The following is a 72,089-nucleotide window of genomic DNA, read 5'->3' as shown; positions in this document are numbered from 1 at the left end:
ATGGCCTGTTCCAGTGGTGGGTGACGTGAAGCCTGATTCTCTGCTATGACATGAAGCCTGATTCTCTGCTATGACTTGAAGCCTGATTCTCTGCTATGACATGAAGCCTGATTCTCTGCTATGGGACATCTCTCCTCTGTCTGGGTGCCGGGGCCTAAATATCTGACAATGGCCTGTTCCAGTGTTGGGTGACGTGAAGCCTTATTCTCTGCTATGCCATGAAGCCTGATTTTTTGCTATGGGACCTTTCTCCTTTGTCTGGGTGCCGTGGCCTAAATATCTGACAATGGCCTGTTCCAGTGGTGGGTGACGTGAAGCCTGATTCTCTGCTATGACATGAAGCCTGATTCTCTGCTATGACTTGAAGCCTGATTCTCTGGTATGACATGAAGCCTGATTCTCTGCTATAGGTCCTCTCTCCTCTGTCTGGGTGCCGGGTCCTAAATATCTGACAATGTCCTGTTCTAGTGTTGGGTGTCGTGAAGCCTGATTCTCTGCTATGACATGAAGCCTGATTCTCTGCTTTGACTTGAAGCCTGATTCTCTGCTATGACTTGAAGCCTGATTCTCTGCTATAACTTGAAGCCTGATTCTCTGCTATGACATGAAGCCTGATTTTGTGCTATGGGACCTCTCTCCTCTGTCTGGGTGCCGGGGCCTAAAAATATCTGACAATGGCCTGTTCCAGTGGTGGGTGACATGAAGCCTGATTCTCTGCTATGGGACCTCTCTCCTCTGTCTGGGTGCCGGGGCCTAAATATCTGACAATGGCCTGTTCCAGTGTTGGGTGACGTGAAGCCTGATTCTCTGCTATGACATGAAGCCTGATTCTCTGCTATGGGACCTCTCTCCTCTGTCTGGGTGCCAGGGCCTAAATATCTGACAATCGCCTGTTCCAGTGGTGGGTTATTGTGAAGCCTGATTCTCTGCTATGACATGAAGCCTGATTCGCTGCTATGACTTGAAGCCTGATTCTTTGCTATGGGACCTCTCTCCTCTGTCTGGGTGCCGGGGCCTAAAAATATCTGACAATGGCCTGTTCCAGTGGTGGGTGACATGAAGCCTGATTCTCTGCTATGGGACCTCTCTCCTCTGTCTGGGTGCCGGGGCCTAAATATCTGACAATGGCCTGTTCCAGTGGTGGGTGACGTGAATCCTGATTCTCTGCTATGACATGAAGCCTGATTCTCTGCTATGGGACCTCTCTCCTCTGTCTGGGTGCCGGGGCCTAAATATCTGACAATGGCCTGTTCCAGTGGTGGGTGACGTGAAGCCTGATTCTCTGCTATGACATGAAGCCTGATTCTCTGCTATGACTTGAAGCCTGATTCTCTGGTATGACATGAAGCCTGATTCTCTGCTATAGGTCCTCTCTCCTCTGTCTGGGTGCCGGGTCCTAAATATCTGACAATGTCCTGTTCTAGTGTTGGGTGTCGTGAAGCCTGATTCTCTGCTATGACATGAAGCCTGATTCTCTGCTTTGACTTGAAGCCTGATTCTCTGCTATGACTTGAAGCCTGATTCTCTGCTTTAACTTGAAGCCTGATTCTCTGCTATGACATGAAGCCTGATTTTGTGCTATGGGACCTCTCTCCTCTGTCTGGGTGCCGGGGCCTAAAAATATCTGACAATGGCCTGTTCCAGTGGTGGGTGACATGAAGCCTGATTCTCTGCTATGGGACCTCTCTCCTCTGTCTGGGTGCCGGGGCCTAAATATCTGACAATGGCCTGTTCCAGTGTTGGGTGACGTGAAGCCTGATTCTCTGCTATGACATGAAGCCTGATTCTCTGCTATGGGACCTCTCTCCTCTGTCTGGGTGCCAGGGCCTAAATATCTGACAATCGCCTGTTCCAGTGGTGGGTTATTGTGAAGCCTGATTCTCTGCTATGACATGAAGCCTGATTCGCTGCTATGACTTGAAGCCTGATTCTTTGCTATGGGACCTCTCTCCTCTGTCTGGGTGCCGGGGCCTAAAAATATCTGACAATGGCCTGTTCCAGTGGTGGGTGACATGAAGCCTGATTCTCTGCTATGGGACCTCTCTCCTCTGTCTGGGTGCCGGGGCCTAAATATCTGACAATGGCCTGTTCCAGTGGTGGGTGACGTGAATCCTGATTCTCTGCTATGACATGAAGCCTGATTCTCTGCTATGGGACCTCTCTCCTCTGTCTGGGTGCCGGGGCCTAAATATCTGACAATGGCCTGTTCCAGTGGTGGGTGACGTGAAGCCTGATTCTCTGCTATGACATGAAGCCTGATTCGCTGCCATGAGACCTCTCTCCAATTGATATTGGTTAATTTTTATTTATTTTATTTTTATTTTAATTAATTTCCCTTTCCACATTTGTTTGCAGGGGATTTACCTACATTTTGCTGCCTTTTGCAGCTCTCTAGCCCTTTCCTGGGCTATTTTACAGCCTTTTTAGTGCCGAAAAGTTTGGGTCCATATTGACTTCAATGGGGTACGGGTTCGGGGCGAAGTTCGGGTCGAGTTCGGATCCCGAATCCGAACATTTCCGGGAACTTCGGCCGATCTTCTCGAACCCGAACATCCAGGTGTTTGCTCAACTCTACTCATTGTTGTATATTTGATATCTCCCAATCTTTTGGAGTGTACCCTAATAAAAAACTGTGTTGGCTGACTCATCCTCCTCCACCGCCGCTTCCACCTACACCGCTACGTCCACCGCCTCCTCAAACTCCTACTCCATATGGACCACCACCTCATAAATCAAGTTTTTTATTTGTGCGTATATTATTTTATTTTATGTCATTTCAGTAATTTGTCTGTTATATTTTAGGGTGAAGTTCAGCAATTTTTGGGTGTGATATAAAAACTGCTATACCTATTAGGTTAAAAAAAATTCACGAATTTGTCTGTTACATTTTCAGGTGAAATTTACCAATTTTTGGGTGTGATATACCACTCCTATACCTAGTAGACAGGTTAATAAATTTAACTAATTTTCATTTTACATTTTCGGGTGACATTCAACAATTTTTGGCTGTGATAGACCCCTACTCTACCTAGTAGACAGGTTAAAAAATTTCACAAATTTTTCTGTTACATTCTGGGTTCGACATTTTACAATTTCTGACGTGAATAAACCCCTGCTCTGCATAGGTGACAGGGACCGAATTTTTTTAAAATAATCTGTATCATTGGTGGGTGACATTAACCCATTTCTGGCGATGAAAAACCCCTGCTCTGCATAGGTGACAGGGACTTAAATTTCTAAAATTCGTCTTTAATTGGCCCTTTCCTTCGATCCTTCTGCTTTAATACCGTAATTTGTCCCACATTTCCGCTTTATCCCATTGCAGCTATTTATCCCCCTTGGATGAGGTCTCACTTTCTCATGCTCCCTTTCTGGCGTGGAACCCTAATTCGCCGATAATTCTTTTGTTTTAATAGCTTCTCCCACATTTCCGCTCGATCAAAATTTTATTTCATACATTGATCTCCCTTGGATGTGGTCTCTCTTTCTCACGCTCCCTCTCCGGCTTGGAACCCTGATTCGCCGCTAACCGTGATCAACATGGTAGGCGCAAAAAAGAACATCGAAAGTTGATAGAGCAGATATGTAATTGGATCGTGAACATCACGGGGACGTGCGACATGGTGGGGCAATATGTTTTCACACGCCTACACGAACTGACTGATGGTTCTGCCCCCTGCAACTTCTGGGTCTCCAAATTGGGCATGTGGCCTGAGCTTGCCCTTTATGCCTTGGAGGTGCTGGCCTGCCCTGCAGCCAGTGTATTGTCTGAACTTGTGTTTTGCACGACTGGAGGGGGTTATCACAGGTTATATTTCCCAATGTTTTGGGGTGTACCCTAATTTAAAAAAATATAAATAAATTTAAAACCAAAAAGCAGTATAGGCTACCTCCTCCTCCTCCACCGCCACTTCCACCTACACTGCCACATCCACCGCCTCCTCAATCTCCTACTTCATATGGACCTTGTCCTCCTAGATCAAGGTCATTATTTTTTATTTTTACGTATTTTATGTTATTTAACCGCCTCCGGACAGCCTAACGCAGGATCGCGTTCCGGAGGCGGCAGCCCAGCGCACAGTCACGCATATATGCGTCATCTCGCGAGACGCGAGATTTCCTGTGAACGCGCGCACACAGGCGCGCGCGTTCACAGGATCAGAAGGTAAGCGAGTGGATCTCCAGCCTGCCAGCGGCGATCATTCGCTGGCAGGCTGGAGATGCGATTTTTTTAACCCCTAACAGGTATATTAGACGCTGTTTTGATAACAGCGTCTAATATACCTGCTACCTGGTCCTCTGGTGGTCCCTTTTGTTTGGATCGACCACCAGAGGACACAGGTAGCTCAGTAATAAGTAGCACCAAGCACCACACTACACTACACCCCCCCTGTCACTTATTAACCCCTTATCAACCCCTGATCACCCCATATAGACTCCTTGATCACCCCCCTGTCATTGATCACCCCTTTGTCATTGATCACCCCCCTGTAAGGCTCCATTCAGACGTCCATATGATTTTTACGGATCCACTGATACATGGATCGGATCCGCAAAACACATACGGACATCTGAATGGAGCCTTACAGGGGGGTGATCAATGACGGGGGTGATCACCCCATATAGACTCCCTGATCATCCCCCTGTCATTGATCACCCCCCTGTCATTGATCACCCCCTGTAAGGCTGCATTCAGATGTCCGTATGTTTTTTACGGATCCACGGATACATGGATCGGATCCGCAAAACACATACAGGCGTCTGAATGGAGCCTTACAGGGGGGTGATCACCCCATATAGACTCCCTGATCACTGCCCTGTCATTGATCACCCCCTTGTAAGGCTTTATTCAGACGTCCGTATGATTTTAACAGATCCACTGATACATGGATCGGATCCGCAAAACACATATGGACGTCTGAATGGAGCCTTACAGGGGGGTGATGAATGACGGGGGTGATCACCCCATATAGACTCCCTGATCACCCCCCTGTCATTGATCACCCCCCTGTAAGGCTGCATTCAGATGTCCGTATGTTTTTTACGGATCCACGGATACATGGATCGGATCCGCAAAACACATACAGGCGTCTGAATGGAGCTTTACAGGGGTGTGATCACCCCATATAGACTCCCTGATCACCCCCTGTCATTGATCACCCCCCTGTCATTGATCACCCCCCTGTAAGGCTGCATTCAGATGTCCGTATGATTTTTACGGATCCACTGATACATGGATCGGATCCGCAAAACACATACGGACATCTGAATGGAGCCTTATAGTGGGGTGATCAATGACAGGGGGGTGATCACCCCATATAGACTCCCTGATCACCCCCCTGTCATTGATCACCCCCCTGTCATTGATCACCCCCCTGTAAGGCTGCATTCAGATGTCCGTATGATTTTTACGGATCCACTGATACATGGATCGGATCCGCAAAACACATACGGACATCTGAATGGAGCCTTATAGGGGGGTGATCAATGACAGGGGGGTGATCACCCCATATAGACTCCCTGATCACCCCCCTGTCATTGACCACCCCCCTGTCATTGATCACCCCCCTGTAAGGCTCCATTCAGAATTTTTTTTGGCCCAAGTTAGCGGAAATTATATATTTTTTTCTTACAAAGTCTCATATTACACTAACTTGTGTCAAAAAATAAAATCTCACATGAACTCATCATACCCCTCACTGAATCCAAATGCGTAAAATTTTTTATACATTTATATTCCAGACTTTTTCTCACGCTTTAGGGCCCCTAGAATGCCAGGGCAGTATAAATACCCCACATGTTACCCCATTTCGGAAAGAAGACACCCCAAGGTATTCCGTGAGGGGCATATCGAGTCCATGAAAGATTGAAATTTTTGTCCCAAGTTAGCGGAAAGGGAGACTTTGTGAGAAAAAAAAATAAAAAATCAATTTACGCTAACTTGTGCCAAAAAAAAATTATTTCTATGAACTCGCCATGCCCCTCATTGAATACCTTGGGGTTAGGGATAAGCGAACCCGAACTGTATAGTTCGGGTTCGTACCGAATTTTGGGGTGTCCGTGACACGGACCCGAACCCGAACATTTTCGTAAAAGTCCGGGTTCGGGTTCGGTGTTCGGCGCTTTCTTGGCGCTTTTTGAAAGGCTGCAAAACAGCCAATCAACAAGCGTCATGCTACTTGCCCCAAGAGGCCATCACAGCCTTGCCTACTATTGGCATGGCTGTGATTGGCCAGTGCAGCATGTGACCCAGCCTCTATATAAGCTTGGGTCACGTAGCGCTGCACGTCACTCTGCTGATACAAGCGTAGGGAGAGGTTGCTGCTGCTGCGACGTTAGGGCGAGATTAGGCAGATTAACTCCTCCAAAAGACTTAATTCAGTGATCGATCTCCAGCTGTGGATCATTGAAGTGCTGATATTGAATTGCTCACTTTTTTTAGGCTGCCCAGAGCGTTTTTATATCACTTTTTTTCTGGGGTGATCTAAGGCCATTTTGTGGCTTGTGGTGCGCCAGCACAAGCTACCACCAAGTGCATTTAACCATCAATAGTGTGGTTATTTTTTGCTATATCCTACATCAGGTGCAGGCTGAGCCTGTGTCACCCAAGTGCATTTAACCATCAATAGTGTGGTTATTTTTTGGCCATATACTACATCAGGTGCAGGCTGAGCCAGTGTCACCCAAGTGCATTTAACCATCAATAGTGTGGTTATTTTTTGCTATATCCTACATCAGGGTCAAGCTTTCATCAAGTGCATTTAACCATCAATAGTGTGGTTATTTTTTGGCCATATACTACATCAGGTGCAGGCTGAGCCTGTGTCACCCAAGTGCATTTAACCATCAATAGTGTGGTTATTTTTTGCTATATCCTACATCAGGGTCAAGCTTTCATCAAGTGCATTTAACCATCAATAGTGTGGTTATTTTTTGGCCATATACTACATTAGGTGCAGGCTGAGCCTGTGTCACCCAAGTGCATTTAACCATCAATAGTGTGGTTATTTTTTGGCCATATACTACATCAGGGGCAAGTTGAGCCTGTCACCCAGCGCCTAAAAAATAGGCCTGACATTTCTATTCCTCTAAATCAGTACAGTTTTAGGCTACTTTCACACTAGCGTTCGGAGCGGATCCGTCTGATGTTTCATCAGACGGATCCGCTCCGATAATGCAGACGTCCGCATCCGTTCAGAACGGATCCGTCTGCATTAAAACTTAGAAAATTTTCTAAGTATGAAAGTAGCCTGAGCGGATCCGTTCAGACTTTACATTGTAAGTCAATGGGGAACTGATCCGCTTGAAGATTGAGCCATATGGTGTCATCTTCAAGCGGATCCGTCCCCATTGACTTACATTGTAAGTCTGGACGGATCCGCTCGCCTCCGCACGGCCAGGCGGACACCCGAACGCTGCAAGCAGCGTTCAGGTGTCCGCTCACTGAGCGGAGCGGAGGCTGAGCGCTGGCAGGCGGATGCATTCTCAGTGGATCCGCCTCCACTGAGAATGCATTGGGGCCAGACGGATGCGTTCGGGGCCGCTCGTGAGCCCCTTCAAACGGAGCGCACGAGCGGACACCCGAACGCTCGTGTGAAAGTAGCCTTAGCTGGTCAAGTTATATTTAGAGACCGTAAAAGCACAGTTTTTGTTCTGGGTTGAAAAACTATTCCCAAATTTGCCATTCTCAAAATTAGTAGTTTCTGCTATATCAGGCCTACTTTAAATCTATCCCAAAAAGGATATCTTAGATTGAAGGTGCTGATAGTGTCATTCTGAAAAACTTAACACACACGCTACAGTGCAGATACAAGTCTAATTCTGTGATTAAAGGTATATCTGTCACACAGCGCGTAAAAAATAGGCCTCACATTTATATTCAACCAAATCTGTCATTACTTGTGTGCCTGTATTAGTGTAATACGGTACCTAAATAGATAGCCAGACAGTGTTAGGTGTCTGTAAAAAAAAGGCCTGAATTTTAATTCAATACATTGGCCCGAACAATATTTTTCTTATTGGGGTGGACGGTAACAATGAGGAAAACAACTAGTAAGGGACGCGGACGTGGACATGGTCGTGGTGGTGTTAGTGGACCCTCTGGTGCTGGGAGAGAACGTGGCCGTTCTGCCACAGCCACACGTCCTAGTGTACCAACTACCTCAGGTCCCAGTAGCCGCCAGAATTTACAGGGATATTTGGTGGGGCCCAATGCCGTTCTAAGGATGGTAAGGCCTGAGCAGGTACAGGCATTAGTCAATTGGGTGGCCGACAATGCATCCAGCACGTTCACATTATCTCCCACCCAGTCTTCTGCAGAAAGCGCACAGATGGCGCATGAAAACCAAGCCCATCAGTCTGTCACATCACCCCCATGCATATCAGGGAAACTGTCTGAGCCTCAAGTTATGCAGCAGTCTCTTATGCTGTTTGAAGACTCTGCTGCCAGGGTTTCCCAAGGGCATCCACCTAGCCCTTCCCCAGGGGTGGAAGAGATAGAATGCACTAACGCACAACCACTTATGTTTCCTGATGATGAGGACATGGGAATACCACCTCAGCACGTCTCTGATGATGACGAAACACAGGTGCCAACTGCTGCGTCTTTCTGCAGTGTGCAGACTGAACAGGAGGTCAGGGATCAAGACTGGGTGGAAGACGATGCAGGGGACAATGAGGTCCTAGACCCCACATGGAATGAAGGTCGTGCCACTGACTTTCACAGTTCGGAGGAAGAGGCAGTGGTGAGACCGAGCCAACAGTGTAGCAAAAGACAAAGAGGGAGCAGTGGGCAAAATCAGAACACCCGCCGCCAAGAGACTCCGCCTGCTACTGACCGCCGCCATCTGGGACCGAGTACCCCAAAGGCAGCTTCAAGGAATTCCCTGGCATGGCACTTCTTTAAACAATGTGCTGACGACAAGACCCGAGTGGTTTGCACGCTGTGCCATCAGAGCCTGAAGCGAGGCATTAACGTTCTGAACCTTAGCACAACCTGCATGACCAGGCACCTGCATGCAAAGCATGAACTGCAGTGGAGTAAACACCTTAAAAACAAAGAAGTCACTCAGGCTCCCCCTGCTACCTCTTCTGCTGCTGCCGCCGCCTTGGCCTCTTCCTCCGCCTCTGGAGGAACGTTGGCACCTGCCGCCCAGCAAACATGGGATGTACCACCAACACCACCACCTGCGTCACCAAGCATCTCAACCATGTCACACGGCAGCGTTCAGCTCTCCATCTCACAAACATTTGAGAGAAAGCATAAATTCCCACCTAGCCACCCTCGATCCCTGGCCCTGAATGCCAGCATTTCTAAACTACTGGCCTATGAAATGCTGTCATTTAGGCTGGTGGACACAGACAGCTTCAAACAGCTCATGTCGCTTGCTGTCCCACAGTATGTTGTTCCCAGCCGGCACTACTTCTCCAAGAGAGCCGTACCTTCCCTTCACAACCAAGTGTCTGATAAAATCAAGTGTGCACTGCGCAACGCCATCTGTGGCAAGGTCCACCTAACCTCAGATATGTGGACCAGTAAGCACGGCCAGGGACGCTATATCTCCCTAACTGCACACTGGGTAAATGTAGTGGCGGCTGGGCCCCAGGCGGAGAGCTGTTTGGCGCACGTCCTTCCGCCGCCAAGGATCGCAGGGCAACATTCTTTGCCTCCTGTCTCCTCCTCCTCCTACTCAGCTTCCTCCTCCTCTTCTTCCACCTGCTCATCCAGTCAGCCACACACCTTCACCACCAACTTCAGCACAGCCCGGGGTAAACGTCAGCAGGCCGTTCTGAAACTCATATGTTTGAGGGACAGGCCCCACACCGCACAGGAGTTGTGGCGGGGTATAGAGCAACAGACCGATGAGTGGTTGCTGCCGGTGAGCCTCAAGCCCGGCCTGGTGGTGTGCGATAATGGGCGAAATCTCGTTGCAGCTCTGGGACTAGCCGGTTTGATGCACATCCCTTGCCTGGCGCATGTGCTGAATTTGGTGGTGCAGAAGTTCATTCGCAACTACCCCGACATGTCAGAGCTGCAGCCCTCTAGCTCTTTCCTGGGCTGTTTTACAGCCTTTTTAGTGCCGAAAAGTTCGGGTCCCCCATGACTTCAATGGGGTTCGGGACGAAGTTCGGGTCGGGTTCGGATCCCGAACCCGAACATTTCCGGGAAGTTCGGCCGAACTTCTCGAACCCGAACATCCAGGTGTTCGCTCAACTCTACTTGGGGTGTCTTCTTTCCAAAATGGGGTCACATGTGGAGTATTTATACTGCCCTGGCATTCTAGGGGCCCTAAAGCGTAAGAAGAAGTCTGGGATCCAAATGTCTAAAAATGTCCTCATAAAATGAATGTGGGCCCCTTTGCGCATCTAGGCTGCAAAAAAGTGTCACACATCTGGTATCGCCGTACTCAGGAGAAGTTGGGCAATGTGTTTTGGGGTGTCATTTTACATATACCCATGCTGGGTGAGATAAATATTTTGGTCAAATGCCAACTTTGTATAAAAAAATGGGAAAAGTTGTCTTTTGCCGAGATATTTCTCTCACCCAGCATGAGTATATGTAAAAAGACACCCCAAAACACATTGCTCAACTTCTCCTGAATACGGCGATACCACATGTGTGACACTTTTTTGCAGCCTAGGTGGGCAAAGGGGCCCACATTCCAAAGAGCACCTTTCGGATTTCACAGGTCATTTACCTACTTACCAGACATTAGGGCCCCTAGAATGCCAGGGCAGTATAACTACCCCACAAGTGACCCCATTTTGGAAAGAAGACACCCCAAGGTATTCCGTGAGGGGCATGTCGAGTTCCTAGAATTTTAAATTTTTTGTCACAAGTTTGCGGAAAATGATGATTTATTTTTATTTTTTTCTTACAAAGTCTCATATTCCACTAACTTGTGACAAAAAATAAAAACTTCCATGAACTCACTATGCCCATCACGAAATACCTTGGGGTGTATTCTTTCCAAAATGGGGTCACTTGTGGGGTAGTTATACTGCCCTGGCATTTTAGGGGCCGAATGCGTGAGAAGTGGTTTGAAATCAAAATCTGTAAAAAATGGCCGGTGAAATCCGAAAGGTGCTCTTTGGAATGTGGGCCCCTTTGCCCACCTAGGCTGCAAAAAAGTGTCACACATCTGGTATCCCCGTACTCAGGAGAAGTTGGGCAATGTGTTTTGGGGTGTCTTTTTACATATACCCATGCTGGGTGAGAGAAATATCTTGGCAAAAGACAACTTTTCCCATTTTTTTTATACAAAGTTGGCATTTGACCGAGATATTTATCTCACCCAGCATGGGTATATGTAAATTGACACCCCAAAACACATTGCCCAACTTCTCCTGAGTACGGAGATACCACATGTGTGACACTTTTTTGCAGCCTAGGTGGGCAAAGGGGCCCACATTCCAAAGAGCACCTTTCGGATTTCACCGGCCATTTTTTACAGATTTTGATTTCAAACTACTTACCACACATTAGGGCCCCTAGAATGCCAGGTCAGTATAACTACCCCACAAGTGACCCCATTTTGGAAAGAAGACACCCCAAGGTATTCGCTGATGCGCATAGTGAGTTCATGGAAGTTTTTATTTTTTGTCACAAGTTAGTGGAATATGAGACTTTGTAAGAAAAAAATAAAAAATCATAATTTTCCGCTAACTTGTGACAAAAAATAAAAAGTTCTATGAACTCACTATGCCCATCAGCGAATACCTTAGGGTGTCTACTTTCCGAAATGGGGTCATTTGTGGGGCGTTTGTACTGTCTGGCCATTGTAGAACCTCAGGAAACATGACAGGTGCTCAGAAAGTCAGAGCTGCTTCAAAAAGCAGAAATTCACATTTTTGTACCATAGTTTGTAAACGCTATAACTTTTACCCAAACCAAGACATATAATTATTTCCTTGTAATAAACCCTGTTAATGACTGTATCAAACTTGGTATTACAGAGCTGTATAATGGCAATTTGGATCCCCAGTCAGTGCAGCAAGGTGTGATAGGATTGCTCCTATTACCCACGTTGTAACTTCCCCTACTGAACCCTGTTCAACATAAATGCTGTGGAATGATTTCTTTTTCTCCTTTCCCTACACCTTGAATAATCTTTCCCTGCACTTGTAAATCGTTTTTTTTAGCACAATAAAGTTTTTTCTAACACTTTCCCTAGCACCTGCTGACATCTCTCCCTGCACTTAATACACTGGTAAATGGCAGAATGCTAGATGGCTGAGGCTATTTATAGGGCTGTGACATCACAGGGCTGACTGGCTGCTAATTGTATGCATGCATGGCATTATGGGTGATCCCACCTTCCCAGAGTTCCTTGATCCTTGTCCTCACACATGCAGCAGCCATTTTAGGAAAAAATGTGATTCGTTACCACGAAGCTTGAGGAAATTCAGCTTCAGTGCGGATCGAATTTTTCCTGAAATTTGGATCGAATTTCACTTCCTCAGCTTCGATTCGCTCATCTCTTATTATTAGTAGAGGTTAAGTGCTTTCTTTTATCATTTCCACCATCCCCCATTTATTTACTTTTTTCATTGTCACATGATTTTGGACATTGGTAAGTTGTAGTGATGAGCGAGCATGCTTGGCCGAATACTTGTTCAGCTCGAGAATCGCTATGCTCGGCACATGGCGGTACTCGGCCGAGTACCACATGTGCTCGAGCGCCATGCTCGAGTCTCCTCCCCGCACGTTTTGCGGCTGCTAAGCAGCCAATAAACATGCAGGTAAGTACTGCCATCACTGTAATGCCAGTAGCCATGTTGGCTATATAGCACCCGATGATGCAGATTCGGCTCAATGCAAGTGTAGATAGTGTAGGGAGTTTGTGATCACAATTTAGTCCTTTTAAGGACTATTGTGTGTGGTGGCAGCAATTTAATTGTGCAAAGTTGTAGTAAAATTTTTTTTTTTTTTAATTTTCAAAATAGTGATTATTTTACTATGTAGAAGGTGTCTGCAGTGACTTGTGACATCTGTGCAGCAATACCTTCTATGTGTCAGGGGCAGAGATAGGAAAAATATTAGTGAAAATAAATTTTTTCCCCATAATTCACATTTTTGCTATCAACGGTATAATCCGTGAATTCTGTGATCTGCGCTTCAATACCTTGTGTATTGATAGGCCCAGATAGAGGGCAAAATGTATAATACAGAAAACACTTTTTTTCCCATAATCTATCCACATTTTTGCTGTCAACGGTGTAATCCGTGAATTGTGTGATCTGCGTTTCAATACATTGTGTGGTTGTCAGGCCTAGATATAGGGAAAAAAAATTAAATACAGAAAAAAAAATACTCCCATAATCTATCCACATTTTTGCTGTCAATGGTGTAATCCGTGAATTGTGTGATCTGCACTTCAATACCTCAATACCTTGTGTGGTTGTCAGGCCTAGATATAGGGATAAATATAAATAGAAACTACATTAAAAAAAAGTGTTTATACCGCAGATTCCAATAATATCGGCCTAAAATAGTGTCCATATTCTGTGGTGTTCTGTGACATATACAGTACGCCATCCGAAAACGGTTTATTTATGGCTAATTCCAAAAATCTGGGCCTAATATAGTGTCCATATTCTGTGTGTTTCTGTGACATATACTGTCCTGCATTAGAAAACTGTTTCTATAGCGGATTGTAAAAAAATCTGCTCCACATCTAGTGACAAAACCATTAATATGAAGAAGGTGAGCACTAAGGGACGGGGAAGTGGGCGTGATGCTGATGGTGCACGCAGAAGCCGTGGCCCTGGGCGCAAAGAAACTGTGCCTGCTGCCATTGCACCAGAAAAAAAAAAATCCACCATACCCAGCTTCATTTCCAACTTAGCTGGGCGGCGCAGGACAACACTGTCCAAGTTGGACCAGTGCAAACAGTTGGTCGGCTGGATTGCTGAAGATAATGATTCCAGTTAAGCACCTCCCTTTCTTCCACCAAGTCCAATCTCTGTAGCCAAAAGTCTGGTCAACTGAATCCTCTCTCTGATCATCCTTCCTCCCACCATGGAGAGGCTTGCCAAACGAGTAATCCCACACTCGGATATTTCGAGAAGCTCTATCCAGCGCCACTATTATATTTGGCCCTCGCGCCCAGCACGCTTGAAGAGGAACCTGATTCCCAACCTCTTGAGCCTTCACAGTCTGATTGTGGTTATCGGCAATCATTCGTTCACGAGGTGGATGATGATGAGACACAGTTACCAATTACTGAGGTTGTGGTAAGGTCAAGTCAGGAAGATGAGCAGAGTCAGTAAGTGGAAGAGAAGGTGGTTGACGATGAGGTCACTGACCCAACATGGGAAGGTGAAAAGCTGAGCGAGGACAGCAGTACAGAGGGGGAGGGATCCGCAGCACATCAACAGGCTGGAAGAGGCAGTGGCGTTGCAAATGGGGGAAAACGGCCCACACCAAACAGGCACGTAACCGTTACACCCAGCACCCTCATGCGTAAATCTACCTTGCCAAGGGGTAGGTGTTCCACAGTATGGCGCTTTTTTGAGGAAATGGAAGACGACAAAATAGTGGTAGTTTGCAACCTGTGCAGTACCAAAATTAGCCGGGGCGTGAACACTAGCAACCTCACCACCACCAGCATGATCCACCACATGGCATCCTAGCACTCTAACAAGTGGGCCGAACGCCTGGGTCCACAATCTGCGTCTGCGGGTCACACCACTGCCTCCTCCTCCCCTGTGTTATGCACTGCTGTCCAATCCCCTGTCAAAGGCGCAGGCCCAAATGCCCCTCGCCCTGCACCTGGACCTTCACATGAACCATCAGTAACAACATCCACTTCCCTGTCCCAGCGCAGCGTCCAAATGTCCATAACACAGTCATTTAAATGCAAGCACAAATAGCCACCCACCCACAGGCCATAGCACCAAATGTGCAACTTTCAAAATTACTGGCCCTTGAAATGTTGCCATTTAGGCTTGTGGACACTGAGGCCTTCCGCAGCCTGATGTCGGCGGCCGTCCCTCGGTACGCAGTCCCCAGCCGCCACTATTTTTCACGGTGTGCCGTGCCTGCCTTACACCAGCATGTGTCCCAGAACATCACCCGTGCCCTGACCAACGCAGTTACTGGGAAGGTCCACTTAACCACGGACACATGGACAAGTGCTGGTGGCCAGGGATGCTACATTTCCCTGACCGCACACTGGGTGAATTTTGTGGAGGCCGGGAGTGAGTCGTACCCTGGGATGGCACAGGTGCTACCCACGCCCAGGATTGTGGGCCCTACGTCCATCAGGGTCCCCACCAGCTGCTATATTACTGGCTCCAACCCCCAATTCTCCTCCTCCGCCGCCTCCTCCTCCACTTCAGCCATCAGTCGCTAGCTGGAAGCAGTGTAGCACTGCTGTGGATAATCGTCAACAGGCCATGCTGAAGTTGATCTGTTTAGGGACAAACAGCACACCGCTCCAGAGCTGTGGCAGGGTATAAGGGACCAAACCGAGCTGTGGTTCTCGCTACTCAACCTACAACCAGGCATGGTTGTGTCTGACAATGGCAGTAACTTGGTGGCGGCTTTGGAGCTCGGCAACCTGACACACATCCCATGCATAGCCCACGTCTTAAACTTAGTGGTTCAGCGGTTTATCAAAACCTACCCAAATTTGCCAAAGCTACTAGTGAAGGTGCACCGCGTGTGTGCCCATTTTTTCACAAGTCGTCCACAGCTTTAGCCGGCAGCGCTTGCAGGTTCCAGCCTACCAACTGTTGTGCGACGTCATCAGACTCAGCACGCGCTGGAACTCTACGTTACACATGTTGGCCAGGCTTTGTGAGCAGCAGAGGGAAGTTGTGGAAAACCAGCTGCAACATGGTCGTCGCCTTTCGAGTCAACTGCCACTATTCACAAGCGAGGAGTGGCATTGATGTCAGACCTCTGTGAGGTTTTAAAAAACTTTGATGAATCCACACAGATGGTTAGTGGCGATAACGCTATTATCAGCGTAACCATCCCATTGCTGTGTCTACTCAAACGGTCGCTGCTCACAATTAAGGACGACGCTCTGAATGTGGCAGATGAGGAAATGGGGGACGACATTACACAGGGTGATAGCCAGCCCACCCTCAGTTTGTCTTCTCAGCGAGAATTGGACCATGAAGAGGAGGAGGAGCTGGAGACAGTTGCCTCTGCTACAGAGGGTAGTACCCATGGAACTTTAATTCCATCTGTTCAGCGTGGATGGGCAGGAGAGGAGGAGGAGGAGTAAGAGGAGATGGAGAGTGATCCTGATGTCGACATGTTGTTACTCTGGCACACATGGCTGACTTCATGTTAGGCTGCCTTTTCAGTGACCCTCACGTTATACGCATTTTAGATAACACAGATTACTGGGTGTTCACCCTTATTGACTCCCGATACAAAGAGAACTTCTCATCTCTCTTTCCTCTGGTTGAGAGGACGAGCAAAATGGTGCAATATCAGAAGATCCTTGTTGGAAAATTGCTCCAAAATTTTCCATCTGACAACGCTGGCGGCAGAGTCCGTACTTCCTTAGGCAACCAAGGAAGGTACACAAGGGGAACACACAGCAGTTCCAACAAAGGCAGGGCAACACTCTCCAAGGCATGGGCCACTTTCATGACACCCCGCCTGCAACCTCACCCTGAAGCGCGGCCTAGTGGTACAAGGAGAGAAAAGATTTGGAAAATGGTGAAGAAATACATAGCAGATCGTGTCAGCGTCCTAAATGATCCCTCAGTGCCTTACAACTACTGGGTGTCCAAGCAGGACAGGTGGCACGAACGTGCGCCAGCATTTTGTCAGAGCATGTATTTAGTGCTGCTTGTGGCATTATAACAAATCAGCGTATCCGCTTGTCCACTGGCAATGCTGACAGGTTGACTCAGATAAAAATGAACAAGGCCTGTATTGCCCCTGACTTCTCAACTCTACCAGAGCACAGCTGAGCTGATGATGAACATAAAGGCAATTTCAATCTATCATTTATAATGTACTTAATCTACTGTAGTGTATTCCCATGCACCTTTTCCACCACAAATACACTCACCTAAAGAATTATTAGGAACACCTGTTCTATTTCTCATTAATGCAATTATCTAGTAAACCAATCACATGGCAGTTGCTTCAATGCATTTAGGGGTGTGGTCCTGGTCAAGACAATCTCCTGAACTCCAAACTGAATGTCAGAATGGGAAAGAAAGGTGATTTAAGCAATTTTGAGCGTGGCATGGTTGTTGGTGCCAGACGGGCCGATCTGAGTATTTCACAATCTGCTCAGTTACTGGGATTTTCACGCACAACCATTTCTAATGGTGTGAAAAGGGAAAAACATCCAGTATGCGGCAGTCCTGTGGGCAAAAATGCCTTGTGGATGCTAGAGGTCAGAGGAGAATGGGCCGACTGATTCAAGCTGATAGAACAGCAACGTTGACTGAAATAACCACTCGTTACAACCAAGGTATGCAGCAAAGCATTTGTGAAGCCACAACACGCACAACCTTGAGGCGGATGGGCTACAACAGCAGAAGACTCCACCGGGTACCACTCCTCTCCACTACAAATAGGAAAAAGAGGCTACAATTTGCACGAGCTCACCAAAATTGGACTTTTGAAGACTGGAAAAATGTTGCCTGGTCTGATGAGTCTCGATTTCTGTTGAGACATTCAAATGGTAGAGTCCGAATTTGGCGTAAACAGAATGAGAACATGTATCCATCCCCTGATGGCTACTTCCAGCAGGATAATGCACCATGTCACAAAGCTCGAATCATTTCAAATTGGTTTCTTGAACATGACAATGAGTTCACAGTACTAAAATGGCCCCCACAGTCACCAGATCTCAACCCAATAGAGCATCTTTGGGATGTGGTGGAACGGGAACTTCGTGCCCTGGATGTGCATCCCTCAAATCTCCATCAACTGCAAGATGCTATCCTATCAATATGAGCCAACATTTCTAAAGAATGCTATCAGCACCTTGTTGAATCAATGCCACGTAGAATTAAGGCAGTTCTGAAGGCAAAAGGGGTCCAACACCGTATTAGTATGGTGTTCCTAATAATTCTTTAGGTGAGTGTATATGGTTGAATCTTGTTTTCTCCTCCCCTCCTCCTCCTCATCATCCAGATTGTATATTTTCCCTCCACTCAAATTTTTTTATAGGGTCAGCTCAACAGCAGGCCTTCACCCCTAATGTTTTAGAGGGTCAGTTTAGCAGCAGGCCCTCGCCCCTAATGTGTTAGAGGGTCAGCAAGGCAGCAGGCCCTCGCCTCTAATGTTTTAGAGGGTCAGCTCAGCAGCAGGCACTCACATATAATGTTTCAGAGAGTCCGCTCAGCAGCAGGCCCTAGACCATAATGTTTTACAGGGTCAGCTCTCCAGCAGGCCCTCACCCCTAATGTTTTGAGGGTCAGCTCAGCAGCAGGCCCTCGCATATAATGTTTTACAGGGTCAGCTCTCCAGCAGGCCCTCACTCCTAATGTTTTGAGGGTCAGCTCACCAGCAGGCCCGCACCTAAAATCTTTTACTTGGTCAGCTCACCTGCAGGCCCGCAACTCAAATCTTTTACAGGGTCAGCTCATCTGCAGACCCAAACCTAAAATCTTATACAGGGTCAGCTCACCAGCAGGCCCGCAACTCAATGTGAATGAGGCCCTCCTTTATGTGATATACAGGTTGTATTGGAGTGCCTCTTTCTTGTAATTTTTGGCAGCACTTGCACTTTATATACAAGTAAATATACAGTAAAGAATGTTTTCAATAAATTTTTCCTATAAAATCGATTTTTCACTTTTGTGAGTAAAACCTTAATTAGATTGTGGGCCTGGTGATCACTTTAAGCCCTTTTAAGCTGCATCAGCAGCAACATGGTGATAAAAATGTGTGGAAATGGCAGCATGAGGAGGCCACATAGTGGCAGAATAGCTGAGTCTGAAACAATCTGTGGAGCTGAATCACAGTCACCTGCAGATTAATGCAGCTATCAAATTCAAGTTGGGTTTGCCGGTTCCACCTCAGCTCACCAGCAGGCCCGCACCTAAAATCTTTTACTGGTTCACCTTACCTGCAGGCCCGCAACTCAAATCTTTTACTGGGTCAGCTCACATGCAGGCCCGTAACTTATGCTGCCTTGCGTTGAAGTAGTAGCCGTAGCCGTTTACCAGGTTACCTCCCAGAAATCGAACAATGATTCCCCGTTACTGGTGGTCACCATGTTAGGCACATAAAAGAACATCGAAAGTTGATAGGGAAGATATCCAAATGGATCGTGGACGTTACAGGGACGTGTGCAATCAGGCAGAAGTTATCTAGAGTCAAGAAAGCGGCATCAGGGCCTTTCCTGTATAACGTTTCCTCATCCAAAATGCCGCAGTGACATTCCCTGTAATTTTTTAATACTCATTCCAATAACAGGGCATCTTAAGAGTCCTGTATTGTTATTTATCGTCACTACCTCCCCGAGTCGGGAGTGGGTAATTGCCGCGCGCCTCCTGCCTTCCTTCGATTTTTCTGCTTTAATAACTTGACCCACCCTCTCCACCTAATTAGATTTCAGCAATTGACCTCCCTTGGATGTGGTATCCCTTTCTCAAGCTCCCTCTCCAGCATCAAAACCCTGATTCCCCCGTTACCCGTGATCACCATGGTAGGCGCAGAAAAGAACATCGAAAGTTGATAGGGCAGACATGCAATTGCCCCGAGGTTATCTAGAGTCACCAATGCAGCAGCAGGCCCTCGCCCATAAGGTTTTAGATGGTCAGATCATCGGGATCTTGCTCCAAATGTTTTTGAGGGTCACCAGCAGGCCATCAATCATAATTTTTCAAGGGTGTGTATGATGCCCTCCATTATGTGTAACAAAGGGTGTTTTGGAGTGCCGGTTCCTTGTAATTTTTGGTAGCCCTTTCACTTAGTGCATAGGCTTTATGAGTGTAGGAGTCCCACTAACTGAACAATTGTACCACAATGTGAATGTGGCCCTCCTTTTTGTGATATACAGGCTGTTTCGGAGTGCGCCTTGCTCGTAATTTTATTGCAGCACTTGCACTTTATATACAATTGAATATACAGGAAAGAATGTTTCCTAACAATTTTTCCTATAAAATAGATTTTTGGGGGGAGTTTTGTGCGTATTTTTGTCAGTCTGTAAAAGTGGCGTACAATTCGGACAGCATTTGTACCCAGCAGCGACCTGGGAGTCCAAGATGCATCCAGACATCGTCCCCATGGTTTTCCCGATCCATTTCGGTGGTGTTTCTGTCACTTTCTGACCTTTTCCAATGGACCACGCACCCTCCCCTCTTTAGACCAGGGGGTGCCTGGTTGTCTCCCATTGACTTCCATTATACTCGGGTGCTCGGTCGAGCACACAAATATATCAATGTGTTTGGGCCGAACACCCGAATACTTTGGTGCTCGATCATCACTAGTAAGTTGCACTCCTTAAATGAAATACTATAAATTACTGGGTGATAGCTCTTTAGCTCTTGTACAGGATTGGCGCATAGCAAATGTGGTGCCAATTTTCAAAAAGGTCCAAAAAGATAGCCCGGAAACTATAGGCCGGTAAAGTTTAGCATATGTTGTGGGTAAAGGTTTTCTAAGAGATGCCATCCTGGAGCAAATAACATATCAGCATGGCTTCATGAGGGATCGGACATGTCAAACTAATTTAATTAGTTTCTATTAGGAGGTAATTTCTAGACATGACTGTAGTGAATCAATAGAGATCAATGATCTTGACTTCTCCAAAGCATTTGATACTGTACTGTAATACACTGGGTAAGGCTACATGCAAACATGTAAGGCAACATTTTTGTGGACCCATTAAAATGAATGGGGCCGCTTCCTATCCGCAAAAAAAGCCTAACACTGACATGGAAAAGGACCTGGGAATTTTAGTGGACAGCAAACTAAGCTGTAAAAACCAGTGTCAGGCAGCTGCTGCCAAGGCCAATAAGACAATGAGTTGTATCAAAAGGGGCATAGATGCCCGTGATGAGAACATAGTCCTACCACTTTACAAATCACTAGTCAGACCACACATGGAGTACTGTAGTTCTGGGCTCCTGTGAACAAGGCAGACATAGCAGAGCTGGAGAGGGTTCAGAGGAGGGCAACTAAAGTAATATCTGGAATGGGGCAAGTACAGTACCCTGAAAGATTATCAACATTAGGGTTATTCACTTTGGAAAAAAGACGACTGAGGGAAGATCTAACAACTATGTATAAATATATCAGGGGTCGTATACAGAGATCTCAACCATCATCTATTTATCCCCAGGACTGTGACTGTGACGAAGGGACATCCTCTGCGTCTGGAGGAAAGAAGGTTTGTACACAAACATAGAAGAGGATTTTTTACGGTAAGAGCAGTGAGACTATGGAACTCTCTGCCTGAGGAGAGGGTGATGGTGAATTCACTAAAAGAGTTCAAGAGGGGCCTGGATGTATTTCTGGAGTGTAATAATATTATAGGTTATAGTTACTAGAGATGGGTTGTTGATCCAGGGAGTTATTCTGTTTGCCTGATTGGAGTCAGGAAGGATTTTTTTTCTCCTAAAGTGAGGAAAATTGGCTTCTACCTCACAGTTTTTTTAGTTTTTTTTTACCTTCCTGGATAAACTTGCAAGATAACAGGCCGAACTTGATGGACATATGTCTTTTTTCAGCCTTATAAACTATGTTACTATGTTACATATATGTTGTGACCCAGTAGTCTAGTCATCACAATTTGTCTCTTGTCAAAGCTGTTTATATTCTTAGACTTGACCATTTCCCCCTTCTTCCAAAGAGACAACTTCAATAAGTGACTATTTACTTGTCGCCAAATATCCCTCCCCTTGACAGGTGCCATTGTCATTAAACAATTCACTTCACCTGTTATTGTTTTTTATATTATGGCTGATCAGCATATATACTTGGCTAATACCTAAATAAAAAAAGGAAATTCAAGAAAAATCATTGGACATTTATTAGATCATGCTACTAATACAGTATTGTCGTAGTGATATTTCAGTGTAACAAGTTTCATAGCCATCAAGATGGCACCTGTCAAGAATATTATACAGCTTCAACTGTTTTGTGAGTTAGTTAGCCACCTTTTAAGCACTTAAAAAATTAGGACTTGGAAGCTTAAAAAAATATCTTGTACACAAATGAACACTATTCTTTTCAGTGTATATGTAGCATAACTGCATTGCTTGTTCATTGATAATTATTTGTAGTCGCATACATTAAAGTCACACTATAATCGATACATTCATGTATCTGTATCATACATATCATAGAATCTTATATACGGTATAATAAAGGTGCAATGCTTTTTATTACAGTTTTTTATTTTATTAATACCTTTATATCTTTTATATCATATGCTACACACATAGATGAAAGATATTTAGTTTTTTTTTAGAAATGAGATTGAATTTTAAATGTTTAATTAAAGATTGAAATTCCCAATAGCAGAAATGTGAGTGTTGTATTAAGCAATTATGGTACATCTCACTCCAAGTATATTAGTCAACTACTGTGCAAGAGCGGGAATAGAAAACAAACATCTCAGCACTTCTCCAGAAACCTGTTATATGCCTCTAATCATCTTTACAGCAGAATTTCTTAAAAAGTTTATTGTTGCTAAATATTTAACACTGAGATACAGAAACCCCATGGAAAAAGTGAAAAATGAAATTGGTGGTTTTCTTATTTCAGAGTATAAAGCAATCATCAAGCAATTACATGAGCATGAATGTGCTTTATAATATAATATTGGTTCAATATTTACTTTAATTAGCTCATGGGGAGCTTTAGCATATGCCTCATGATAAAATTGGCAAACAGCTAGATTATCTCAGCTCAGTAGTAGCAGCGATGCAATAACCAGCTTCATCTGCTACACAAGAGAAGGAGCTGTGTTTCAGTGCCTAATTCCAGTGTCATACTGTAGCTACACCCAAACCATTGATTGGTGGGGTGCAGGGTGATAGACCCCCCAGGATCTAATATTGATGCTCTATAACTTAACAATATGAAAATCCTAGAAAATAATTTTAACAATATATAAACTTTCAAAATAATGTTTTTATTGGATGTTTCCATAATAACTAATGAAAATAAAGGATATTGAAATCTTTCTATAGCTTGTTATGTATTTCACTAAGGTTACATATTTCCCATTTATCAGTTAAAACACTTGTTCACATTTCTTTTCTTTTCTTTATTGTGTATGTGTATTATTGCTTTATGTCTTGTAAAGAAAATCAATGTTGTCGTCATTTAATATCAATTTTGTTGATAAAAGATTTAGTCTGCCTAGGGACCTTTGCTACATTTAATGAATAAAATCACTTGAATCGTCCCGGAGTCATGTCATAATTAAGGATGCTACCAATTACTCTACCCTGCCAAGAAAAGTTTATTTCTCAAGGTCTACTTGTTAGGCCAGTGGAAAAAAAATCTATTCCTAAGTGAATCATCTCACTTTCAGCCCATGACTTTCAGAAAAGCATGACCATTCAACTTATTCTACTATTTACCCCCTTGCAAAAAACATTACACTCAATTATAAGAACTTAAGAATGTTGTATTTTGTTGTGTGGCTTTATTTAAGGCAAGAAAAGAAATAAAATGATTTCTACCAGTTCACATTATCTGACTGTTTGTAGAAATGTGTAGAATTTGTTCATAGTCTCATAATCCTTTCAACCAGTCCATTAATAATAAATGTTAGTTTAGAATATCTAACTGAATACTGGAGAATTTCAAAGATATTCTGAATCATGTTCTTTGGCAGTGTACATAGAAGAAGAGAGTTACATACCAAAGATTAAAATTGGTACCCCAGTAGGCTATGTTTACATGTGCTTCCACCCAGGATATGATCACTTGATGTCTGTTTACCCTGACATGCCATTTTGGACCATTTATGCTCTGTTCAATTCCCTGACATTTTTGCTTGCTAATAATGCAGTTCTAGAGAACCTGCATAGGTTCCTGCCAAGTACTATCATAGAAGATAAGACCTTTCAGGGCAGAGCCACCTCATTCTAAGGCCTATTAGAAGACGTAAGCTATGTGTCTATGGTATGTATGATCTTGATGCTAATGTTTCACTTATGATCAAAGTGCAAAAACTTTCATTTTTGTCTACAAAGAACCAAAGTATAGTAAGGTGTTTTTCTGTAAGTAAGTTTTTTTTTTAGCTTTACTACTAGTGTTGAGCGAATTGATCTGGATGAAGTGAAATTCGATCCGAATTTCAGGAAAAATTTGATTCGCTACAAAGTCAAATTTCCTTGTGCTTCATGGTAGTGAACCACTTTTCCCTGAATGGCGGTAAAAAAAAATAATTATATTACCTCATCCATTTGAGCGTGAAAAGCTGGCCACTGCCATTTTGACTGAAGATCTCACATGAAATCCCATGCGGGGTGACAAACAACACCACGCCAGCCTCTTTGCGATGAAACGGAGGTAAGAATTATTTAATTATTTTTTTTTATGTTATACTGTAATATCAATGTGAGATGTTGTGATGAGCTATGAATGTAGCATCTGAGGGGTACAATGATGGGGGGGAAGTATAATTACAAAGAAATGTGCATCTTGACAAAGTAATTTGTCACAAAGAAAATGTTTTTGTAAAATGTGGCTAAGCAGATAAATCGAATTTTTGAATACTTTGCTCATCACTATTTACTACTAATCTTATATATGTCAACAGAAAATACCTAGGTTTTTTTTATTAATCTGAAACACGCCTAAATTATTAGGCACAGATGGCGGCGCAACGCTTAGTTGTGCCGCTATCTGCGGCTTTTCCCCACTAGGTCTAAAATTGTGGAGGTGGCATGGGTGGGGAAGGGGATGGGCCATCAGGTCGTCTCATTTATTTTTTTCTATATTCTGTATTGTACTACATTGAAATTGTCAGTTTCACACTGACAGTGTGTCTGTGTGACTCAGCCTGGGGGCTGGATCTCACAAGCTTCCATACATGGCAGACCCTGAGGCCTTTATGAGGCCTGATGTTGCTATGGTAGCCATCGGCTCTGTGTCACCACAGCATCGGGGCCGATGGAGAGGCAGAGGGAGCTCCCTTTCTCTGCGATAATCTTATATGCCGTGGTCAGCGTTGATCACAGCATATAAGGGGTCAATCCAGCGGCAACTGCATGTACAGCAATGACAGCAGATATAGCATGGGCCTGGCTATCAGTCACAGCTGGGCCCCTGCTTTTATTGGTCACACACAGATCTGGTGCCCGCCCGATCATCATGATGTACTAGTATGTCAATTTACGGGGAAGTCACTTCCCGCTGTGACATATTAGTGCGTCACATATCGCCAAGGGGTTAAAAACACCCTGCGCCATCACATGTGTTATGGTTTTTCATATTAGCAAGCTTCCAAAAAGATTTTTCCTCCATTGAGAGCAGATGGTGTTTAAGCACACACGGTGGAAGAAAAACAATTGCTTGTTGGAACCAAGCATCCAAAAATTATTGATTAATGGGCATAATGCCTGCCCATATTTAGACATACACAAATGTAAATTGTCAGAAGAAAGAAGGGCTCATTCTGCACAAGCATCCGAAAATTAGACCTTAATGGGGGCAGAATGATTGGATGTACTATCCGGTAAGTGGGACGCACAAACATTAATTGTCAGAAGAAAGGTGTGGCCTATGCTGAACAGGTCTTAACATGGGCAGAAAATGCATGCACAAGTGTTAAACTGTCAGAATTAAAAGTGGCTTTTTATGCACAAGCATCCGAAAGTTATGCATCAATGGGGGAGAAAGCCCTTCCTGTATTTACACACACAAATTTGCAAAAACACAGAAGTGTTAATTGTCAGAAATGATACTGACTTGTTCTGAACTAGCCTGGAAAAATTGTTTCTTTTAATTGGGAGAAGCAGTACAGTATAAATGTGAAAAATGTAGGGTGATAGTGGAGTGTGGCTGCAATTGTAGAGGTAACAGTAGCAGCACAGCATGGAACAGACAAGGCAATAGATGTGTGTAGTAGCGTACATAAATGTAGTAGTAGTAGAGACAATGGTGCATGGGGTACCGGAAGTGGTAGTAGGGGATTAGCAGCAGGGAATAACATCTGCGGAGGCATCAGCAGCCATATGGTAAGGAACATGATGGCAGGCAAGCAGACAGCACAGTGGCATAATGGCAGCAGGAGCCATGTGTTACAAAACACAAGCGGCAGTGACAAGATGGATCACCATCCGCAAGGGCAGATCTATTCTGCCTCAGCCAGAGGAGTGTGAAAATCCTTACGTATCCATAACTCATTCATTTTGAAAAAAACTGATGTTTTAGACACGTTCGGGTGTCAGTATGTCCCCTGTAATGCAGAAAACCCTCTCTGAGATGACACTGGAGGATATGTAATAGGGAAAAGAGAGAACATACTGGGCCAGTTGTTGCCACTGTTCTAGTCTGCCTGTCCAGACGCTCATGGGGTCAGGGAACACAGTATGCAAATCGGAAAGTCCAGAGTCCGGGTATGAATAAACCTGGGTGTTGAGGTCTCCGATTTGCATCACTCTGCCTCGGCACATTGAAAAGTTTTTCCATCATGTTGATGATACTGAACTGGCTGCTGCTGCAGCTTTTTCAGAGATGGCGGGGGATGGGTGACTATGTGGGGGACAGAGAGGGTCCTCAGACCCATGGGCGGCAGATGGCTGCTCGAATGATGCAGCAAGCTGCGTACACAGTGTTTCCTGGTAATAAAGTAACTTGGCCTCATTTTGACAGGAGGAAAAAATTCCCCCATGTTTTTATAGTGGGGTACTAAAAACATGCTTATTCAGTAATCAGCAGACTGCTTCATGTGAATAATATGTCTGTCAGTATGTAATTCGGGCCAGTGTGCCTGAGGAGCCAGTTCTTTCTAGGTCCATCCCCACTGGGATAATTAGGTTTTGTGGCCGGTCTCATCATCATTATCATCATCCTCCTGCTCCTCCACCATCAACTCTGCCTCCTCCACAGGCAGTTCCTCATCCTCTTACTTTTCTTCCTCCTCCATGGGACTTTCTGTTTGTGAGTCCCCAACAGCTACGGCAGACAGAAAATGTAAACTTTTTTCTTCTGCCATTGTCCCTTGTCGCATCAGAGTGATATGTTCTACTATAAATATGTAGGAGATTACATTCTTTATGCCGCATTTATCCCTACTAACAACATTTTTGGCTTCTTCAAATGGCTACAGTAGGCCACAGGCATCTTTGATAATCTGCCACTATATGGCCTTCTTGCTGCAGTTCTGCATCAACGCCATCGACCAAGTGGGCCGTGAAAGACATGTACTGTCCCTGTCTGTAACAGTTGATTCAGGTGTCTACCATGGCATGCACCTTGCTGCACAGCAAAAATTGCAAGGAGCGGTCCACGTTTTCCACCATGTGAGAGTACAAGGCAGGCATGGCTTTTTGGGAGAAATAATAAACTTGTGGACAACTGACAGATATGGCTAATAAACTTAGTGTCCCTGAGGGTTACAAGACAGAAAAGACTCTAGTGGAAGTGTGGGAAAAGTTCAAACAAACTTATGGTGGTTGGATTAGGGATCATGGATGCAATGGAGTTGTTGACATATGTATAAAAGTAGTTTGTGAGGTTGAAACTGGGTGTTTGAGACGACCAATCCACTTTCCAGGAAACTGTTCATCTAGGAATGCTTGGACCTGACACCCATAATGTGGTGGTGCACCATCTTGCTGGAAAAACTCAGGGAACGTGCCAGCTTCAGTGAACAGTTTCCTGGAAAGTGGATTGGTCGTCGTGGGCCAGTTGAATGGCCCCCAAGGTCTCCCGATCTGACCCCCTTAGACTTTTATCTTTGGGGTCATCTAAAGGCAATTGTCTATGCTGTGAAGATACGAGATGTGCAGCACCTGAAACTACGGATACTGGAAGCCTGTGCTAGCATTTCTCCTGCGGTGTTGCTATCAGTGTGTGAAGAGTGGGAGAAGAGGGTTGCATTGACAATCCAACACTATGGGCAGCACATTAAACACATTTTATAAGTGGTCAGAAACTTGTAAATAACTCATGAAAGAATAAAGTTACGTTAAAACCAAGCACACCATTGTTTTTCAAGTGAAATTCCCAATAAGTTTGATGTGTCACATGACCCTCTTCCTATTGAAAAAACAAAAGTTGGATTCAAAATGGCCAACTTCAAAATGGCCACCATGGTCACCACCCATCTTGAAAAGTTTCCCCCCTCACATATACTAATTTGCCACAAACAGGAAGTTAATATCACCAACCATTCCCATTTTATTAAGGTGTATCCATATAAATGGCCCACCCTGTAGATCTAATGGGTCCCCAAGGTGGTCTGTGCTTAAGTGCTGACTAGGTGAACCAGAAGGACTGTCCGAGGGAGGATGATCTAGGGTAGATGAACCAGAAGGACTGTCTGAGGCAGGAGGACCTAAGGTAACGATTTAACTAGGTGTACCAGAAGGATTATGATCCAAGGGAGGATGACCTAGGGGAAGCCCGGCCGGCAAATTATGTAATTCAGGATTTGGGGTGTTAAAGTGCCTTGGGAGCCAGACCCAAATCCTGGGATTGGACTGAGACAGACCATGGGGACCATACCAAACAAGTCAGGGGAGCAGAAGAGGAAAACTTCCAGACAAATAGTGAGAGAGAGAAAGTAGGAAAGAGTTTCTTGCAGCCTTATCAGTTAAGCCCTTGTTATGTACCGGCTGTGGGATTTATGGGAGAAACAGTCCGTGAATCTGAGCCAGTTAAACTAAAGATAAGACAGTACGGTTGTTACCCAATTGTTACTAAATAAGAAACCCAGTTAAGGAGCCGCCTGTCAGTTACAGGATGGTTCATGTTGCTACAGAAGTTAACAAGATGACAATTTTGAAAACCCCAGATAGAAGGGAGGCTGTTGAAAGGATTCAAGTGCCCAAAGGAGCACAAAGCCTAAGGGGGCTTACTGTTGCCCCTGGATTAGACATGCCTCCATGTTAATGCAGCCTCTGTGTGATTGTCTGTTATCTGACCCATTTCACCTGACAGAAGAGGCAGTGAATAATTTTCATACAATGAAGCTGTGCATAACCTCAGCCCCAGCCCTGAGTATTCCAAAATATGATGAGGAATTTAACTTGTTCTGTTCTGAAATTCAGGGTCAGTCAGCCAGGTTAGACCCTGTTGCCCGCGGCGCCCCCTCCTGTGTCAGGGCAGTCGCGGCAGTGCAGGCAATGAAATTAATGAGCAGCTGTGAAGACATGGCAGTTTCTGTGTATAGATAGCACCCACACTCACCCCCCCTCCCCACAATTTCCTTTTTAGCAATCAGTTTGAGTTTCAGGAAGTGCAGGGGGGGATGGAAACATACAATTGTGCAAACACATAGGACATACTCACACAAGTGCAACCAAATCATATTTCTATGGCTAGACAACTCAGACTCCAATGTGCACTCCTCATTTCTTTCAAAAAATGTACTACTCTAAATCCTGTTATTTTGTTACCAATCACAGATTCAGAAATGGGGGAGGGTAGCACAGGTAGCCTTTTGTCTGATTTAGCTGAAAATGCTTCTTATGATTGTATACAGTTGATGCAACAAGAAACTGCTGGATTTTCTCATAAAAAACCTCTTGATAACCCTGATTTTGAGTGTTTTGTAGATGGAAGCAGGAATATGGGAGAGGATGGCCGATTCCACACTGGATATGCAGTGGCCACACAGCATGAGGTAGCCATTACTGAACCACTCCCTCCGCACATGTCTGGGCAGGAGACAGAGCTGAAGGCACTCACTGAGGCGTGTAAATTGGCTCAGCGGAAGAAGGTGAACATCTATACAGATTCTAGGTATGGTTTTGGTATTGCACATGACTATGGACCCATATGGCGGCCTAGAGACTTTCTAACCTCTGCAGGTCAGCCCATTAAAAACAAAACAAAGACTCCGTGTTTGAACTAATGAACTCACTACTGCTTCCAGAGGAAGTAGCCATTGTCAAGGTTAAGACACATACCAGACAACAAACCTGTGAGGCTAGGGGCAACAACAGGGCAGATGGGGCTGTAAAAGAGGCAGCAGTGAAGCCTTGGAAACCTGAGGTAATCCCTGTCGGAGTCCTGGAGCCTCACCACATGTCTGAAGATGTGTTGATTAAACCGTCTGCATAGGCAGATGAAGGAGAAAATACCCCCTGGACTCAGAGAGGAGCAGTGCCGAATGGGCAGGGACTCTGGGAAGTGTCAGGAAAAATATGCCTACCCAGAGCCCTCTATCCTATGATGGCTCAGGGGGCCCACAGGCCCACTCACCTATCGAAAGGTGCCATGGTAAGTGTGGTTAATACAGGGTGGATTGCTCCAGGGTTTTCTCTGTGAACTGAATAACCCCAGTCAAGTGGTGAAGATTCCAAGCAAGCACCCCCCCAGGCCACTTTACCCGTTTCAGAGACTGCAGATAGACTATATACAACTACCAAAGATAGGTGTGTATGAATTCGTTCTCGTGTGTGTTGATCTCTTTTCAGGTTGGCCGGAAACCTTCCCAATAGCCAAAGCAAATGCCAAGAATACGGCAAAGAAACTGGTCAGTGAACTGATATGCAGGTATGGTGTTCCTGAACTCATTGAGTCAGATAGAGGTTCTCATTTCGCAGTTGAAGTTAAGAGGGAAGTTATGCAAGCATTAGGGGTGATCCACGCTTTCCGAGTTGAGCGTTTGAATGGATAAAAGGCCATGCGTGAGATCCTGAGGCCCTGGACAGAGTGCTTGCCTCTGGCTCTATATTCAGTAAGGACTACCCCAAACAAGAGGACAGGGTTGTCCCCATTTGAGATCCTGTTTGGAAGTGCCCCCAGGTTAGCGTTGTACTTTGCCCAGCAGCTGCAGATGAATAATAACAGTCTGACCAGTTACATACGGGCCCTCACGAAAAGGCTAGAATACACGCATAAACAGGTGTTTCCTTCATTTCCAGATCCTGACTTAATAGAAGGAACTCACAACTTGCAGCCCAGAGACTGGGTGGTGATAAAAAGACATGTGAGAAAAGGACTAGTTCCAAGATTCGATGGTCCATTTCAAGAACTGTTGACCACCCACACCGCTGTAAAGGTTGAAGGAAAACCCAACTGGATACACGCTTCTCACTGCAAGAAAGTCTTGGAACCACAGGATGAAGGTCCTTCTGCTGACAGTGGCTCTGACCCTGAGCGTGTCAGCAGTGTTTCATCCACTGAATGATGAATGGGACAATGTTCTGATACAGCACCATCAGGTGTTGTTTGAAAGAATGAATGAAAAGTGACAGACTGTTGTATCTATACTCACAGTCCTGTGAGTTCAGCCAGTATGCCCTATTTTGTTATGCCCCTCAGTTTATCTGAATTGACTGAACTGGCCAACTCTACTATCTTTTTCACAGGCATGAAGCAGGTTAAGTCCAAACTAAAAACAGGGAGATACCCTCACCCGTTGCAGGATGGGCTGAGCCCCCCTGGTTCATAGTAAACAGATTAGGGCCACCAGCTGATTATAGCTCTACCCCCTGAAACAAGAACATGTGGTGCAATGTGTCATGCTTTCCTGTTGTTGTTTGCAAATACGGTCAAAAGGTATGTCTTTTAGTCCTCATGACAAATTCGGCTGCAATGACTGGTGTTGGTATAGATCCTGTAAAGGGTAAGAATCTGGCCTGCAACAACCGTACCTTAGTTGATTTAATTGCTGGAATAACCTCTAACTCCTCAGAGGGTCAGGAAAAGGGACCAGAACTGGCAGAAGGTGTCCAACTGGCCAAATTGATAACTCAGTTGTTTAATAGTACGGTGGTTGCAGTCCCAGAAGATATATTCCTGATCTGTGGGCATAAGGCATACTAATGGTTGCTCAGAAATGTCATTGGTTTATGTACAATCATCTGGCTTACTCCTGCAACCTTTATAATACCCCATTCCGACATAGATATGTTTATTAATAAAGTTTGTAAGAAGGGGATACAATATTGAGATTATTGAGAGTATCTGTGGTACTGTTCCCCCTGAAGGGAATCCTTAGGGCAGAATATGATTAGCTTGTTCTGAAGTACCTTTGGGCGGTAATAGTTCACAGATTTCTCAAAATGGGGGAATTGTGAGAGATAGAACTCCATCTTGTATATCCTATACCTATCTGAACCAGAGTTCAATTAGAGGTTATTAAAATGTTAGACAAGTGTCAGCTCTTTGCAGGCACGCTGGGGGGGGGGGGGGGGGGAATTCAGCTGACAACCTCCCCCCCTCTTGTTCTATTTGTATAAATGCTAGTTTCTGCTATTCTAAGTTTAAGATCCTCTTTCTGCTAAAGGTTTCATTTCTTCTGTCTCCTTGTGCTTTATGTGATGCACGGCTGTTGGGCGTCTACCAATAAGTATGGTAGAGGATTTTGTGCTAATGTTAAAATAAAGCAGATTACTGATTACAACCATTGTGTGTATCAGCCTTCTCTGTGCACATTACACTATTTGAATTTGGAACCCATAATCATAGACGCAGGGGTAATTGCCCTCACACTCTCTTACCCGATTTTTTATTTTGGTGGGGTGGCCAACTCTAGGAAGATTTCTGTTTTTTCAAGTTTCTTCTATTTTAAAAATTATAGAGGCCACTGTGCTCTTGGGAACTCCCAATGCAGAAAAAATTAGTTTCTACCCTTCACCAGATCTCTGCTTCCAGACAACTCAGAACTCTACACACAGTTTTTTTATTTTATTTTTAACTTTAACACTAGGCCCCAACAAAACAAAATCAAAATGTAAAATAAAGAAAAAGACTTTGCAAAGTTTTCAAAAATTAAATTTGGTTGCTTAACCAAATTTTCCCAAAAATTTTTAGTTGATCTGAATTAATTTGTCACAAAGCGCTTTATAAATCAGCTATTTCCCAGCCTGCAGGGAGAGTGTATCTCGGTGTACATCACTGTGCATTGCAGAAACATGCATATCTAGTCCGCTGTAATAGTGAAACACTTACTGTGCATCAGTGTGACAGGCAGGTGACAGGCGAAACTCTGAGACTCAGTTCACATTTCACTTATTTGGTCAGTTATGGGTCAAAAACTGACCAAATAATTGAAGTGTGAACTCATCCTTACAGGTCAAAGTTGGCATCAGGTATAATGTACTTAACTGCGCAGTCGCCAAAGATTCTACTATCGAAAGAAAGATAGCTCTCCTTTAACACATAGATTGCTATAGAACCAGTTCTGTTACACGCTGAAAAAAGTAGTGGGCCCATGACAGACTGGAGAGGGTATCAGCAGTAAGTTTGTGTTGACGTCACAGTTTATTTTGCCTTCTTCTGACCCGTCAGAAGAACAACCCCCAAAAAACGGATACTGTCTTTTGAACATCCGCCTTCACGCGGTCAGTATTTGGTCAGTAATTGATCTGTATTGGTAAAAAAAAAAAAGAAAAAAGAAAAAAACTGCAGTTCAAAACAGAGATGGCACGTGATAGGAATATTTGCATGTCTTCTGTATTTTGTACCCACTCCTGCTTTTTTGGCTTACAAATCATGAGCAAATCCTGATACAAAATACTGACCGTGTGATAGGGGTCTCATGCTCAGTTTGCATGAGTTTTGCCTATTTGCCTCTGAAATTCTGTTTATTCAGATGGAAAAGAAGTCCTGCATGCAGGAGTTTAATGGCCTCTATCATATGATCAATATTTGGTCAGTTTTTTGTATCAGTATTTCATCAGTGTTGATAAGACCAAAAAAAAAACAGGAGTGGATCCAAAACAGAGATGACATGTTATGGGAATATTTGCATGTCTTCTGTGTCTTGAATCCACTCCTGCTTTTTTGGCTTCCAAATCATGAGAAAATCCTGATGCAAAATACTGTCAGACATACAGCATTATGTCAGTGTTATAGAATACATTTCAGACCTCTAGGGGTTACATAGAATCATAAATCAATATAATGCAATGCGACCCTGGCAGTGCTGGAAGCTCAGGACGGTGCTGTGCTGTCCGCAGTGTGACACTCGCTCATCTGAAAGGGGCCTAACACAAAGCGCGAGAAAATTCAGATTTGTGACAAATTTGTATTGAATTCCACATTTGTTAACTTTGATTTTCTCAACACTAATATATACATACAGTTGCAAGAAAAAGTATGTGAGCCCTTTGGAATGATATGGATTTCTGCACAAATTGGTCATAAAATGTGATCTGATCTTCATCTAAGTCACAACAATAGACAATCACAGTCTGCTTAAACTAATAACACACAAAGAATTAAATGTTACCATGTTTTTATTGAACACACCATGTAAACATTCACAGTGCAGGTGGAAAAAGTATGTGAACCCTTGGATTTAATGACTGGTTGAACCTTCTTTGGCAGCAATAACTTCAACCAAACGTTTCCTGTAGTTGCAGATCAGATGTGCACAACGGTCAGGAGTAATTCTTGACCATTCCTCTTTACAGAACTGTTTCAGTTCAGCAATATTCTTGGGATGTCTGGTGTAAATCGCTTTCTTGAGGTCATGCCACAGCATTTCAATCGGGTTGAGGTCAGGACTCTGACTGGGCCACTCCAGAAAGCGAATTTTCTTCTGTTTAAGCCATTCTGTTGTTGATTTACTTCTATGCTTTAGGTTGTTGTCCTGTTGCAACACCCATCTTCTGTTGAGCTTCAGCTGGTGGACAGATGGCCTTAAGTTCTCCTGCAAAAGGTCTTGATAAACTTGGGAATTCATTTTTCCTTCGATGATAGCAATCTGTCCAGGCCCTGACGCAGCAAAGCAGCCCCAAACCATGATGCCCCCACCACCATACTTCACAGTTGGGATGAGGTTTTGATGTTGGTGTGCTGTGCCTCTTTTTCTCCACACATAGTGTTGCGTTTCTTCCAAACAACTCAACTTTGGTTTCATCTGTCCACAGAATATTTTGCCAGTACTGCTATGGAACATCCAGGTGCTCTTGTGCAAACTGTAAACGTGCAGCAATGTTTTTTTTGGACAGCAATGGCTTCCTCTGTGGTATCCTCCTATGAAATCGATTCTTGTTTAGTGTTTTACATATCGTAGATTCGCTAACAGGGATGTTAGCATATGCCAGAGACTTTTGTAAGTCTTTAGCTGACACTCTAGGATAGTGATGATCGAGCACTCTGCCGAGTACCACATGTGCTCGAGCGCCATGCTCGAGTCTCCTGGCGCCTTCTAAGCAGCCAATAAACATGCTGGTAAGTATTGCCATTAGAGTTGAGCGGACACCTAGATGTTCGGGTTCGACGGGTTCGTACGAACTTCGGAAAAAAGTTCGAGTTCGGGACCCGAACTTGAACCGAACTTGACCCTGAACCCAAACCCCATTGAAGTCAATGGGGAACCGAACTTTTGAGCACTAAAATGGCTGTAAAAATGTCATGGAAAGGTATAGAGGGCTGCAAATGCCAGCAAAATGTGGTTAAGAGCATGGCAAGTGCTCTGCAGACAAATGTGGATAGGGAAATGACTTTAAATTACATAAAATACGTAAAAATAAAAAATAATAATCTTGATCTAGGAGGACCAGGTCCATATGGAGAAGGAGGTTGAGGAGGCGGTGGATGTGGTGGTGTTGGTGGAACAGATTTTTGGTTTTAAATTTATTTTTATTTTTTTAAATTAGGGTACACCCCAAAACATTGGGAAATATAACCATCCAGTCGTGCTAAACACACGTTCAGACAATACACCGGCTGCAGGGCAGGCCAGCACCTCCAAGGCGTAAAGGGCAAGCTCAGGCCATGTGCCAAATTTGGAGACTCAGAAGTTGCAGGGGCTGACTCTTGTCAGTTAGTTCGTGTAGGCGTGTGCATACTTACTGCCCCACCCACCATGTCACACGTCCCCGTGATGTTCACGATACAATTTGATATCTGCTCTATTAACTTTCGATGTTCTTTTATGCGCCTACCATGTTGATTATGAGTGGCGGGGAATTAGGGTTCCAGGCCGGAGAGGGAGCGTGAGAAAGAGACCAAATTTAAGGGAGATAAATTTATAAACAAAATTTGGGTTCAAGAAGAAATGTGGGAAAAGTTATTGAGGCGCAAATGTGGGACAAATTACAGAAGCCCAAATGTGGGCCAAAAGAGTCAAGCGGAATTGTGGGAAAAACTATTGAGGCGCAAATGTTGGCCAAAAGAGTATAGCGGAAATGTAGGACAAAGTATTGAAGCTTAAATGTGGTACAACTTGCTTAAGTTTAAGCATTGTTTCAAAGGAGGTGGCGCGCATCAATTAATGAAGCATTTCAGAAATTTTATTCCCTGTCACCTATGCAGAGCAGGGGTTTATCCACGTCTAAAATTGTATAATGTCAATCCAATATATGTAACAGAAAAATTACAGAAATTTATTAACCTGTCTACTTGGTAGGGTCTATGACAGAAAACAATTGTTTATTGTCACCCAAAAATGTAAAATAAAAATTATTGAAATTTATTAAGCTGTCAACTAGGTAGAGGAGGGGTATATTACAACCAAAAATTGGTGAATTTGACCATAAAATGTAACTGACAAATGTTATTTTTTTTTTTTTTACCGGTCTAATAGGTATAGCAGTGGTACTTCACACCAAAAAATTGCAGAATTTCACCAGAAAATGTAACTGACAAATTTTTATTTTTTGTTAACTGACCTACTAGGTATAGCAGAGGTACATCACACCCAAAAATTAGTGAATTTCACCATAAAATGTAAGAGACAATTTTTTTTATTGTTTAACCCGTCTACTAGGTATAGCAGGGGTACTTCACACCCAAAAATTGTTGAATTTCAACTAAAAATTTAACTGACAAAAATATTTTTTTTGTTAACCGGCCTACTAGGTATAGCAGTGGTACTATACACCCAAAAATTGGTGAATTCCACCAGAAAATTTTAATGACAAAGCAGTGAAATTATATAAAATAAAACACGTCCAAAAAAAATGAGAGGGAGTTCCATATGGAGTAGGAGTTTGAGGAGGCGGTGGACGTAGCAGAGTAGGTGGAAGCAGCGGTGGAGGAGGACGAGATAGCCAACACAGGTTTTTGGTTTTAATTTAATTTTGTAAAATTAAGGTACACTCCAAAAGAGTGTGAAATATCCAAAATACAAACATGAGCAATTGCGCTGCAGTATAACAATGGCTGCTTAGTGCCGGTATACATGTCTATTCTGCACAAGGTACGGACAAGTCCTGAGGGATCCATGCCTGGTTCATTTTAATGAACGTGAGCTTGTCCACATTGGCTGTGGACAGGCGGCTGCGCTTGTCTATGATGACGCCCCCTGCCATGCTAAACGCACGTTCAGATAATACACTGGCTGCAGGGCAGGCCAGCACCTCCAAGGCGTAAAGGTCAAGCTGAGGCCATGTGCCCAATTTGGAGACCCAGAATTTGAAGGGGGCAGACCCGTCATTCAGTACGTATAGACGAGTGCACACATACTGCTCCACCATGTTGGTGAAATGCTGCCTCCTGCTAAGAGGTTCCATATTAGCTGGTGGTGCTAGTTGTTGTGGCGTGCTGACAAAGCTTTTCCACATGTCGGCCATGCTATCCCTGCCTTCTAAGGTGTTGGCAGTGCCCCAGCTGCGTTGGCGACCTCTTCCTCTGCCTTCGCCTTGTGCTTCCACTGTGCCCCCGCTGTCAGGTGGGAATGCCACCAGCAGCGCGTCTACCAGTGTGCGCTTGTACTCGCGCATCTTATGATCACGCTCCAGTGAGGGAATTAAGGGCGGTACGTTGTCCTTGTAACGGGGATCCAGCAGCGTGGCCACCCAGTAATCAGCACAAGTTAGAATGTGGACAACTCGGCGGTTGTTGCGGAGACACTGCAGCATGTAATTGCTCATGTGTGCAAGGCTGCCCAGAGGCAACGAAAAGCTGTCCTCTGTGGTAGGTGTATCATCTGTGTCCTCTGTATCCCCCCCAGCCACGCACCAGTGATGGCCATGAGCTGGTCTGGGTGCCACCCTGCTGTGAACATGGTTCCTCCTCCTCCATCTCCTCCTCCTCACCCTCCACCTCCTCATCCTCCAGAACTGTGCCTTGGCTGGACAATTGTGTACCTTGGGTTTGTGGGTGCAGGAACCCACCCTCGGAGCCACTTGGGAATGACTGGCCGGAAACCCTACAAAATGATCCCTCTTCCTCCTCCTCCTCCTCCTGTGCCACATCCTCTTCCATCATCGCCAGGAGCTTTTTTTTCAGGGAGTAATAGAAGTGGGAAAGTAATGCTGAGAACGGCGTTATCGGCACTGGCCATGTTGGTGGAGTACTCGAAACAGCGCAACAAGGAACACAGGTCTCGCATGGATGCCCAATCATTGGTGGTGAAGTGGTGCTGTTCCACCGAGCGACTCACCCGTGCGTGCTGTAGATGAAACTCCACTATCGCCTGCTGCTGCTCGCACAGTCTGGCCAGCATGAGCAAGGTGGAGTTCCACCTTGTGGGCACGTCGCATATGAGGCGGTGAGCCGGAAGGCTTAAGTTACGCTGCAGCGCTGACAGGCGAGCAGCAGGGTGAGAACGCCGAAAGCGCGCACAGGCGGCCCGCATTTTATGCTGCAGCTCTGACATGTCGCGGTGATTTTTAAGGAATCACTGCACCACCAAATTCAGCACATGCGCCAGGAAAGGGATGTGAGTCAAACCGGTTAGTCCTAGAGCTGCTACGAGATTTCGCCCATTATCGCACACCACCAGGCCGGGCATGAGGCTGACTGTCACTAACCACTCATCGGTCTGTTGTTCAAGGCCTGTCCACAGCTCCTGCGCGGTGTGTGGTTTGTCCCCCAAACATAGAAGTTTTAAAACTGCTTGCTGTCGTTTACCCCTGGCTGTGCTGAAGTTGGTGGTAAAGATGTTACGCTGACCGGATGAGGAGCTGGTAGAGGATGAGGAAGCAGAGTAGGAAGAGGAAGCAACAGGAGGCAAACTGAAGCACCCTGCAATCCTCGGTGGTGAAAGGACATGCGCCAAACTGCTATCCGCCTCAGGCCCAGCTGCCACTGCATTTACCCAGTGTGCTGTTATGGAGATATAACGGCCCTGACCGTACTTACTGGTCCACGTATCCGTAGTCAGGTGCACCTTGCCACAGATGGCGTTGCGCAGTGCACACCAGATTTTGTCCCCTACTTGGTTGTGCATGGAAGGGATGGCACGCCTTGAAAAGTAGTGGCGGCTGGGCACGACGTACTGTGGGACAGCCACCGCCATAAGGCCTTTAAAACTATCTGTCTCCACCAGACAGAATGATAGCATTTCAAATGCCAGTAATCTAGAAATGCTGGCATTCAGGGCTAGGGATCGCGGGTGGGTAGGGGGGTACTTCCTCTTCCTCTCCAGCGTTTGGGATATGGAGAGCTGAACGCTTGCGTGGGACATTGTGGAGATGCTTGGTGACCCAGGTGTTGGTGTTGCTGGCAGATCCTCTGGTTGCGGGGTGCCAGGTGGCACTGTCACTCCAGAGGTGGATGAAGAGGCCGCGACTGCAGCAGAAGAGGAAGCAGGAGGAGCCAGAGACCTTTCTTGTTTTTTGAGGTGTCTACTCCACTGCAGCTCGTGCTTTGCACTTAAATGCCTGGTCATGCAGGTTGTGCTCAGGTTGAGAACGTTTATGTCTCGCTTCAGGCTCTGATTGCACAGCGTGCAAACCACTCGTGTCTTGTCATCAGCACATTGTCTGAAGAACTGCCACGCCAGGGAACTCCTTGGAGCTGGCTTTGGTGTGCTCGGTCCCTTGCTGCGGTGGGCAGTAGGAGGCGTACTGTCTAGAGGACGGCCGCTCCGCTTTTGCACCCTGCTCCCTCTTCTGCTGTGCTGGTGGCTCTGTGCGACCACCGCCTCTTCCTCCGAACTACATTGGTCACTTGCATGACCTTAATTCCATGTGGGGTCGAGGACCTCATCGTCCTCCACATCATCTTCCACCCAGTCTTCACCCCTGACTTCCTTGGTCTGCACACTTTCGAAAGCCACAGCAGTTGGCACCTGTGTTTCGTCATCATCCGAGACGTGCTGCGATGGTCCTCCCATGTACTCATCTTGAAAAATAAGTGGTTGGGCATCGATGCACTCAATCTCTTCCACTTCTGGGGCAGGGCTAGGTGGATAGCCCTGGGAAACCTTGCTAACAGAGTCATTTAAAAGCAGAATAGACTGCTGCATGACTTGAGGCTAAGACTGCTTAGCTGATTTGCAAGGGGATGAGGTGAAAGACTGATGGACATCGGCTGCAGGTGCCAACTGTGATCTTTCAGCAGGAGACTGGGTGGGAGACAATGTGAAGGAACTGGATCCACTGTCAGCAACCCAATCTACTATCGCCTGTACTTGTTCAGGCCTCACCATTCGTAGAGCAGCATTAGGCCCGACCAAATACAGCTGCAGGTTTTGTCGCCTACTCGCACCTGAGGAAGGGGTTTCACTTGTTCGTGTAGCTGGCACAGATCGACCACGTCCTCTCCCTGCAACAGGAGCTCCACCAGCAGCACCACGACCTGGGCCACGTCCCTTATTTGACGCTCTCCTCATATTTTTCAAATGTTGTATCTTGCCCTAAATGGGTGTTTAATTAATTGAAGAAAATAACGACAGTATGTAAAGGGTGTATCTCACACGGCCTGAACCAGACTAGGCCTTAATTAAAGATTTCTTTGCTCAAAATGGCTGATTTCAAATGGCTGTATTTCAAATGCCTAATTCAAACCCCTATATGTAAAGGTGGTATCTCACAGGCCCTGAACCAGTGTAGGCCTGAAGTAAATATATCTTTGCACAAAAAGGCTGTATTTCAAATGGCTGTATTTCAAATGCCTAATTCAAACCCCTCTATGTAGAGGTAGTATCTCAGAGGGCCTGAACCATTGTAGTCCTGCAGTAAATATATCTTTGCACAAAATGGCTGTATTTCAAATGGCTGTATTTCAAAAGCCTAATTTAAACCCCTGTATGTAAAGGTGGTATCTCACAGGCCCCGAACCTCTTTAGGCCAGAAGTAAATATATCTTTGCACAAAAAGGCTGTATTTCAAATGGCTGTATTTCAAATGCCTAATTCAAACCCCTGTATGTAGAGGTAGTATCTCAGAGGGCCTGAACCTCTGTAGGCCTGAAGTAAATATATCTTTGCACAAAATGGCTGTATTTCAAATGCCTAATTTAAGCCCCTGTATGTAGAGGTTGTATCTCACAGGCCCTGAACCAGTGTAGGGCTGCAGTAAATATATCTTTGCACAAAAAAGCTGCATTTCAAATGGCTGTATTTCAAATGCCTAATTCAAACCCCTGTATTTAGAGTTAGTATCTCACAGGGCCTGAACCTCTGTAGGCCTGAAGTAAATAGATCTTTGCAAAAAATGGCTGTATTTCAAATGGCTGTATTTCAAATGCCTAATTCAAACCCCTGTCTGTAGAGGTGGTATCTCACAGGGCCCGAACCTCTGTAGGCCTGCAGTAAATATATCTTTGCCCAAAAAGGCTGTTTTTCAAATGGCTATATTTCAAATGCCTAATTCAAACCCCTGTATGTAGAGGTAGTATCTCACAGGCCCTGAACCAGTGTAGGCCTGCAGTAAATATATCCTTGCACAAAATGGCTGTTTTTTAAATGGCTGTATTTCAAATGCCTAATTCAAACCCCTGTATGTAGAGGTGGTATCTCACAGGGCCTGAACCTCTGTAGGCCTGAAGTAAATATATATTTGCAAAAAATGGCTGTATTTCAAATGGCTGTATTTTAAATGCCTAATTCAAACCCCTGTATGTAGAGGTAGTATCTCAGAGGGCCTGAACCTCTGTAGGCCTGCAGTAAATATATCTTTGCACAAAATAGCTGTATTTCATATGGCTGTATTTCAAATGCCTAATTTAAACCCCTGTATGTGGAGGTGGTATCTCACAGGGCCTGAACCTCTGTAGGCCTGCAGTAAATATATCTTTGCCCAAAAAGGCTGTTTTTCAAATGGCTATATTTCAAATGCCTAATTCAAACCCCTGTATGTAGAGGTAGTATCTCACAGGCCCTAAACCAGTGTAGGCCTGCAGTAAATATATCTTTGCACAAAATGGTTGTATTTTAAATGGCTGTATTTCAAATGCCTAATTCAAACCCCTGTATGTAGAGGTGGTATCTCACAGGGCCTGAACCTCTGTAGGCCTGAAGTAAATATATATTTGCAAAAAATGGCTGTATTTCAAATGGCTGTATTTCAAATGCCTAATTCAAACCCCTGTATGTAGAGGTAGTATCTCAGAGGGCCTGAACCTCTGTAGGCCTGCAGTAAATATATCTTTGCACAAAATAGCTGTATTTCATATGGCTGTATTTCAAATGCCTAATTCAAACCCCTGTATGTGGAGGTGGTATCTCACAGGGCCTGAACCTCTGTAGGCCTGCAGTAAATATATTTTTCCCAAAAAAGGCTGTTTTTCAAATGGCTATATTTCAAATGCCTAATTCAAACCCCTGTATGTAGAGGTAGTATCTCACAGGCCCTGAACCAGTGTAGGCCTGCAGTAAATATATCTTTGCACAAAATGGCTGTATTTTAAATGGCTGTATTTCAAATGCCTAATTCAAACCCCTGTATGTAGAGGTGGTATCTCACAGGGCCTGAACCTCTGTAGGCCTGAAGTAAATATATATTTGCAAAAAATGGCTGTATTTCAAATGGCTGTATTTCAAATGCCTAATTTAAACCCCTGTATGTAGAGGTAGTATCTCAGAGGGCCTGAACCTCTGTAGGCCTGCAGTAAATATATCTTTGCACAAAATAGCTGTATTTCATATGGCTGTATTTCAAATGCCTAATTCAAACCCCTGTATGTAGAGGTGGTATCTCACAGGGCCTGAACCTCTGTAGGCCTAAAGTAAATATATCTTTGCACAAAAAGGCTGTATTTCAAATGGCTGTATTTCAAATGCCTAATTCAGACCCCTGTATGTAGAGGTAGAATCTCAGAGGGCCTGAACCTCTGTAGGCCTAAAGTAAATACAAAGTTTTAAACAATATAGAATGGAGAGAAAATTACATCATTGGTACATTAGACATAAAATCCCTGTACACCGTCATAGAGAACAAAAAAGGGTTAGACGCTGTTCAATATTTCTTGAGAACAAAAGGGGAGATGCCAGAAGCACAAATAAACTTCGTGGGGGAGTGCATCATGTTTATTTTAACAAAAAATTATTTATTATACAATGAAAAATTTTACCTCCAGACGTGGGGGACTGCTATTGGAACGAGATTCGCATCGGGGTTCGCAAATTTGTACGTCGGTTGGTGGGAAAAACTTTTCATCCACACTGATGGAGTCCCCCGTGCGGGTCTCGTCCTCTGGCGGCGTTTTATAGATGATATTATTTTTATATGGGATGGGGGGGAAACAAAACTGCAGGAATTTTTAAAGGAAATTAATAAAAATGATTTTTATTTTGAATTTGTTTCAACCTACAGTAAAAAAGAAATACACTTTTTAGATTTAGTTATTTATGCGGAGTGGGATAAACTACTTACCAGAACCTATAGCAAGCCGACTGACGGAAACAGCTTCATTGCCATGGACAGTTGTCATCTCCCTAGATGGTTGGAAAATATTCCACGGAGCCAATTTATGAGACTGAGAAGAAACTGTGCAGAGACAGGGGAATATAAATTGGAGGTGGAGGGCTATGACAAAACAAAACTAATACAACAAAAATCTGAAATAAATAGACAGACCCTACTAATAGAAAGAAAAAATAAAGTAAAAACCATGGAGAATGAAATTGAAATAATAATCCCGCCCATCATTACACCATATAGCAATCAAGTACCAGTTTTCAAAAAAATAATAAAAAAAACACTGGTATATCCTCAAAGAGGACAAAATCATAGGTGAAATGATCCCTAAAGATCCTAAATTTGTGTTCCGGAAGGCACAAAATGTAGGCAACATGATTGCCTCCACAAACAAATGCACAGGAATAAATGCAAATGAGAGAAACCAAAAGAGAAAAGGGGAAGAAAGGGGTGGTTTTTATCCATGTAAAATGTGCAGAGGATGTAAAATATCCCAAGATAAGAAAATAAAAACACAAATAAGTAACATGGAGGGAACATACAAACAAACTGTAAAATACTTCATAGCGTGTAAGAGCAAGGGAGTTATATACACAATAACATGCCTGTGCAAAAAGATATATGTGGGCCGTACCAAAAGACCCCTAAAGAAAAGGATAGGGGAACACATATATAACATAAACAGAAAATATGAAGGCCATCCACTATCCCGTCATTACAATGCAAAACATGGAGGCAGTTTTGTGGGTTCCAATTTCTGTGGGGTAGAAATAATACAGAAAAACAAAAGGGGAGGTGACTATGTTAAAGAAATGTCCAGAATAGAGGCAAAATGGATATTCAACATGGACACCCTAATGCCTAATGGCTTAAATGCAGAAATAGAGCTGTTCGGCTTTGAATGATGATTGGTAATAGATCTGTGTAGGAATGGCATGGAAGGGGTTAATATTTTGAGTTGGAAATGAGCGCATAAATAGAGAGAGCGTGAACAGCCATGTAACACTCCCTGATGAAGAACAGCGTCCGTTCGAAACGCGTTGGAGAAGAGATACCTGGCACCTGTGGTCATTGATGACCGCGGTAGTGACGTCACTCATTGCTCCTAGTGAGCACTAAATTTTGTCCAACCTCTACCGGCTTCAGCATCGCACCACCGGACGGGGCGCAAAGCAGCACGCCAACCTATACAATACCTGGACTGACTTATTCCCCGGACTTCAGCATGGACGATTTGGCGAACAACACTCACTTAATCGACAATCCTTGATTTCAGGAAGGCGAACCACCTCACCAAGCATCGGAGCACAAGCAGGAGGATCAGCGCACAAACAGGAGTCTACACTTCAGGTACACTGGTGAAGCCAGATAGAGACTTGTGTATTGGTGTATATTCATGTGCTGGATGGTATTAACATACGATACTCTTGTATTAATTTAAACACGTCCATAGTCCCAGAGCGCAGTATCATAACATTTACTAAAGTAAATATATCTTTGAACAAAATTGCTGTATTTCAAATGGCTATATTTCAAATGCCTAATTCAAACCCCTGTATGTAGAGGTGTTATCTCACAGGGCCTGAACCTCTGTAGGCCTGAGGTAAATATATCTTTGCACAAAAAAGGCTGTATTTCAAATGGCTGTATTTCAAATGCCTAATTCAAACCCCTGTATGTAGAGGTAGTATCTCAGAGGGCCTGAACTTCTGTAGGCCTGATGTAAATATATCTTTGCACAAAATGGCTGTTTTTTTAAATGGTTGTATTTCAAATGCCTAATTCAAACCACTGTATGTAGAGGTGGTATCTCATAGGGCCTGAACCAGTGTAGGCTTGAATTCAATATTGGTGCACCAAATGGCGATATTTAAAATCTCTGAATGTAACCCTAATGACATCTGCATCAAAGGCTGCCAACTTAATTTTATGTGCCCAAATGAGTGTTTGTTTAAAAACGGAATTTGACAGCAGTATCTAAGCTTGTAATTTCACATGTGCTGATGCTGCAACGCTTGAAAATAGTGTTTCTTGTCTAAAGAGTGTGTTTTTCAAACCCCAGAAAATGATGGGTGTATTTCTACTTTAAATTGCACACTGACTAATATAGATGTTGTAGATTGCCAAAAAAGTCTTTTTTTTTTGCTAACAGAATATGAAAGCTGCATATATTAAACTTGAATTTAACACTTTCACATCTTGAAAATACTGTTTTTTGGAAAAAAATATATGTGTTTTTCAAACCCCAGAAAATGATGTGTGCATTTCTACCTTAAATTGCACACTGACTTTTACAGATGTTGTAGATTGCAAAAAAAGTCTTTTTTTTTGCTAACAGAATATGAAAGCTGTATATATTAAACTTGAATTTAACACTTGCAGATCTGGAAAATACATTTTTTTGAAAAAAAAAATTGTGTGTTTTTAAAACCCCAGAAAATGATGGGTGTATTTATACCTTAAATTGCACACTGACTAATCCAGATGTTGTAGTTTGCTCAAAAAAAATTGTGATTTGCAATGTCCCAAAAGCTCAGATGCAGTGCTGGTGCACTGAGCATGCATAAAATGTCCGCCCCCGCCACCCACCTAACTAACAGAATACTAAAAGTTAGTATTTTTTGGTCAATGAGCTCAGGGCAGGGTAAAACGATAGTGCCCTGCACCCACACAACTATTTGTCTGTAGATCGCTTAGTTAGATTCTCTCCTATGCTCTCCCTGAAATCACAAGTCCAGCAGCATCCTCTCCCTACACTTGCAACAGCAGAGTGACGTGCACCGCTACATGACTCAAGCTTATATAGAGCCTGGGTCACATGCTGCTCTGGCCAATCACAGCCATGCCATTAGTAGGCATGGCTGTGATGGCCTCTTGGGGCAAGTAGTATGCCGCTTGTTGATTGGCTGCTGTGCAGCCTTTCAAAAAGCCAGGGAAAGCGCCAAACACCAAACCCGAACTTTTATGGAAATGTTCGGGTTTGGGGTCCAAAAATGCTAAAGTTCGGTACGAACCCGAACTTTACAGTTCGGGTTCACTCAACCCTAATTGCCATCACTGTAATGCCATGTTTTCTACTGGCTTTACAGTGGTTGGCTGGCCGAAACACGTCATCGGGTGCTGTATAGCACCCGATCATGCGGGTTCGGCTCATTGCGAGTCAGGGAGAGCTGCTGTTAGGAAGGGACAGAGCGAGTGTAGAGCGAATTTGATCTCAAACCTTTCAGAAACCCAAAAGTCCTTTTAAGGACTATTGTTAGAGGTGGCAGCAAAATTTATTTTGGGGAAATAATTTTTTTGTATCAGGGCGACCGTTAGTGACATTCATTTTCTGCATTCTACAAACACTGCTTGCTGTGACCAGTGAGAAGCAAATCAGCACTGATATCTAGGCCGTGTGTGACGCCTATATTTAATCCAAATTGCAGTTACACAGTCAGTTTCTGTATTAAACAAACTCTGCTTGCTGTGACCAGTGAGAAGCAAATCAGCACTGATATCTAGGCCGTGTGTGACGCCTATATTTAATCCAAATTGCAGTTACACAGTCAGTTTCTGTATTAAACAAACTCTGCTTGCTGTGACCAGTGAGAAGCAAATCAGCACTGATATCTAGGCCGTGTGTGACGCCTATATTTAATCCAAATTGCAGTGACATCCAGTGTCAATATGAAGAAGGCGAGTATCAAGGGACGGGGAAGTGGACGGGATTCTGATGGTTCACACAGAGGCCGTGGCTCAGGGCGCGTTGCAACTGTTCCTTCTGCCAGAGCACAAGGAAAACAGTCATCCACGATACCTAGATTCATGTCCCAGTTTGCAGGGCGTCGCAAGACAACACTCTTAAAGTCAGACCAGTGCGACCAGGTGGTCGGTTGGATTGCAGCAGATAATGCTTCCACTGGGTTTAGCACCACCCTGTCTTCCACCAAGTTTAGTCTCAGTAGCCAATAGTCTGATCAAAAACACAATCCTCACCCTGATCATCCTTCCTCCCACCATGTAGAGTCTGGCCAAACAAGCGATCCGGTACTCGGATGTTCCGAGGAGCTATTTTCACCCCATCACTTAATTTGGCCCTCTCCCCAAGCACTCTTGAAGAGGGACATGAGATCTTGATTCTCAACCTCTAGAGCCTTCACACTCATGTAAGGGTCAGCCCCTAGAATACAGTTTTTTGCACAGATATCTACAATATGGTGCTACATAGACTGTAATGACTTATTTCAGCCACTAGAGGCCACTGTGGCTCTGAGAATGAGGAAGCTGAACTGTTGCTGAGATGCACAAGTGGTAGGAGGAGCCAGAAGTTCCCAGGGTTTGAGTCCTGGCTAGAGGTGGGAGTGTCCAGAGAGCTGTGAGAGGATGGCTGCCATGTTAGGAGCCAAGTAAAGGCTAGTGATGGGACATGGAGCCTGACTGATTGAGTCCTGAGAAGCTGGCTGTGCTGGCCAAGATAGACTCTGAACTGAAGTGCTGCAGCTGTGACCCAGAGAAAGAGACTTCACTGTGTGTTCCAGAAGAAGTGGGATCGTGTAGAGACCCGTACCAGACGAGTACCAGCCGGATCCTTCCTGCCAGAGGTGGAGAGCTGCATCTGTTGTGACCAGAGAGATAAAGACAGACAAGCAAGCGACCGGACCTGGATCCAGACTGCATCTTATGGGATCCAAGAGAATCTGCAGAACTGTGAGTGGCACCGGTGCTGATCTGTGATAGGTTACAGAGTCAGGGACTTAGTCAGTGCGCTGTAGAAGCGTCCCCTGGGTAGCAGGGCTAGATAGGGAATAAGTGTGGAGAGTAGCCTGCAAGCTGACTGTTTGCTGTTTAGCTTATTCTGTGTCTATGCAAAATCTCATTGCCATTGTTGTTGATTTATGTTCACCTGTTCATACCATTCCTGTCATTGACCCATTGTGCCTCTGGTGCGGTGGTACTGTATTGCTACTCAGCTTTTCCGGCAGTTTCATTTTGCTCCTTAATAAAGCCGTTTTTTCTTCAGTCTCCTTGTCCGCTGTACTGTACTTGAATCCTGCTTTGCGGTCTCTCCCTCCTCTGACCGCTACACTCACAGGATGATGTTTTAAGGAGGTGGATGATGACGAGACACAGTTGCCATCAAGTCAACCACAATTACTGTCTGCAGAGGTTGATGAAGAGGATGATATACCATTGTCAATCACTGAAGTTGTGTTGGGGTCAGCAAATGAGGAGGATGATCGGAGTGGGGAAGTTGAAGAGGACTTGGTGGACGATGAGGTCACTGACCCAACATGGGAAGGCGGAAACGCCAGCGAGGACAGCAGTTCCGAGGGGGGGCGATCTGCAGCACCACAACAGGTTGGAAGAGGCAGTGGGGTGGCAACAGGGAGAAGGCGGGCCACGCCAAACAGGCCCGCAAGTGTTCCATGGAGCACCCCCTTGCGGAAATCTCCCTTGCCAAGGGGTAGGTGTTCCGCGGTATGGCGCTTTTTTGCGGAAAGTGCAGACGACAAAAGAATAGTAGTTTGAAACCTGTGCCACACCAAAATGAGCCGAGGTATGAACAGTAGCAACCTCACCACCACCAGCATGATACGCCACATAGCAGCCAAGCACCGCAATAAGTGGGAGGAATGCCTGGGTCCACAATCTGTGTCTGTGGGTCCCACCACTGCCTCCTCTTCCGCTATGTTGGGTGACGACTAATCGCCTGTCGAAGGCGCAGGCCCGGATGCCTCCCGCGCTGTACCTGTACCGTCACAAGCACCATCAGCGACCACATCCACTTCCCAAATGTCTTTACCCCAGGCATTTGAACGCAAGCGCAAATACCCAGCCACCCACCCACAGGCCATGGCACTAACCGCCCAACTTTCTAAGTTACTGGCGGTTGAAATGTTGCCATTTAGGCTTGTGGACACCGAGGCCTTTCGCGGCCTGATGTCGGCGGCCGTCCCTCGGTACTCAGTCCCTAGCCGCCACTATTTTTCTCGGTGTGCCGTCCCCGCCTTACACCAGCATGTGTCTGCTAACATCACCTGTGCCCTGACCAACGCAAGGTCCACTGCTAAGGTCCACCTAATGACTGACATATGGACTAGTGCTTGTGGCCAGGAAGGCTACATTTCCCTGACGGCACACTGGGTGAACGTAGTGGAGGCTGGGAGCAACTTGTACCTTGGTATGGCACAGGAGCTACCGACGCCCAGTATTGCGAGCCCTACTTCCATCAGGGTTACCGCCAGCACCTATGTAAGTGACTCCTCCTCCTCCGCCTCCGTCTCCACTTCCACCTCCGAATTCTCCACGTGCAGCACCAGTCCGCCATCAGCTGGTAGCTGGAAGCAGTGTAGCACTGCTGTGGGGGATGCGTCAACAGCCCATGCTGAAGATGATATGCTTAGGGGATAAATTGAACACCGCCGCAGAGCTGTGGCAGGGGATAAGAGACCAGACTGAGCTGTGGCTCTCGCCACTCAACCTGCAACTAGGCATGGTTGTGTGTGATAATGGGCGTAACTTGGTGGCGGCTTTGGAACTCGGCAAGCTCACACACATCCCATGCCTAGCCCACGTCTTTAACTTAGTGGTTCAGCGGTTTCTGAAAACCTACTCCAATTTGCCCGAGCTACTGGCGAAGGTGCGCCGCATGTGTGCACATTTCCGCAAGTCATCAACAGCTTTAGCCGGTCTGTTGACGCTGCAGCAGCGCTTGAAATTGCCAGCTCACTGGCTGTTGTGCGACGTGAGCACGCGCTGGAACTCCATGTTACACATGTTGGCCAGGCTTCGTGAGCAGCAAAGGGCAGTAATGGAATACCAGCTGCAGCACGGTCGTCGCCTTTCCAGTCACCTTCCGCTCTTCACAAGAGAGGAGTGGGCATGGATGTCTGACCTCTGTGAGGTATTAAGAAACTTTGAGGAATCGACACAGATGGTGAGCGGCGATAACGCTATTGTCAGTGTAACCATCCCACTTCTGTGTCTACTCAAACGCTTTCTGCTCACAATTAAGGCCGACACTGTTCGTGGGGAAGAGTTGGAAATGGGGGAAGAAGACATGACCCTGGGTGATAGCCAGAACACCCTCAGTTTGTCTTCTTAGCGCTTATTGGAGGAGGAGGAGGAGGAGGAGCAGGGACGGTTGCCTCCGCTACACCTGGTAGTAGCCATGGAATTTTAATTCCATCTGTTCAGCGTGGGTGGACAGAAGAGGAGGAAGAGGAGGAGGAGATGGACAGTCATCCTCCTGATGATGACAACGAAGTCTTGCCCACTGGTACTCTGGCACACATGACTCATGTTAGGCTGCCTTTCCCGTGACCCCCGTGTTATACGCATTTTAGATAACAGGGATTACTGGGTGTTCACCCTTCTGCACCCCCACTACAAAAAGAACTTCTCATCTCTCATTCCTCCGGTGGAGAGGACGAGCAAAATGGTGCTATAACAGAAGTTCCTTGTTGACAGATTGCTGCAAAAATTTCCATCTGACAGCGCTGGCAGCAGAGTCCCTACTTCCTTGGGCAACCGAGGTGGGGAGACAAGGGGAACACACAGCACTTCCAGCAAAGGCAGGGCAACACTCTCCAAGGCCTGGGACAGTTTTATGACACCCCGCCAGCACCCTTAACATGATGCAGGTCCTGGTGTCACAAGGGAAAAGTTTTGGAAGATGGTAAAGGAGTACGTAGCAGACCGTGTCAGCGTCCTCAGTGATCCCTCAGTGCCTTACAACTACTGGGTGTCCAAGCTAGACACGTGGCATGAACTGGCGCTCTACGCCTTGGAGGTGCTGGCCTGCCCTGCCGCCAGCGTTTTGTCTGAGCGGGTATTTAGTGCTGCTGGTGGCATTATAACAGATAAGCGTATCCGGCTGTCAACTGAAAATGCTGACAGGTTGACTCTTATAAAAAGGAAAAATGACACAACAAGAAAGGAGTGTGCAACACACCAATGTAAGGAAATACGAATCAATTTTATTAAAGTATTAATAAAATGTACATAATATATAAAATGTATAGGTAATTAGGCAGGGACAACCACAGTCCTACATTACCCTGTAATCGGCCCAGTCATATGCAATATAAGAACAATATCTCAATATCTGAACATAAGAGTAACAATTTATCTGAAAAATATAATGCAGGAATAGGCAAGAGATATATATAATGGACATCTAAGCCCTAACACTACTAAACGGCAATATAACCTGGATCAAGGTACAACAAATCAAAATGCCAGGTGTTGCACTGAGTGGTAAGACAACATACCTATGAGGCTGGGACTGGAATCAGGGCAATGGCGCTCCTCCTTATAAAAAGGAACAAGGCCTGGATTGCCCCTGACTTCTCCACTCCACCAGAGGAAAGCCACGACTGAACATAAAGGCACTTTAAATGTGTTGTTTAGAATGTACTGAATACTCTGTATTGCCATGCACCCCTTCCGCCACAAAAAAGGGTATATGGTTGAATCTTCCTTTTCTCATCCTCCTCCTCGTCCATCACGTATATGCCTTCTCATATAATTTTTCGGATGGTCAGCTCACCAGCAGGCCCTCACTCATAATGTTTTAGATGGTCAGCTCACCAGCAGGCCCTCACCCATAATGTTTTAGATGGTCAGCTCACCAGCTGGCCCTCACCCATAATGTTTTAGATGGTCAGCTCAGCTGAAGACCCTCACCCATAATGTTTTAGTGGGTCACCAGCAGGCCATCAATCATACTTTACCTGTCCTGTATAATGTTTCCTCATCCTAAATACCTATGACATTCCCTGTAATTTTTTTGTACTCGTTCCAATCACAGGCTCTCTTAAGAGTCCTGTATTGTTATTTATCGTCACTACCTCCCCCTGAGTCGGTACTGGGAAATTTGCACGCCCCCGCCTGCCTTTCTTGGAAGTGGTAGCCGTGGCCATCCCTCAGGCTCCCTCTTCGGAAGCGAAACCTGATTACCCATTACCCGTGGTCACCATGGTAGGCGCAAAAAAGAACATCAAAAGTTGATAGAGCAGACATCCGAATAGATCGTCAACATCACAGGGACGTGCGATCAGCTTAGAAGTTATCTAGAATTAACAACTGGCAGCAGGCCCTCACCTACAATTTTTTACACGGTCAGTTCAACGTCCATTCCTCTTCCAAGTTCATTATCATCAGATGATAGTCTGGTCAACACAATCGTAATCACCGGGGGTCACTAACTAATTAGCACGGAGGAGTGTCTTTGGTTATTGGAATGAACCACACAAATCGACTCGATCAACACGCTCAAAATGGCCATGCACCACCACCCACAGAATTGCAAAATAGATATCAATCTGTCAATTCTTTCTGTGTCCCGGCCGGGTGAGGCTTCCCGTGCGTAGTCAAATTAAGCCGCAGGCTCCACTCCTGGTTGTGCCCTTCCATCAATTAGTTTAAGTTTCAGCTTTGCAACCATACTCCCCCCCGGAACCCAAAGACTTTAGTTTCCCAGAAAATGCTCGGCGGGACATGGGAATGACGCTGCCGGGGTTCGTCTTCGAACCTCCAACTTAAGTTGTTGATTAATGAAAACGTTCGTGGCAACAAAGGTTTCGGCTGTGGTTCGGCTTGCGCCGGTACAAGAATTTCACCTCTACAGGTACAATACGGATGCCACCGGCCGTTACTTTTCCAATGAGCTCAGTTTGATCGTCCAAGAGTCCGGTCAACACAATCAAAACCACTGGCTGTCCCTCTTAGTCATGGCCTCAGTTCCGAAAATCACAAAAAAATTTGGCTGAACTTGCTCTTTATATAAAAGTAAATATACAGGAAATAATTTTTCCTAACAATTTTTTATCTAAAATCGCTTTTATCTTCGGTTTTGTGAGTTTTATGGTCAGTCTGTAAAAGTGGCGTACAACTCGGGCAACATTGTTACCAGCAGCGACATTGTAGTCCAAGATCCATCCAGACATCCTCCCCATGCTGTCCTTGACCCATTTTGGTGGTGTTTCCATCAATTTCTGACCTTTTACTATGAACCAGGCACCCTCCCCTCTTCAGAGCAGGGGGTGCCTGGTTTAATGCTCGGGTCCTCCCATTGACTTCTATAGGGCTCGGGTGCTCGGTAGAGCACCCAAGCACCCGAGCATCGGGGTGCTCAATCATCACTACTCTAGGATTCTTCTTCACCTCATTGAGCAGTCTGTGCTGTGCTCTTGCAGTCATCTTTATAGGAAGGCCACTCCTAGGGAGAGTAGCAGCAGTGCTGAACTTTCTCCATTTATAGACAATTTGTCTTACCGTGGACTGATGAACAGCAAGGCTTTTGGAGATACTTTTATAACCCTTTTTAGCTTTATGCAAGTCAACAATTCTTAATCGTGGGTCTTCTGAGAGTTCTTTTGTGCGAGGCATCATTTACATCAGGCAATGCTTCTTGTGAAAAGCAAACCCAGAACCGGTGTGTGTTTTTTATTGGGCAGGGCAGCTGCAACCAACACCTCCAATCTCATTTCATTGATTGAACTCCAGTTGGCTGATACTTCACTCCAATTAGCTCTTGGAGATGTCATTAGTCTAGGGGTTCACATACTTTTTCCACCTGCACTGTGAATGTTTACATGGTGTGTTCAATAAAAACATGGTAACATCTAATTCTTTGTGTGTTATTAGTTTAAGCAGACTGTGATTGTCTATTGTTGTGACTTAGATGAAGATCAGATAACATTTTATGACTAATTTGTGCAGAAATCCATATCATTCCAAAGGGTTCACATCCTTTTTCTTGCAACTGTATATATATATATATATATATATATATATATATATATATATATATATATATATAGCTACTGTCTCTAATGGATTTCAGAGAATGTAATCTGTGCATTTATTTCCAGGTCCTCTGATACTGTGCCTTAATAATATTGTTATGCCACTGTTCTTACATATAATGTGAATTGGTGTCCAGCAGGTGGCAATGTATCTGGCAGAGAGTACCTTTACATAGAATGGAACTTACCATTCGATTCTCCCCCTTTTGGGAAGAAGTGGGCTAGTCCTGCTTCCTACAAAGGGAAGGGTTGCAGGAAACTAGGAGTTGAGTTTTAGAGTCCAAAGGGACCAGACATAGCCCAATGAGGGGAGAGTTCAAGCCTCACTGCTGCAGGAGCTTTGGGAAAGTCTGAGAGGGAAAACCCTGCCAATGACACACTACTCAGCAAAATGGGTACATCACTCTCATAGGAAACAGTAACTGAAGCTAATAGGAAACAGACTAAAGCCAGTGATTGCTTTATCTCTCTGCTTCTAAGGCAAAGTATTCAAGTTTACCTGCCAGGTAACCTTATCCTGCTGGGGCCAAGAGAAAGATCAAGTATTGTTTGGATGACGCAAGTTTATTCAATTAAAAACAGTTGAACATTACCAAGTCTGGACTCTACGTACTCCACCAAGTACAACTCTTTTGTTGCTACGTAGCCCAACGCCATGGAGTCACAGTATCCAGGTAGGACCACGTGGCAAAACTATTAGGGCCACAACATACCACTCTGTATCCCTAAACACTAGGATCCGATTGCCCTTACAGGGGCAGTCCATTGCAGAATGAACTGCAATCAGGGGCACACATAAAAATCACTGGGCCCCATAGCAAGAATCTAAATTGGGCCCCCATTCCCCTTTTATAGCCCCTCCCACTACCCATTCCAGGCCTCTCTTTTTTTTCCATGAACTATGCTTGCTGCTGCGTTTTATAATTTATGCCATCAGGGCCAGATTAGGATTACAAAACAGCCCTGGCACACAAAAGAGGTATAATAGATGCAGTGTGTACAGATGTATAGTGTATACAGCAGAGTACTGATATATGAGATACGAGGCATAATATATGCAGTGTGTACAGGTATATAGTAAATATAGCAGTGTATTGACATGAGGTATGAGGTATAAATTACAGCTTGTACCTCACATATCAGTCCACTGCTGTATATACAATATATATGTACACATTTTATCTATTTTACCTTGTATGTAATATATCAGTACAATGCTGAATATACTATATATCTATACACACTTCATCTATTATACCTCATACCTCACATATCAGTACACTGCTGTATATACTATATATCTATACACATTGCATCTATTATACCTCGTACCTCACATATCAGTAGACTGCTGTATATACTATATATCTATACACATTGCATCTATTATACTTCGTACCTCACATGTAAGTACTCTGCTGGATATACTATATATCTGTACATATTGCATCTACACTGCTCAAAAAAATAAAGGGAACACAAAAATAACACATCCTAGATCTGAATTAATTAAATATTCTTCTGAAATACTTTGTTCTTTACATAGTTGAATGTGCTGACAACAAAATCACACAAAAAAAAAAAATGGAAATCAAATTTTTTTAACCCATGGAGGTCTGGATTTGGAGTCACCCTCAAAATTAAAGTGGAAAAACACACTACAGGCTGATCCAACTTTGATGTAATGTCCTCAAAACAAGTCAAAATGAGGCTCAGTAGTGTGTGTGGCCTCCACGTGCCTGTATGACCTCCCTACAACGCCTGTGCATGCTCCTGATGAGGTGGCGGACGGTCTCCTGAGGGATCTCCTCCCAGACCTGGACTAAAGCATCTGCCAACTCCTGGACAGTCTGTGGTGCAACATGACGTTGGTGGATAGAGCGAGACGTGATGTCCCAGATGTGCTCAATTGGATTCAGGTCTGGGGAACGGGCGGGCCAGTCCATAGCATCAATGCCTTCGTCTTGCAGGAACTGCTGACACACTCCAGCCACATGAGGTCTAGCATTGTCTTGCATTAGGAGGAACCCAGGGCCAACCGCTCCAGCATATGGTCTCATAAGGGGTCTGAGGATCTCATCTCGGTACCTAATGGCAGTCAGGCTACCTCTTTCGAGCACATGGAGAGCTGTGCGGCCCTCCAAAGAAATGCCACCCCACACCATTACTGACCCAATGCCTGTCACTACCAGAGCTTTGGGACGTTCTCACAGCTCTGTTTCTCCACCCCTGTGATGATGTCACTACTAGAGCTTGGAGGAGTTCTCACTGCTCTGTTTCTCCGCCCCTGTGATGATGTCTTTACTTTCGGTTTCCTTCCTCCCAGCTGTTCCTCCTGCGGTTGATTTCCCTGCCTTTAAATCACCCCTCCTCCTATTGTAGGGCGTGGATTATATTTCTCATTTCAGTTGTAGCTCTTGCTTGAGTATCTTCACTTGTAGCTATCAGTTCACTGGACCTGTGTTCTGCTGCAGCAAGCACTCTGGATATTGCCAGCTGTCCTTGGATCCGTCTTCTCTGCGGCTGCAGCTCCTTCAGCTAAGTGTGCAGACATTGTTGTGTACCTGGTTATTTTCTGACTGGATCTGAGGTGGCCACGGTTCCCTCCATATACTGAGCAGGGCACCGGTGGCCGTGCCCCTTCCACTATTGTAGGGGTTACAGTTGTCATCAGTCTTAGGTACGCGGGCATGCCTCGTTCCGCCATTTGGATCCGGGCATGTGCTTTAGCAGCATAGGGAGAGCTTTGAGGGTCTGACAGGGGTCACCCTTTATCCTCCCTAGTTTGGGTCCGGTCAGTAGCTCTTTTTACTGTGTATACTCTTGTTGCTCACAAACAGCCGTGACATTATAATCCACCAAAACAGTCCTTTTTTGACATAGATCCGCTTTCTGGTCTGGTTGACCGCATGCAGGGTCTTTCTTTGGAAGTAGCGGATCTCCGTCAATCTATGACTCAGCTTCAAGCATTGGGCTCTGCTCCGGCTCATGGAGTCTGTTGCGAGCCAAAGGTCTCACTTCCGGAGACATTCTCCGGGGGCAGTGAGAATTTTGTTCGCTTCAGAGAGGCATGCAAACTCCATTTTTGCTTGTGTCCCCACTCCTCTGGTAAGGAGGAGCAGAGGGTGAGAATTGTCATCTCCCTGCTCAGGGGTAATGCTCAGACTTGGGCTTTTTCGCTGCCATCAGGGGATCCCTCCCTTCGATCCGTGGAAAGATTTTTTGTGGCCCTGGGGCAGATATATGATGACCCGGATCGTGTTGCTCTGGCCGAATCTAACTTACGTGTTTTATGCCAGAACAAACTGTCTGCGGAGCTTTATTGTTCTGAATTTCGGAGATGGGCAGCTGATTCAGGTTGGAATGATGCTGCACTCCGGAGTCAGTTCTGTCATGGTCTCCCAGAGAGATTGAAAGATGCGTTTGCTTTCCATGAGAGACCAACGTCCTTAGAGTCTCTCATGTCATTGGCGGTACGCCTTGACAGGCGTCTAAGAGAAAGAAACAAGACCTCTCTGTCCAGCCATTGTCAGTCTAGGGGCAATGGTGCGGACTCATTCAGTGTGCAGGGGCCTCATCCTGTCTCGCTCCCCTCTGAGGAGGAGCCCATGCAGCTAGGTCGACTTGCCCCTGATAAAAGAGGATTTAGTCCTCAGAGTATGGTGTGTTTTTGTTGTGGGGGCATAGGTCATTTGGCAAATGTTTGTCCGTCTAGGAGATTCTTGAACTGTACTAAGAGCGATAATAAGAGAAAAACCTCAAAAGGTAAATCATCAAATTCTGCTTCATCTGCTACTTTGAGCAAAGTTGATGTAGGAATTGATGCTTTTCCTCTGACCCGCAGTTCCCGTTTTCTCCTGTCTGCCAGGGTGGCGCTAGAGAGCAAAGTCATTTCTTGTGAGATTTTTGTCGATAGTGGAGCGGCCGTCAATCTTATTGACACTCAATTTGTAGCCATGCATGGTTTTCAGGTTTGCACATTAGAAAAGGATATACCTGTTTTTGCTATTGACTCTGCTCCACTCTCACAGAGATCTCTGAAGGGCATTGTTCACAATATCCAGCTAGCTGTAGGTGACACTCATGTGGAGGATATATCTTGTTTTGTCCTTAACGGATTGCCTTCTCCTCTAGTTTTGGGGTTACCCTGGCTCACTAGACATAACACCACTATTGATTGGCAAGGAAGGCAAATAAATGAGTGGAGTGACTTTTGTAGAGAGAATTGTCTCACAGCGACTTTTGCAGAGGTGTCTACTAAAACTGTGCCATCATTTCTCTCTGATTTCTCGGACGTGTTTTCCAAGAGCGGTGTTCAGGAGCTACCTCCTCACCGGGAGTTTGACTGTCCCATTAACCTCATTCCCGGCGCCAAGCTGCCAAAAGCACGCCTCTACAATCTCTCACAACCGGAAAGAATCGCAATGCAAACTTATATCTCCGAGAGTCTCGATAAGGGGCATATTCGTCCCTCAAAGTCACCTGTGGCCGCGGGTTTTTTTTTTGTTAAAAAAAAAGATGGCTCTCTGAGACCTTGCCTAGATTTTAGGGAGCTGAACCGTATCACGATTCGCGATCCCTATCCCCTTCCTCTGATCCCGGACCTCTTCAACCAAATTGTTGGGGCCAAGGTGTTTTCGAAATTGGATTTGAGAGGCGCGTACAACCTGGTCAGGGTCAGAGAGGGGGATGAATGGAAAACGGCCTTTAATACCCCTAACGGGCATTTCGAGAATCTCGTTATGCCTTTCGGCCTGATGAATGCTCCGGCCGTCTTTCAGCATTTTGTTAATAGTATTTTCTACCATTTAATGGGGAAATTTGTATTGGTGTATCTTGATGATATTTTGATTTTTTCCCCTGATGTTCAGACCCATCAGGATCATCTTTTTCAGGTTCTGCAGATTCTGCGGGAAAATAAATTGTACGCCAAGCTGGAGAAATGTCTTTTTATGGTATCGGAGATTCAATTTCTGGCTTTTCTCCTCTCTGCTTCTGGTTTTCGCATGGATCCGGAGAAGGTCCGTGCTGTACTTGAGTGGGAGCTTCCTGAGAATCAGAAGGCATTGATGCGCTTTCTGGGTTTTGCAAACTATTACAGAAAGTTCATTTTGAATTATTCCTCTGTTGTCAAACCCCTTACTGACATGACAAAAAAGGGGGCGGATTTTTCCTCTTGGTCGGAGGAGGCGCTTGCAGCCTTTTCTAAGATTAAAGAAAGTTTTGCGTCTGCTCCCGTCTTGGTGCATCCCGATGTTTCCTTACCTTTTATTGTTGAGGTGGATGCTTCCGAGGTGGGTGTGGGTGCAGTTTTGTCCCAGGGCCCTTCTCCTGCCAAATGGCGACCCTGTGCCTTTTTCTCTAAAAAACTCTCCCCGGCAGAGAGAAACTATGATGTGGGAGATAGGGAGTTGTTGGCCATCAAGTTGGCTTTCGAGGAATGGCGCCATTGGTTGGAGGGGGCCAGGCACCCTATCACCGTTTTTACCGACCATAAGAATCTGGCATACTTGGAGTCGGCCAGGCGTATGAATCCGAGACAGGCCAGATGGTCTCTGTTCTTCTCCAGATTCAATTTTGTCGTTACATTCCGACCTGGGATCAAAAATGTGAAGGCTGATGCTCACTCTCGCTGTTTTCCGGGAGGAGGAAACTCCGAGGACCCGGGTCCCATTTTGGCGGAGGGGGTAGTTGTTTCTGCTCTATATTCCGATTTGGAGGCCGAGGTCCAGGCTGCCCAGACTGAGGCACCTGCCCGTTGTCCTTCTGGGAAGTTGTTCGTGCCTCCTGAGCTACGTCACAAACTCTTCATGGAGCATCATGATACGGTTCTTGCTGGTCACCCCAGGAGTAGAGACACGGTAGATCTCATTGCTCGGAGATTTTGGTGGCCGGCTCTTCGTAAGTCAGTGGAGGGTTTTGTGGCTGCTTGTGAGACGTGCGCTCGCGCTAAGGTCCCTCGTTCACGGCCTTCAGGTTCCCTTCTCCCGTTACCCATACCTTCCCGTCCTTGGACACACCTGTCCATGGACTTTATCACGGATCTTCCTCGTTCCTCGGGGAAGTCGGTTATCCTGGTGGTGGTGGACCGTTTTAGCAAGATGGCTCATTTCGTACCTTTCCTTGGTTTACCCAATGCTAAAACGTTGGCGCAAGCTTTTGTCGACCATATTGTTAAATTGCACGGCATTCCCTCTGATATTGTTTCCGATAGAGGCACGCAGTTTGTGTCCAGGTTCTGGAAGGCTTTCTGTTCTCGCCTGGGGGTTCGGCTGTCCTTCTCTTCTGCTTTTCACCCGCAGTCGAATGGTCAGACTGAGCGCCTCAATCAGAATCTGGAGACATATTTGCGCTGTTTTGTGGCAGAGAACCAGGAGGATTGGTGTTCATTTCTCCCTCTTGCTGAGTTTGCTCTGAACAACCGTCGTCAGGAATCTTCTGATAAGTCACCATTCTTTGGTGCATATGGGTTCCATCCGCAGTTTGGGACATTCTCGGGAGGGCCTCTTTCTGGTTTACCTGAGGAGGAGAGATTTTCCTCGTCTTTGTCTACCATTTGGCAAAAGATTCAGAGTAATCTTAGAAAGATGAGTGAGAAGTATAAGCGTGTGGCTGATAAGAGACGTGTGCCTGGTCCGGACCTGAATGTGGGTGATCTGGTGTGGTTGTCTACAAGAAATATTAAACTGAAGGTTCCCTCCTGGAAATTGGGTCCCAAGTTTATTGGGCCTTATAAAATCTTGTCAGTCATCAATCCTGTTGCCTTCCGTCTTGATCTTCCACGGGTTTGGAAGATACATAATGTATTTCACAGATCTCTCTTAAAACCATATGTCTAGCCCACGGTACCCTCCTCTTTGCCTCCTCCTCCGATTTTGGTTGATGGCAATCTGGAGTTTGAGGTTTCCAGAATTGTGGACTCTCGCATTGTCCGCGGTTCTCTTCAGTACCTCGTTCATTGGAAGGGTTATGGTCCTGAGGAGAGGATGTGGGTTCCGGTGTCGGACATTAAAGCCACTCGCCTCATCAGGGCATTTCATAGGGCTCATCCTGAGAAGGTGGGTCCTGGGTGTCCGGAGTCCACCCGTAGAGGGGGGGGGGTACTGTCACTACCAGAGCTTTGGGACGTTCTCACAGCTCTGTTTCTCCACCCCTGTGATGATGTCACTACTAGAGCTTGGAGGAGTTCTCACTGCTCTGTTTCTCCGCCCCTGTGATGAAGTCTTTACTTTCGGTTTCCTTCCTCCCAGCTGTTCCTCCTGCGGTTGATTTCCCTGCCTTTAAATCACCCCTCCTCCTATTGTAGGGCGTGGATTATATTTCTCATTTCAGTTGTAGCTCTTGCTTGAGTATCTTTACTTGTAGCTATCAGTTTACTGGACCTGTGTTCTGCTGCAGCAAGCACTCCGGATATTGCCAGCTGTCCTTGGATCCGTCTTCTCTGCGGCTGCAGCTCCTTCAGCTAAGTGTGCAGACATTGTTGTGTACCTGGTTATTTTCTGACTGGATCTGAGGTGGCCACGGTTCCCTCCATATACTGAGCAGGGCACCGGTGGCCGTGCCCCTTCCACTATTGTAAGGGTTACAGTGGTCATCAGTCTTAGGTACGCGGGCATGCCTCGTTCCGCCATTTGGATCCGGGCATGTGCTTTAGCAGCATAGGGAGAGCTTTGAGGGTCTGACAGGGGTCATTCTTTATCCTCCCTAGTTTGGGTCCGGTCAGTAGCTCTTTTTACTGTGTATACTCTTGTTGCTCACAAACAGCCGTGACAATGCCAAACCGGTCATGCTGGAGGATGTTGCAGGCAGCAGAACATTCTCCACGGCGTCTCCAGACTCTGTCACGTCTGTCACGTGCTCAGTGTGAACCTGCTTTCATCTGTGAAGAGCACAGGGCGCCAGTGGCGAATTTGCCAATCTTGGTGTTTTCTGGAAAATGGCAAACGTCCTGCACGGTGTTGGGCTGTAAGCACAACCCCCACCTGTGGACGTCGGGCTCTCATATCACCCTCATGGAGTCTGTTTCTGACCGTTTGAGCAGACACATGCACATTTGTGGCCTGCTGGAGGTCATTTTGCAGGGCTCTGGCAGTGCTCCTCCTGTTCCTCCTTGCACAAAGGCGGAGGTAGCGGTCCTGCTGCTGGGTTGTTGCCCTCCTACGGCCTCCTCCTCGTCTCCTGATGTACTTGCCTGTTTCCTGGTAGCGCCTCCATGCTCTGGACACTACGCTGACAGACACAGCAAACCTTCTTGCCACAGCTCACATTGATGTGCCATCCTGGATAAGCTGCACTACCTGAGCCACTTGTGTGGGTTGTAGACTCCGTCTCATGCTACCACTAGAGTGAAAGCACCGCCAGCATTCAAAAGTGACCAAAACATCAGCCAGGAAGCATAGGAACTGAGAAGTGATCTGTGGTCACCACCTGCAGAACCACTCCTTTATTGGGGGTGTCTTGCTAATTGCCTATAATTTCCACCTGTTGTCTATCCCATTTGCACAACAGCATGTGAAATTGATTGTCACTCAGTGTTGCTTCCTAAGTGGACAGTTTGATTTCACAGAAGTGTGATTGACTTGGAGTTACATTGTGTTGTTTAAGTGTTTCCTTTATTTTTTTGAGCAGTGTATAATACTGTGTAATATATCCAGTGTGTGTATTTAGATGTGTGTGTGTATATGTATATATATATATATATATATATATATATATATATATACACTGCTTAAAAAAATAAAGGGAACACTTAAACAACACAATGTAACTCCAAATCAATCACACTTCTGTGAAATCAAACTGTCCACTTAGGAAGCAACACTGAGTGACAATCAATTTTACATGCTGTTGTGCAAATGGGATAGACAACAGGTGGAAATTATAGGCAATTAGCAAGACACCCCCAATAAAGGAGTGGTTCTGCAGGTGGTGACCTGACCACTTCTCAGTTCCTATGCTTCCTGGCTGATGTTTTGGTCACTTTTGAATGCTGCCGGTGCTTTCACTCTAGTGGTAGCATGAGACGGAGTCTACAACCCACACAAGTGGCTCAGGTAGTGCAGCTTATCCAGGATGGCACATCAATGCGAGCTGTGGCAAGAAGGTTTGCTGTGTCTGTCAGCGTAGTGTCCAGAGCATGGAGGCGCTACCAGGCGACAGGCCAGTACATCAGGAGACGTGGAGGAGGCCGTAGGAGGGCAACAACCCAGCAGCAGGACCGCTACCTCCGCCTTTGTGCAAGGAGGAACAGAAGGAGCACTGCCAGAGCCCTGCAAAATGACCTCCAACAGGCCACAAATGTGCATGTGTCTGCTCAAACGGTCAGAAACAGACTCCATGAGGGTGATATGAGAGCCCGACGTCCACAGGTGGGGGTTGTGCTTACAGCCCAACACCGTGCAGGACGTTTGGCATTTGCCAGAGAACACCAAGATTGGCAAATTCGCCACTGGCGCCTTGTGCTCTTCACAGATGAAAGCAGGTTCACACTGAGCACATGTGACAGACGTGACAGAGTCTGGAGATGCCGTGGAGAACGTTCTGCTGCCTGCAACATCCTCCAGCATGACCAGTTTGGCATTGGGTCAGTAATGGTGTGGGGTGGCATTTCTTTGGAGGGCCGCACAGCCCTCCATGTGCTATCCAGAGGTAGCCTGACTGCCATTAGGTACTGAGATGAGATCCTCAGACCCCTTGTGAGACCATATGCTGGTGCGGTTGGCCCTGGGTTCCTCCTAATGCAAGACAATGCTAGACCTCATGTGGCTGGAGTGTGTCAGCAGTTCCTGCAAGACGAAGGCATTGATGCTATGGACTGGCCCGCCCGTTCCCCAGACCTGAATCCAATTGAGCACATCTGCGACATCACGTCTCGCTCTATCCACCAACATCACGTTGCACCACAGACTGTCCAGGAGTTGGCAGATGCTTTAGTCCAGGTCTGGGAGGAGATCCCTCAGGAGACCGTCTGCCACCTCATCAGGAGCATGCACAGGCGTTGTAGGGAGGTCATACAGGCATGTGGAGGCCACACACACTACTGAGCCTCATTTTGACTTGTTTTAAGGACATTACATCAAAGATGGATCAGCCTGTAGTGTGTTTTTCCACTTTAATTTTAAGGGTGACTCCAAATCCAGACCTCCATGGGTTAAAAAATGTGATTTCCATTTTTTTTTTTTTCTGTGATTTTGTTGTCAGCACATTCAACTATGTAAAGAACAAAGTATTTCAGAAGAATATTTAATTAATTCAGATCTAGGATGTGTTATTTTTGTGTTCCCTTTATTTTTTTGAGCAGTGTATATATATATATATATATATATATATATATAGAGAGAGAGAGAGAGAGAGAGAGCAGTGTATTGATGTGAGAAATACAAGGTATAATACTGTAGATGCAGTGTGTACAGAAATATGTGGTCAGTTATACATTATGGTCACTGTGTTTGTGAGGTACATAAGGTAGTGGTCACTGTAACTGTTTGAAGTATTATACATAAGTGAGCAATAAGAAAAAACAGGGCACACAACTTCAGTCAGTTTTTGACTGCGATTGCGTTGCATTGTTCAGTTTTTATGGTGAGGGTGCAATGCGTTTTGCACGTGCGTGATGAAAAACTGAATGTGGTACCCAGACCTGAAATTCTTCACTAAAGTTCGGGTTTGGGTTCGGTGTTGTGTAGATGTTATTAACATGGTTATAAGGGGAAATAATAGCATTCTTAAGGCCCCTTTCACACGGATGTCCAGGATTTGCTCCGGATGCGTCGCGTGTGCATTGCGGGAAACCCACGCGCATGCAACATCAGTCAGTTTTGACTGCGATTGCGTTGCATTGTTCCGTTTTTTTTGCGCAGGTGCAATGCGTTTTGCACACGCGTGATAAAAAACTGAATGTGGTACCCAGACCCGAACCCGGAATTCTTCACTGAAATTCGGGTTTGGGTTTGGTGTTCTGTAGATTTTATTTTACCTTATAACATGGTTATAAGGGAAAATAATAGCATTCTTAATACAGAATGCTCACTAAAATGTCGATTGAGGGGTTAAAAAATAAATTAACTCACCTCATCCACTTGTTTGCGCAGCCGACATCGTCTTCTTTCCATGTTATAACATGTGGGTAACATGCTATAACCATGTTATAAGGGAAAATAATACAGTGAGTTTACTTTAATTGGGTACAGGGTTGCTCATCCCTATCCTCTCCTAGCAACCATGCGTGAAAATCGCACCGCATCCGCACTTGCTTGCGATTTTCACTCAGGTCCATTCATTTCTATGGGGCCTGCATTGCGTGAAAAATGCTGACTATAGAACATGATGCAATTTTCACAAGTGATGCGTAAAAATCACCGCTCTGCACAGCCCCATTGAAGTGAATGGGTCCGGATTCAGTGCGGGTGCAATGCATTCACCTCATGCATTGCACCTACGCGGAAAACTTGCCCGTGTGAAAGGGGCCTAATACAGAATGCTTAGTAAAATGCTGCTTGAGAGGTTAAAAAAAAAAATTATTAACTCACCTCATCCACTTGATCGCGCAGCCGGCATCGTCTTCTTTCTTCTTCTTTGAGGACCTGCAAAAGAACCTTTGATGACGTAATCTTGAGTGCTGTGACGTCTGCGCAGGTCCTGCTGAATGAAGATAGAAGGTCAAAGGTCCTTTTGCGGGTCCTCAAAAAATTAAAAAGAAGACGATGTTGGCTGTGCGATCAAGTGGATGAGGTGAGTTAATTTTTTTTATTTTTTAAACCCTCAAGCAACATTTTACTAAGCATTCTGTATTAAGAATGCTATTATTTTCCTTTAAAACCATGTTATAAGGGAAAATAATGCAGTAAATTGACTTTAATCAATTTACTAACATCATCTCCTAGCAATCATGCGTGAAAATTGCATTGCATCCGCACTTTCTTGCGGATGCTATGTGATTTTCACGCAGCCCCATTCATTTCTATGGGGCCTGTGTTGCGTGAAAAACGCAGAATATAGAACATGCTGTGATTTTCACGCAACGCACAAGTAATGCGTGCAAATCACCACTTGTCTGCACAGCCCCATTGAAGTGAATGAGTCCGGATTCAGTGCGGGTGAAATGCGTTTACCTCACACATTGCATCCGCACGGAATTCTCGCCCATGTGAAAGGGGCCTTAACAAAAATAAAAATGATAGACATATTAGGTATTGTCATATCTGTAACAACCTGCTCTATAACAATTACACATTATATGCCCCCTCAGGTGAATGCTGTAATGCAGCCATTTTTTTCACCTTGTCTCACAAAAAGTGTAATACCAAGCAATCAAAAAGTTTTATGTACCCTAAAATGGTACCAATGAAAACATCACCTCATCCCGCAAAAATGAGACCCCAGATAAGACAATCACTTAAAAAATTAAAACCAATGTCATCCGTAAACCAGTCCATCAAAATCTGCGCTGCAAAAGCCATATGACGCTCCTTCTGTTCAGAATTGTGCCATGTGCCCCCACAGCAGTTTACCACCACATATGGGGTGTTGCCGTATTCAGGAGAAGGTGGGTAACAAATTATAGTGTTCTTTTTCTCCTGTTACCCATTGTGAAAATGAAAAATTTGGGGATAAAGCAACATTTTATTGGAAGAAATTAAACTTTTCATTTTCACAGCCAAGTGTTTCCAAATTCCGTAAAACGCTTAGGGGGTCAAAGTGCTCAGTACCTCCCTAATATATTCTTAAAGGGGTGTAGTTTTCAAAATGGGATTCACTTTTTGAGGGTTTCCACTGTAAGGGTACGTTAGGGTCTCTTTAAATACAAAATGGTGCCGAAAAACCATTCTAGCAAAATCTGCCTCCCAAATCCATATTGCGCTCCTTTCCTTCTGACCACTGCAAAAAAAGGGGGTTAGTCAGCACCTCCCAGTGCGCAGGTGCACGCTGCCATGGCGAAAACCTAGAGGAAAAAAAGAGACAATGCAGCAAAGTACAACAATGCCATAGTCACAAAAATAATGATTGCAAAAATTATGGTGCTAATGCTACACTTATTTATAAAGTGAGATGCTTGGCCAATGCACTGGGCTCCAGTGAACAAGGCAGACATAGCAGAGCTGGAGAGGGTCCAGAGGAGGGCAACTAAAGTAATAACTGGAATGGGGCAACTACAGTACCCTGAAAGATTATCAAAATTAGGGTTATTCACTTTAGAAAAAAGACGACTGAGGGGAGATCTAATTACTATGTATAAATATATCAGGGGTCAGTACAGAGATCTATCCCATCATCTATTTATCCCCAGGACTGTGACTGTGACGAGGGGACATCCTCTGCGTTTGGAGGAAAGAAGGTTTGTACACAAACATAGAAAAGGATTCTTTACGGTAAGAGCAGTGAGACTATGGAACTCTCTGCCTGAGGAGGTGGTGATGGTGAGTACAATAAAGGAATTCAAGAGGGGCCTGGAAGTGTTTCTGGAGCGTAATAATATTACAGGTTATAGCTACTAGAAAGGGGTCGTTGATCCAGGGAGATATTCTGATTGCCTGATTGGAGTCGGGAAGGAATTTTTTATTCCCCTAAAGTGAGGAAAATTGGCTTCTACCTCACAGGGTTTTTTTTGCCTTCCTCTGGATCAACTTGCAGGATGACAGGCCGAACTGGATGGACAAATGTCTTTTTTCGGCCTTATGTACTATGTTACTATGTTACTATGTATTTCTTACAAAACCATCTGAGCCCATCTGCCGAACGTCAAGGCGATCTCTGTTAGACGGGTCCTAACACTAAATACTACCTGTTATGCGCCATAATGACCGCCATAAAATTCAGGGAGTGTTGGATCCACATGCATGTTGGATCCACTCTGCCTTTTTCCATTTTTTGTGCCATAATGGCCTCCATTACAAGGGATGCAGGTACCAACATGCATGCCGAGCCCACTCTATACCTTTCCTGGTGCTAGACAGCTTCCAATGAATGTAGTGAGAGCAGGCTACAGCTTTATACTGAAAGTAACTAAAATAGCCTATGGGGTAGACAGGCTAATCAGGAGTGCACGACTCGCTGGAGTGCCACATCTCCAGCATAGTAAATCTGCAAAAAAAAAGGGGGTTAGTCAGCACCTCCCAGTGCGCAGGTGCACGCTGCCATGGCAAAAAACCTAGAGGAAAAAAAGAGAGGCCACCAATGGACAATACTTTATGAAATATAGAAAATGTCACAGACTATTAACAAAGTCTATTATTAAGTGCCATATAGTCATCTCACAAACACATTGATAAAAAGTAACCAGAAAGTGGCCAAGCCCTTAAATTCCAGGTTGTAATGCAATAAAACAGAAAAATATCTAATGAGGTTAATACATTAGCAAAGCACGATACATATATTTGATTGCAAAAAACACACGTCTATCAAGTTGAACCAGAAGGAAAAAAACATATTATCCCTGGCTGATTTATGTGTTTTATACTGTAAGCTTTCAATTTCCTTTGTCTCTTAAACTTTAAAAAGTTTGGTATCAGCATAAATAATTTATCCTTATCAAAGATTGTCAAATGCCTATTGTTAAATGGCTCATGTGAGTAATTCCTGAAATGACACGTGATTTATAATTGTAATTTGCAGATGCAGAGACAATGCACCTGCACACACCTTTTGAAAGCATGCATCTTCAGAAAAGAATATGCTATGATATACTAGAAATATACTATCTAGTCACCTAATGAACATTTGGCATTTTGTAGAAAATAATCCACAACACCAACCTACCTACAAGTAAATATTACTTGCATTACTGATTTAGCCAAGTAAAGTATAATATTATAATTTTTTGTGTAGTAATTTAAAACATTGTTGTAAATGTAATGGGGCAAAAAATAAAATGCAGTATTTCAAATAAGGACAGAAATGTGTCACTGAGGCAAGTAACCAATTTGATGAAAAAAGGCATATAGGTATCTACCGTGGTTCCTCCAGTTATAATGGCCTCAGGTTACAAGGGTCTCCAGGGTCATCATAAAGCAAAACTACATATAACTTATAGTGCCAGTAATATGGATCTGTACAATATGCTACAAGTGAGTGCAATATAAAAGAAGACGATGGGGAAAGACTTATTATATCCCTTCACCAGTTTTCTGGCATAAAAAAGTCACACAGGTGACATTTTAAGTGCTAATACAACAAAATATTGTTGCAAGTGGCGTTTGTACGCTGACCTCGCTACTTTAAAAAAAAAAAAGGTGTGACAACAGTAGAGGCTGGGAAGAGCAGGTCCACTACATTTATCTTCATTTACGCCAGTTTTCAGCTGTCATTGATTTTAGTTTAGACGAACGGACTGCCGGATGATGTGCCTAATACATGGCAAGGCCTGCACACAACCATAATACTGCTTCTTTTCTTGTGCATCGCTGAAAAAGAGGTACATAGGGTCTCAACTGTATACATATGCCTCCGATAAAACATACCACAATGTTTTTTGTCAGATTCGTATGGAATCCAGGAAAAAAAAAATAGAGGTACTGTATATTCCATTAGATGCTGTTTATATGAAGGTATGCTTGAGCACTGTGACAAGGGCAGAATATTTAGCCTGTTCGGCTGTATGAACTCTGCGCACTGCCGCACCGGCTCTGTGTCCTTGTTAGGGAACCCCTACCAAGGCTGACTTGTTTGTTTAGAAGCTAATGTGACAACAGCTTTTTTTTCTTCAGTGGTATTTTTGTTGTTTCTATTTTAAAATCATAATTAGGAATGAGCGAATTTCATACCGTGCACATGCCGTGGTGGTCAGCGCTGACCACGGCACGTGCGAGGTATACAGAGGTAGGGGGCTCCCTCTTGCTCCATCCCGCTCTACGCTAGCAGGGGGTCGATGATTGCCATTGCAGCCCCTTACACAGGCATCGGAGTTGCCAGCCTACGGAAGCCCAGGAGATCCAGCCTGAGTGCTGAGTCTCCTAGGCAAATGTCCGCGTCTCACTGTGTAAGACGCTGACAGTTCAATTCAGTATAATAAAGAATGTATTGTACTGAATTGAAACAGGGATCAAACCCTGAAATGACGAAGTCCCACAGTGGGACAAATATAAAAAAGTAAAATAAAGAGAAAAAAAAATGTGTTTTTTTTATAATAAAATAATGTAAGTTTCAAGTAAAAAAAAAAAGCATCCTCTTTTTCAAAATAAAGTAAAAAAAAAGGTAAATAATAGGGAAAAAAAAGAAAAGTATACATATTACATATCGCCGTGTCCGTATAGACTGGCTCTATAAAAATATAACTTGACCTAACCCCTCAGGTGAACACTGTCAAAAAAGTTTAATAAAAACTGTGCTACAAAAAAACTTTTTTTTGTCATCTTACATCACTAAAAGTGCAACACCAAGTGATCAAAAAGGAGTATTCCCCCTAAAATAGTAACAATCTAACCATCACCTCATCTCGCAAAAAATTAGCCCCTACCTAAAACAATCTCCTAAAAAATAAAAAATAAAACTATGGCTATGGAGACACTAAAACATGATTTTTTTTGTTTCAAAAATGCTGTTATTGTGTAAAACTTATATCACATGATCTAAACCCTCAGATGACCACCGTGAAAAAAAAAATAAAGTGTAAAAAAAAAGCCATTTTTTGTCACCTTACATCACAAAAAGTGTAATACCAAGCGATCAGAAAGTCATACGCACCCCAAAAATCATACCAATCTATCTGTAATCTCATCCCACAAAAAATGAGAACCTACCTAAGACAATCGTCCAAAAAGTTAAAATAAACTAGGGCTCTCAGAATATGGAGACACTAAAACATGATTTTCTTTGTTTCAAAAAAGCTGTTATTGTGTAAAACTTTAATAAATAAAAAAAAGTATACATATTAGGTATCGCCGTGTTCGTAATCTCCTGCTGTATAAAAATATCACATGACCTAACCCCTCAGAGGAACACCGTAAAAAAAAAGCCATTTTTTGTCACCTTACATCACAAAAAGTGTAATCAAAAAGTCATACACACTCTAAAATTTTACCAATAAAACCATCATCTCATCCTGCAAAAAATGAGAACCTACATAATACAGTAGGTCAAAAAATGTTAAAAAAATATGGCTTTCAGAATATGGAGACACAAAAAAAACTTTTTTTTCAAAAATGCTTTTTTGTAAAACTGAAACAAACAACCAAAAAATAGTCATATTTGGTATTGTCGGTACTATGGTACTATGATACTGGCACATGGGGGGGTTTGGCACTATGATACTGGCACATGGGGTGGGGGGGTGGTAAGGAGAGAGGTGCTTGATACTGGCACATTGGGAAAGGGGGAGATGTCACTATGATACTGGTACATGGGGGGGGAGATGGCACTATGATACTGGCACATGGGGAAGGAGAGAGGCACTTCATACTGGCACATGGGGGGGTTGGCACTATGATACTGGCACATGGGGGGTGGAAAGGAGAGAGGCACTTGATACTGGCACATGGGGGGGGGAGATGGCACTATGATACTGGCACATGGGGGGGCAAGAAGAGAGGCACTTAATACTTGCACATTGGGGGGGAGAGGGCACTATGATACTGGCACATGGGGAGGTAGGTGGGAAGGAGAGAGGCACTTGATATTGGCACATTGGGGGGGAGATGGCACTATGATACTGGTACATTAGGGGGAGATGGCACTATGATACTGGCACAT

At 44.8% G+C, this 72,089-nt stretch overlaps 2 long non-coding RNA genes across 2 annotated transcripts; one reads left to right on the top strand and one right to left on the bottom strand.

Moving 5' to 3' along the window:
• Positions 1 to 29,373: 29,373 nt before the first annotated feature.
• LOC120991513 lies at positions 29,374 to 45,814 on the bottom strand. The gene is made up of 3 exons (XR_005776702.1): positions 45,803 to 45,814; positions 40,673 to 40,675; positions 29,374 to 29,577 (listed from the first exon to the last, which is right to left on the bottom strand). It is a non-coding gene; the product is annotated as an uncharacterized LOC120991513 (long non-coding RNA).
• LOC120991512 lies at positions 29,841 to 31,274 on the top strand. The gene is made up of 3 exons (XR_005776701.1): positions 29,841 to 29,866; positions 30,544 to 30,622; positions 30,994 to 31,274. It is a non-coding gene; the product is annotated as an uncharacterized LOC120991512 (long non-coding RNA).
• Positions 45,815 to 72,089: the final 26,275 nt, after the last annotated feature.

The sequence above is a fragment of the Bufo bufo genome, chromosome 2, assembly GCF_905171765.1.
Source record: "Bufo bufo chromosome 2, aBufBuf1.1, whole genome shotgun sequence".
In the NCBI taxonomy this organism is placed as follows: Eukaryota; Metazoa; Chordata; class Amphibia; order Anura; family Bufonidae; genus Bufo; species Bufo bufo.
The sequence above is the reverse complement of the archived record's forward strand: the minus strand, read 5'-3'. Positions and strand labels throughout refer to the sequence as shown.